The sequence below is a fragment of the Poromitra crassiceps genome (assembly GCF_964638095.1).
Source record: "Poromitra crassiceps genome assembly, chromosome: 13".
In the NCBI taxonomy this organism is placed as follows: Eukaryota; Metazoa; Chordata; class Actinopteri; order Beryciformes; family Melamphaidae; genus Poromitra; species Poromitra crassiceps.
In genome coordinates, this window is record NC_139644.1 from 43,224,211 (window position 1) to 43,296,299 (window position 72,089).

The window sequence follows — 72,089 nt, forward strand, 5'->3', positions numbered from 1 at the left end:
GTGTTGATAAGCCAGGCAGAGGGAGAGATGGAACGATAACAGCAGCGGATATCTATGGTCCTTTTCTATAGCTCATCACCTTTTCTCCACCAGACCCCCGACCCCTTTGCTCATCCCTTTGTTACTAGATCATGAATACAAGTAGCATCCTTCCTTGCTAATTGTCGACTGTGTGTGTGTGTGTGTGTGTGTGTGTGTGTGTGTGTGTGTGTGTGTGTGAGTGAGTGTGTGTGTGTGTGTGTGTGTGTGTGTGTGTGTGTGTGTGTGGGGGGGGGTAGGTGTTGAGGTGTTACCTTCATGTGATGTTAGATCACATATGAACTTGATAAGAGCTGATTGTTACAACGGCCTCCCAGTGCACTTTGCAAGGAAAGGAATTTGGGGGGGGGGGGGGCTGGGACTGAAAGAAAGAGTGCAGGAGAGAGAAGAGACAGAGAGAAATAAGAAAATTGTAAGAGACTTTGAAGGGTCACATGTCAAGAAAATACAGCTGGGACATTCCATACAATACAGCTCCATAAATACATAGAAAATACAGCTGGGACATTCCATAAATACATAGTGACATATAATCAGTTCCATAGTATGAAGTGGAAAAGATGCCCTGTCCTTTGTTCACATCAGACCATTGATAGTATAATAGATCATCAGACTGATTCAACTGTCATAGTCAATAGGAATTATTACAGTATATTTAATAGTTTTCCACTTGAAGGTAAACTACAGTAAAAGTGCTAATTCTCATAATCTCATAATCATGCTCTGAAGAAACTACCGCTGTGACTATGTCCATCATCATCATCATCATCATCATCATCATCATCATCATAGGCCTACATCAAATTGCCAAAGTGGTGTGTGTCTTCCTGTCTGACTGAAGCTTTGGTCGCAAAATGTGTGATGATTTTGGTCAGTAATGATGTCACTGATGATTTCACAATGTCAATGACGTCATCAGTGATGCGAAGCGGGGCAATTGTGCGCTGAGCGACGTCACTCGAGCACTCCATGATGTGATCGGCGATGGTCGCTCGAGCAATTGTGATGTCATCAGTGAGTGATGTCATCAGTGATGCCAGTAGGGCAGGCGAAGCCACGCAGCAGCCGAGCTGCACATGTGAGCCCGCGTAGTGGGCGAGCGTGAGATTTCTAGTATTTTAGAATTCCATCCTTTGTAATGCGGTCATTGGCGTACATCACTGAGTCAAAGTCAGCAGGTCATTGGCGTACACCACTGAGTCAAAGTCAGCAGGTCATTGGCGTACACCACTGAGTCAAAGTCAGCATTGGCACTGATAGGCAGCTGGCCTGAATGGCGTCCAGTCAGTCAAACGCACTGTAAAAAGAAACCACTCAGTCAAACGCACTGTAAAAAGAAACCACTCAGTCAAATGCACTGTAAAAAGAAACCACTCAGTCAAACGCACTGTAAAAAGAAACTCAACTCATTTTGGGGAAACGTTCATTCAGCGTTAAAAAAGGCAAAGGGGTGAGGGGAAAGAGGGGCGGGCCATAGCTAGAGGGACGGGAAGGTGGTCGAGGGTGGGGATTGGACAGGTGAATAGGGGGAGTGGCCAGGAAGCGATGCCATAAAGCTGAATGGCCACAAAACTGTGCCGTGGGCTTAAAGTGTTGCACTTCAGACTGGACATCACTTCAGACTGGACATCACTTGGCTTTCTTCAAAGTTTGATTTGTTGTCAAACCCAGCCTTCAACGTGACGTTACAGGCTATGCTTGTAACGTAGCCTGGCTAAACCCAGCCCTTAACGTCATAATGGAGACTGAGTAAACCCAACCTTCAACGTGACGTCACAGGCTATGCTTGTGACGTCATAATGTAGCCTGGGTAAACCCTGCCTGTGACATCATAATGTAGCCTGGGTGGAAGTTAGCCAAAATCAATTAAATGAGTGGGACAAAATGCTGTCAAGATATATATGGCAAGGCAGAAGACCTAGGGTTCGCCTTAAAACCTTGCAACTAAGTAAAGAAAAAGGGGGATGGGGTTTACCAATTCTTAGGGACTATTACTATGCAGCACAGATGAGAGCCATGATATGTTGGTGTAACCCCTCATACTCAGCTCAATGGAAAAGCATTGAGGAGAAGAGATCTTCCATTCCCCTACAGGCAATCCTGGCAGATAATCTACAAAGCAATATGGTAAACGCAATTGACAACCCATGGGTAAGACTCACTCTTAAAGTGTGGAAAACAGTGATAAAAGAATATAAACTAGAGAAAGCGATTATTATTCTCAAATGGTGTGCATATGATTCTGACTTTACTCAGGACAAATTTGATTCCAGATTTAAAGATTGGGCCGATAAAGGAATAACAGCAATGTGTGGGGTAATGGAAGAAAGATAATTTGAGAAATACTTGCTAGAAAATCAAGACTTCTATCGATATCTCCAATTGCGACATTATTTTGAAAAGATAAAAACTGTAACCGAAGCAAACATAGGTATATTAGAACTTTTTAGAAAAGCATACAACTCAGATATCAGTAGTAAAACTATATATTGCATATATAGGTCCTTGTTAAGTCTGAAAGGACATTCTACCTAATATATATAAGAGAAAAATGGGAAAATGGAGGAATGGCTATATCTGAGGAAGAATGGACAATATGGAGATATCAATGGAAATGTACTAGTTCACAAATATGGAGGGAATTCACATGGAAATGCATCATTAGATATTTTATTACACCATCTCAGAAAGCTCACTGTGATAACTCATCTTCTTGCTGGAGAAACTGTGGAAGTCAAATAGCACATCACTATCATGTCTTTTGGGTCTGCCCCGTTATCAGGGGTTATTGGAAGATTCACGAAGCTATACAGGATGTTTTCAAATGTGTAATACCCCTAGATAGTAAAACAATGTCTTTTGGATGTATATCGGAAGACTGGTTGAAAGAAGACAGATATTTGATTAATATATTGCTGCTGGAATGCTGGGTTCAATATATAACACCCACTAGGCCAGATTGCTTTCTTTTTTTATCCAAGATGAATGTATAATGAAAAGTCCCCACATAGGTTACGCTAAAACCACCACCGCAAAGCGTCCTACCTGTAGTTGGCCAGTCGGCAGGAAAGTATCGCGGGACTTCACGAGACTTGGTGACCGAGATCACGTTTGAGGTAATTTGATCCCTGTGAGAGTCCAGGAAATGGCCTGGGGCGAAATATCACTCTGGTGGATGTTGAGGGATCACATTATTACGATATGTGGCGAAAACGGGAATAAAAATAGCTATTTAGATGCAGGAAAGACAGGCTCACACTTGGCCCCAAATCAGCTCCATTTTACAACTGACTTGGACGCTATTGATCTCAAAACAACGCTAGGACAGCCAGAAACGCAGCGGACATCACTGGGTGAGTGGCCAAATCATAATTATTGCCAGGAGATGGGTCCAGGTTAAAAAAAACCGAAATTCTCCTTTAAGAAAACCACAAAACAATTTGGAAAATGCAAACATGTAGCAAACAAAGTAAACGGCACAAAAACACAGTATATGCAAAGACTCGCCTAACAACCCCCCCCCCCCCCCCCCCCCGCAACCTCAAAACATTTTACTTTGGCGTTACCAAACATTACTTACTGAGAATCGCTGATCGCATACACACAACTTGATCAACTATCCTTTTTAATGTCGGCCCCACAAAATGCATTCATTTCCCCCCATTAAAATATAGCCAGCATTACATAACCCATATACATAAGTGTGCATAACAATAGGTTTCAAAACACAGGTTTCATTTATAAAGAAAAATGCAGGACCCCCCCTCCTGCTGCAAACCAGCCCAATGACAGTGTGCACACATTCATTTCACACACTGATTTCACTCACACATACAGTACATCATTTGTATCAATTATATAGCTAATATATATATATATAATATATATATATATGCCCCCCCCCCCTCTCTTTTGACAATGACCCCACGACCCCCCCCCCAAATAATCTTGCGACCCCCAGGTTGAGAACCACTGGTTTAGAACAGCAAGAAAGATAGATAGAAAGAAAAGGATGGAGGGTGGGAGAGAGAGGGAGGGGGAGAGAGAGAGAAGGGTGGAGGGGGGGGGGGTCAGAGAAGTATTTGCAAATGATTCTCAGTATTTGTTTAGTTTGAACCTTCTTGGAGTACCAGGTGGGATCTATAGCATCAGGGCCATTTGGACAGTGCCACATAAGCTGTCAATCCCAGGATGATCATGTCTGATCATTTAGAAAAAATTCAGTGGAACCCCTCCGGCATACACCGCCAGACTAGTCACATGACTAGAGACTGGCCATACAACGCACTGCCAGTAGATGCCAAACACCACCTATCTGCTAAACGCTTTGATTGATGTGCAAAATCCTATTTGACCCGAGTGTGTGTGTGTGTGTGTGTGTGTGTGTGTGTGTGTGTGTGTGCATCAGGTATGCCTGGTCAGTCTCCAGGAGATGATGCTTCCTACAGCCAGGCCAGCGAGGAAGATGATGATGAGGCCAGAGGTGTGGCTCAACGATGACACCTTCTGCATCGACAGGCGGGTCAACTCCGAGAAACTGCTGATCTGCAGGTGACACAGAGAGACTTTCAGACAGCTCATGTTGTTGATCTGGAGGTGACACAGAGACACTTTCACACAGCTCATGTTTGGATTTCACAAATATCTTGAAAGAAATAATTGAGGATTCATGTGTTAATAAACAAGGTGCTGTTTTAATGTAATGTGCATTTATACTGAATCAACCTGGGCATCAATCAACAACCAAAATAGTTTGCAAAAAGCTGTGAACGTTGGTGTCAAATTGACTATCTAGTGCCCCCTATTGGTCAAGCTCCAATCACTTGTGCTGTGTGCAGTCACCAGTACAGTGCATGCGCCTCATGGCAAACGAGGAAGTAAGTTCAGTTTCTCTTAGTTAAGTTTGGTTAATCTTTGTTACATCTCGGTGTGTGGATTTACTTCGAAAATGACCGTTTCCAGTCATTTTGGATTATTATTTCATCGCGTGGCGAGTACATGAGCACTCACATGTACATGTGCTTTTGGCACTGTTGCAATGTGTATTTTGGGGCGATTGAACGGGAGTAGGCAGCTGTAACGTTCACTACCATTGTAGCGCTACGCTAAGTAGCCGTACCGCTCTTTGCACAGCGACGATAAAGGCATCCACATTCTCGTACGTACCGAACCGTGACTTTTGTGTACCGTGACACCCCTAACAATAACAACTTTAGATTTTATCACTGTAATATAATTTCATCGCATTCTTTACAGAGACGCCAAGGATTTCCTCACTGACATTAGAAAGACTGCAGCCTCTCCCTATAACTCTTATCCACACCAATTTAGCATGGGTGCAACAGTGGAAGGAGCCGACATTTTGACATCACCAAAATGACAAGCATGAGGTGAAAAATGTATAGTGCTGTCGACGTTATTCATGTGAGTGAGCACAGAACAAACATGTCAGAGCTGCTATGAAATGAAATAGCAAAAGAACTCAAAAGACATACCCATCCTCCGTGTTCGTGGATCCAGCTCAGCAACGTCTTTCTGAAATAATCCAAGGTCCACTTCAGGATCTGCAACACTGAATCAGGGAGATGTTCCTGCACCATCTGAGACACACACACACACACACACACACACACACACACACACACACACAACCCAGATCTGTTCTTTTGTTTGTAAGTAATAATCTGTAGTATCAAGGGGGGGGGGGGTATGGCGGAATGAAAATTGGATTCCCCCATTTTTGCTCCAAGTGAAATGTGTTATGGTCACTGACGATTCAGTAGGTTGCTGGTTGGCTTGGTTCAGTAGGTTGATTCAGTAGGTTGCTGGTTGGCTTGGTTCAGTAGGTTGATTCAGTAGGTTGCTGGTTGGCTTGGGTTCAGTAGGTTGATTCAGTAGGTTGCTGGTTGGCTTGGTTCAGTAGGTTGATTCAGTAGGTTGCTGGTTGGCTTGGTTCAGTAGGTTGATTCAGTAGGTTGCTGGTTGGCTTGGTTCAGTAGGTTGATTCAGTAGGTTGCTGGTTGGCTTGGGTTCAATAGGTTGATTCAGTAGGTTGCTGGTTGGCTTGGCTTGGTTCCAGGCTTAAAACTCATTCTATAAGGCTTTTTCAAAATGTCTATGGAGGAACTGAATGGGGAACTCTCTTCCGGACCAGGAAACATCACAGAATGTCACGTGACTGTTGAGCTATGGATTGGGTCCATATCTAAACACTTGACGAAGGTCTAGGGCAGTGATACTCAACTTGCGGCCCCTGTGTGGCCCGCGATGGAATTGCAAATATATATATATATATATATATATATATATATCGTCGCTGTTGTTCCAGGACCTCGAATAGGGCTGGGCAATATAATCGATACGGCAATATATCGCGATATTTTATTTCCCGATACTGTATCGATACTTGGACGCCAAGTATCGCGATAAAAAAAACAAAAAAAAAAAAACAATTGCAGGCCAGGCCATGCCAGGCCTCTGCATCTGCATTTGGTGATTCCCACCCCTAATCGATACTGTATCGATATTTCCCATATCGATGCATTCAGTAACACTCAACACTCAGTAGTTTCGACTAAATTTGTCCACTAACTTCTCAGTATAAAGTGATGTACATATTATTACACTATCTGGGTGGTACACAGTGTGTTGTATCTTTAGCTCCATTATTTAATTTTGAGTAAATTCTGTAGAATATCGCAATATATCGCAATATGTATCGCATCGCAATATATCGTGATACAATCGTATCGTGACCCAAGTATCGTGATATGTATCGTATCGTGAGATCCTTGCCAATACCCAGCCCTAACCTCGAATGTCCCTTTTTTCACTTTTTTACTTTTTGTCATAAATATCATTGGTCACCCTTCACATCTCTATGTGGTTTTTACCAAATGCAACCAATGCAAAAGCATTAAAACGAGCTTGTGAGTAAATCTCGTAACGCCATTCGCCCTCAATCTGTCAGTCAAACCTCGAAATTCGTCCCCTACCTCCGTCTGTACCCTCCCACGCAGGACAATAAACCTGGAAAAGTCACACGGCAGACGCGCTGTGTATTTCTCATATCGTTTTGACTAATCCTGGCTTCCTCTGACGTGAATAGATCAATCAAATGTTTTCCAGTTATTCCTAGGCTGCAAACTTGTTTTAACATGCAAATTGGAGTGTTTTCTGACGAGAATAAAGTAACGTTAACGTTACGTTATGTCAGACTGTTCTCATCCCCATGGCAAAGCCTTCGCCTCGGCCATGAGAGGCGAGGAGCACTGCTGCTGCTGCTGCGCACGCCCCCGCGGCCCGGAGCTTGGGGCTCGTGCATGAGCATACGACTCTCTCCCGCCTGACTGGCCGGGAGAGAGTGCTTCCAAGTCGGACTGATAATATAAACAACATCATTTGAGCTTATCCAGGTAAGATGTTAATAAAGTAATGACACATTCAGCGGGAAACTAACTATAATTAAGACATGTGCCAACTTTGACGACGTTTGGTTCAGTATTTTAAGAGCAAACAGGTTTTTTTTTACTTCCTGAAAAGTTGCTGTTTTGGAGATTCAAGGTCCTGGAACGACAGCGACGATATATATATAAAAAAAAAAAAAAATATATATATATATATATATATATATATATATATATATATATATTTTTTTTTTACAGTGCACCTGAACGCAACATGCAAGATACCCGCTGAATAAGTGTCCAAATGTTCATGTCATTCTGGCCAATACTCACACTTCTGTTATAGCATTTCAGTCTGGAATATGGAATATCTTTCAATAATCTATGATTTAGTTGCGAAATATGGAATATCTTTCAATAATCTATGATTTAGCTGCTAAATTGTCAAATACCGCCGTCTGCTCGCTACCCAGGCACTTATGTACGTATGTACTTATCCTAACTAACTTAACCTAACTATCCGGTGTGCACAACATTGTCAGACTAAACACTGGCTGACACCCCAAAAACCTACAATCCGCTACAGAAAAATGTATATAGTTTGTTTATTAACTGGCCCCTGGCCTCCTATCATTTCACGAAAGTGGCCCCCGGGCAAAGCAAGTTGAGTATCAGTGGTCTAGGGGGAAACCTTGTGTATGATCAATAAATGGTGACGCTGAGAAGAGCAGTGTGCGGGATCTTCTTTCTTCAACTCAAATGTAATAGGCTCAAATTAAATGTCCACACATCTCCTTCTTTTAAATAGCCAGCCTAAGTGATGTTTTTGGATGGATACACTGTGTAGAGGCCCACGTGGGAGCTATATAACACCCAGCCAATAACATTGCTCACAGCACAACAGCCAGCCAATAGCATCGCTAAGATGTTCTCCGAGGAATCCCTCAGCTGAGCAGAGTCAGCGCCGGAATAAAACCAGGAAATGGAGCTCCTTCCCAGATCAATGTTTGAGCTGTTTGGCGCTCATCCCTCGATGGTTTGAAGGTATGTGTGTGTGTGTGTTTATTTGTGTTTTTATAGCATAACCACTGTGAAACCATCAGAGAATAACATTTAATCCCTGCGTTTTACCGGCGCGCTCTCTCTCCACATAAACACAACCTCGCTCGACCACATAAACACAGCAAAACAATGTCCCGTCACTAAAATACACAGAGGACGCAGCGTCTCTCAACATAAACACACTGCTACACTATTATATGGGCCAGAAGTGATCGTTTTGAGGGGGAACTTTTGTATAATTATATCATGGTTTTTTTTGACTGAAATAGTTGCATAGTAAACCTTTAAGACGCACACCCACCCTGACAGCCACCCTGCCGGCCACATAGAAGAGCACGGCGATCCTCCCCCAGGTGATGTCGCCATCTGCAAACACTTTCTCCACCAGCTGCGGGAATCTGTCAGAAATGGAGCCGGGGCCAAGAGCCATCCCATCTATCATACTGGAATGAAGAGGTGGGATGAGAGAGGAGGAAGGTGGAAGAGGAGGAAACTGTTACACAAAACCATCAATGTACATTTGATTATTTTCATACCATTAATGACATGGATTGTTCATGACTGAACCAATGAAACACATAAATAAGAATCCATTGGAGGATTGACACGGTTTTTAGGAAGCTGAGGTCAGAGACAAACCTTTATCATATTGGAGATAAATAACATTGACTGGCCAATGATAGATAGACTGGCCAACTGATACATCAATCTAACCTTCATTTGGACACCAGGAGCCAAGTGCACCAGCTGGGCGTAAAAAAGTAGGTCTTAACTCTTATGCCGGTCTTAGCTACGCCCGACGTTGTGATTTGAATTTATACCGAGTGCACCAAGCCTGACTGACCATGGTCGTAGCTGCGCCCGGTCTTTAGGCTGTGGACGTGCGCGTTCACGTGAATACGTGCTTGTTGCCAAACAACACACTTCTCTCAGATGAGCTCGAGACAGCTGACAGACAGCTCCAACGCAGCTCAAACTTATAGAGCATAGAAACGTTCTCACAGTTAAATTTATCAGCGCCAACACAAACAAACAGAAACAAGATGCATGGGATTTGATCACAAGTGCAATCAGTACTGAATGCGATGGCAGACTGCGCACTGCGGGCAGTTGACGAAGTCAGGAAGAAATGGGAAGATCTTATGGGGGTAAAATGGTGTCAGATCAGCTGTAAATGGACAGATTATGATTCACAAATAGATAGTACAATCTGTAAACACATAACACGATCCACAAACAATAAACAGCGCCCCTACAAACCTGCCACGTCAGGTCGGGAAACAGCGCCCCTACAGGTCAGCGGCAGGTCGGTAAACTGCCGAGGCAGCTGCCGCTGCCACTAATTGAGCCAGGCCTCTCTCCATGTTTCTCTCCACTTCATCTCCTGCATGAGGGAGCGGCCGGCCGGCCAGACAGACAGGCACAAGCCCGGTGCTTTTATTTTGGAGGGGTTATCGAGGAGGCGGGACATCCCATTGCAAGCGATCCCCCTCATTGGCTGATTACATTTGTGGATTTTATCTGCGCAACAAGAGTGTCAAAACGATTTGTAGACAAATGCAATGCATTCCACACACAGGCTGTGATGTGCAAACACTAATTCAACACTTGAAGACCTAGCATAGCGATCCACACACACACACACTGATGTGCAAACAGATTTGAGACTTGAACACTGTGCATTGCACATGATTTGTATGTGTGTCTGGAAACAGTGGTTTGAAAATACAAGTTAGACTGTGTTTGTTTGCAAATTGTGAAGAGTGCATTTGTAGAAAATTACACCATAAAACAGCGGTACAATAATGTCAAAACTCTGAAAACAAAACCAAACAATCTACAAACAGAAATTCTGGTTTTGAAATACAAGTCACTGAATTCTATTTGTGGATCATGATGTGTGTGTTTGTGAATTTTAAATATATTTGTGAGTTGTGTTTCACATTTGTGGATCATGGTGTGTGTGTTTGTGGATTTTAAATATATTTGTGAGTTGGGTTTCACATTTGTGGATCGTGTTATGTGTTTACAGATTGTGCTATCTATTTGTGAATCATAATCTGTCCATTTACAGCTGATCTGACACCATTTTACCCCCATAAGATCTTCCGACGCATCAGCTTTTAAAAACCCGCCGACAAGCAGAGGTCCTGCGCCCAAAACGTCCATTTACAGCACATATCGATGGATATTTTTGGAGAAGATTCCCCCGCATCACAGGACGTCACTGATGGCACAGAGCTGTCAGTCCTGACAGCGCAGATCAAGATGAGACAGCTGTCAGTGAGTACGCCTTGGGTGTAACTTTTACGCCTGCTCCACACTAGGGATGGGCATTTCTAGCAAAAACACTATTCGAAATTCGCTGGCCAAAGTCGACTTTTAATCGAAATCTTTTTTTTTTTTTAATTAATCTTTTTTTTTTTTTTTACATTTTTAATTTTTTTTACATTGACATTTTCGAAAATAAAAAACAGTTTTGACAATCATGAGTGGTTCATTAAATATTTAGTAGGCTCAGGTCTGAGTGCCAAAGGGGTGCCAAAGTCACACCCTCTCCCTCTTCATGGGATTTCATCCGCCATTCATTTTTCCAGAAACCTTGCTTAAAATGCTTATAAAAATTGTTTTACTTGCTCAAACCAAGCGATTCGACTATACCGTACTTAGAATCAGGGGAGACAATGAAACATTTCACTCAATTTTTTTTTTTTTCGAATTTCGACTTTCAATAATAAAAGTCGACCTTGATAATAACAACGATTATTCGAAAATTCTAAATTCGATGCCCATCCCTACTCCATACCAGACGTAAAAGTTACACCCAGGCGCAGCACATACAGGGCTTAAGACTACATGGTGCACTAGTCATAAAATTAAGTTAGTCGTAACTTTGAGTTCTATTAACTCATTCACCGCCAATGACGTCTTTGACGTGTTATCAGAAATAGCCCTCCCCGCCAATGACGTGTTTGACGTGTTTTTGTTTTTATGAGTGCAGCGCATAGTTGAAACACTTACCCAGCCTGTGACATAGTTTCGGGTCCCTAACCTCAAACTCAAGCCGACAGCACGTTATCAAACACATACCGCAGCTGTTGTTTGAAATTAGGAAGAAGGTGGAAAGGAAACGCGCTTCCTTGTTGCAGAGGAGAAACGCCATTGAAATGCCCCCTCGCCGCGCTGCAGAGCTGATCGACTTGCTTCAGAGCAGCGGACATCGAAACCGCAGTAGTCAAACCCGTGACCAACATGATCGATCCTGGTCCCTGGACCCCGTTCCTATGTGCCAGCCCGAAAGAGACGAGACGGAGTCACAACTGTGTGGAGGAGGAGAAGCTGTTCGAGGAGGAGAAGCTGTTCTCCTCCTCCACACAGCCTCGCCACATAAATGGCTTTCACACAGAGGGCTGCGTGCCCTCCAGTGTTGCTCCTGGCCAATCCCAGCGCCACAGGGCGTGGTTATTGCTTATCCTAAGTGGGGTTAGAAATCTAAAAGGGGGATCGTGTGTGTGTGTGTGTGTGTGTGTGTGTGTGTGTGTGTGTGTGTGTCTGTCTGTCTGTCTGTCTGTCTGTGTCTGTCTGTCTGTCTGTCTGTCTGTCTGTCGGTGTGTCTGTCTGTCTGTCTGTCTGTGTGTCTGTCTGTACACTCACTCACTGAGCAAACTGTATTGTTGAATGTAAAAAAAGCACTTCATATATATATATATATATATATATATATATATATATATATATATATATATATATATATATATATATATTTTTTTTTTTTTTTGTCATTTGTGTCATAATGAATAATATTTACATGTCTGATGTCAATACAGTTCAAAATAAAAGAATTGAGAGCGAGTTCTGCCTGATATTGTGTGCTGTGTACATAAATGCCATTTTCTGCAATTTCTTTTTTCACAGAGACTTTTTGGGTGAAAACAGGGTGTATATAAATGGCTATAAGTAGAGTACAGAACATGCTAAAAGCTCACTTTTTTTTTCCTGGTGAACCCAGAGACGTACATCTTCATTTTGAGGTATTTCAAATCACTCTGGTGCTAATAGATAATTTACTGTGGGTCTTGAAAGATGACCAACAATTATGAAAATCTTTGGCCTGTGCTAAATATTGGCAGTCCTAAACTGGCGGTGAATGAGTTAAGTGCGTGCAGAAAAATGTAAAGCAAAAATAAAGAAAAACACTATATAGCTAGCGCTACAAATCCCTAAGTTAGACTCCATCCTATTTTCAAGATTTCATTTTAAGAGCCATAGTGAGTAATCAGATTACAAACGAGGAATTTGACTTGAGTGCAAGTACAGTATGCAGCACAGTGATCAGTATGTAGCACAGTGATCAGTATGCAGCACAGTGATCAGTATGCAGCACAGTGATCAGTATGCAGCACAGTGATCAGTATGCAGCACAGTGATCAGTATGCAGCACAGTGATCAGTATGTAGCACAGTGATCAGTATGTAGCACAGTGATCAGTATGCAGCACAGTGATCAGTACGCAGCACAGTGATCAGTATGCATCACAGTGATCATTATGTAGCACAGTGATCATCAGTATGCAGCACAGTGATCAGTATGTAGCACAGTGATCAGTATGCAGCACAGTGATCATCAGTATGCAGCACAGTGATCAGTATGCAGCACAGTGATCATCAGTATGCAGCACAGTGATCAGTATGCAGCACAGTGATCATTATGTAGCACAGTGATCATCAGTATGCAGCACAGTGATCAGTATGTAGCACAGTGATCAGTATGCAGCACAGTGATCATCAGTATGCAGCACAGTGATCAGTATGCAGCACAGTGATCATCAGTATGCAGCACAGTGATCATCAGTATGCAGCACAGTGATCAGTATGAAACACAGTGATCATCAGTATGCAGCACAGTGATCAGTATGCAGCACAGTGATCATCAGTATGCAGCACAGTGATCAGTATGCAGCACAGTGATCATCAGTATGCAGCACAGTGATCAGTATGCAGCACAGTGATCATCAGTATGCAGCACAGTGATCAGTATGAAGCACAGTGATCATCAGTATGCAGCACAGTGATCAGTATGCAGCACAGTGATCAGTATGAAGCACAGTGATCAGTATGCAGCACAGTGATCATCAGTATGCAGCACAGTGATCAGTATGCAGCACAGTGATCATCAGTATGCAGCACAGTGATCATCAGTATGCAGCACAGTGATCAGTATGAAGCACAGTGATCATCAGTATGCAGCACAGTGATCAGTATGCAGCACAGTGATCAGTATGCAGCACAGTGATCAGTATGCAGCACAGTGATCACATCAACAGCAAAAGATGGAGCAAAACAGACAACAATCTCAAATTACAAATGATAAAGTGCAAAGTACAAGTTATTTAACCCATTGATACCTGATGCAGCATTTGTGTGTGTGTATCCCTTTAAGACCGCGAACTGCGTTAGTTTGCGGTCTTAAAGGGATACGCACACAAATGAGGGATATACACGCAAATGCTGCATCAGGTATCAATGGGTTAAAGTGACATAATGGGTGGTGGGGGGGTAGGCTAGGATAGTGTCTGTGGGAAATGTCCATGTAAAATGTCCACCAAAAGTCCTATAAATTGACATAATGGTGTGTGTGTCTCCAGTCTGGAGATGTCTCTGAGCAGTTGTCTGAGATTGTTGGACACCCTGTACAATTTGAGTGGATATTGCTACAAATGATCTGCTATAGTGAGAGTCTAGACGGTGGCTGGTCTCATACACATTAGTTTGCAATCTAGCGAGATAAATAAGAAGCTGAAGGGACTCACTCTTGGAACTCAACGTCATCATTTAACTTGTCGCCAGCCTTTCGGATCAGGTCACTCAACTGGGTCACCATCTTCTGCTCGTGCTCAGTCTGTACTTCCTGGATCAGTGGGGTGAAGGGCGGGACTTCCTCCGAAGGCACTTCCTTCAGCTCCTGCTTTATCACACTAGAAATAGGGATGATGCACAACTTATTTCCACAAACCGATGGTCTCATTTGCAGAAGTTCAGTTCCACTTTAGGGAAAGCTCATCGTTGTTGTTGGACCAGCTACGCTTAGATATGGCGTTGCTTTATTCGCCTGTGTCTTTGGGAAGTGCCAAACATGAGCATTTCCTCTGTGTATGTATTAGGGATGTCACGATACTAGAATTTCCACTTCGATACCGATACCCAGGAAAATATCGATACTCGGTACCATTTTCGATACCACGCGGCGAGATGAACACATCAAGAGGCATAAAAAATAAACAAAGACTGATGGACAGACAGATGCACGCTTCTCCATAATCTAGGCCTGATAAAACTCATTACAAACTTTGACCTGACACAGCAGATTACACCTGCTCTCGTCATCAGCCTATCATAACACAGCAAATTACACCTGCTCTACTCATCAGCCTATCAGAATACTTTGAACTTGTTGAAGCAAAAGATACCCACCAATGACAGGACGGGAGAAATCAGTGGTATGTTTGATTTTTCATTAAGAGAAAGCACTGCTGATATTGATACAGTTGTAAATGAGTATTGTATCCGTTTCAAATTTTTAGTATTGACTTTTATCCATACTATCGATACTTTTGACAACCCTAGTATGTATCATAGATGCAGGCTGCGCTTTCGGTGAAGCGAAACTGAACCGCAAACGAGTACATCTCTTAACAGAATGCAGAAGGTTGTGTGCTGCTGGCTATGGTTTTGCACTTTATAGTGTTGCACTTTACATTCTAATGCCTTTGCTGCTGTTGCTATTGTTAGTTGTTGTTGGTAAGTATTGTTGCTGTTCTTATTTTTGAGTGTGTGTATTGGATTTCTCTTTGTGTTTATTTTTAGAGCTGTTTTGATGTCTTCCTTGTGAGAGCTGCTGTAACGAGTACATTTCCCCACAGTGGGACTAATAAAGGCAATCAATCAATCAAAGTTATGAAGGAAGCAGATCGGTGGATCGAATCCCGCTTTACCCTTGGGCACGTGCTGTCAACACAGCGCGCAGGTTACACATAGAGCAGTAGTTCTGGTCTGGTCTAGCCTCACACACAACCCACATTTTTCCTCATGTAGCCTGCGTTGTGTTGACAGCACTGGCAGCAACCCATGTTAAGGGCTAGCCCAGGGTTAGAGCGGGATTCCATTAGCTCCCGCTTCCAAAGCACACGCGCTAACCACTATGCCACGATTAGAATATTACTGGCACAACATAATTGTGTAACGTTAATTGTGTCACCAGCATTAACTAGGGCTGTGAATCTTCACTGGCCCCACGATTCCATTACGATTCATCTGTCAACGATTCATTCGATTCAATTCGATTCCACGATGCATCTGGATACAGCTCAAAAAGTATTGCAGCTCCAAGTATCACATCCTCAATTTTCTATATTATTACTGCACATGGCTACTTTTTCATCAATTAATACAAACACAGTGGGATAAACATCAACTCCCTTTTTTACATAGAAAGTGCTTTAAAATCTGAATGTCAACATAAACTTAAACATAAAGGATTCATCGATTATCTGTCAACGATCCGTTTCGATGCATCGCGACACGTCCGCATCGCGATGCGTCGATTAAACGATTAATTTGGACACCCCTACCAATAACTCAATATCAGTACTTGATTAAACTTACTCCTTTATCAGGGCTTCCCCAATCCGTTCATCTGTGGAGGAATGAAAGCTGCATTAGTTTACACTCGTCTGTTATTGATGATACCACATTAAAGCGTTTTCTTCTCGTCAATGTTTGAGTTTGAGTTGAATCATTCTGACTTGCAATACATGATTGAATTATGCAGAATGTACACTTGAAAAAAAACAATAAAAAATAGACATACATTATGCATTATTAAAACAAACCCCAACATCAAAAAATACAATCAACGCTTAACTACAGCCCATTAAAAAGCCTTACGCCACAAGAGATGACAGCCCTTTTCTGAACCCTGTCCGTACAGCCCACAAGCAGTCCACTCCCATTTTGTAGACATGGTCTGATCAGTGTGTTCTAGATATCGACAGGTCTTCTACAGGGAGCCCATGTCTTGCCATCACAGTGAGAAAATGCAGACGCTTGGAGGCTTTTTTCACAGCCTCCTCAACATGAACATCTCTACTAAGCTGATTGTCCAGGTGGAAACCCAGTGAACATCTCCACTGAGCTGATTGTCCAGGTGGAAACCCAGTGAACATCTCCACTGAGCTGATTGTCCAGGTGGAAACCCAGTGAACATCTCCACTGAGCTGATTGTCCAGGTGGAAACCCAGTGAACATCTCCACTGAGCTGATTGTCCAGGTGGAAACCCAGTGAACATCTCCACTGAGCTGATTGTCCAGGTGGAAACCCAGTGAACATCTCCACTGAGCTGATTGTCCAGGTGGAAACCCAGTGAACATCTCCACTGAGCTGATTGTCCAGGTGGAAACCCAGTGAACATCTCCACTGAGCTGATTGTCCAGGTGGAAACCCAGTGAACATCTCCACTGAGCTGATTGTCCAGGTGGAAACCCAGGTATTTTGTGCTTGTGACAACAGGGACAACCTGGCCGTTGAGGATTAGAGGGGCTGGCTGGGGAGGGTCCTCTCAGCTCCATTGACTTGTTGCCATTGAGAAGCATGTTATTTGCTGCAGCTCATTCCTCAAGCTGCTTTGCTTCACCTGCCATTGATGTATCAGTTCCTATGTCAGAGAGTCTAATGGCACGGGACAGCCCTATATCATCAGCATACCCTATATCAGTGCTGACCAATTTGGGGCCCGCTCTGTTTGTTTTGGCCCACCACAGATTTTTTTTGGGGGGGGGGGGATCTCTTCTTTCCCCCCACTGATTGCAAAGGGTGGACAAGCTTTTTCATGTGGTGACTTTGTGAAACAGTGTCTGAATGTGGCTGCGGATACGGTGTTCACTCCTGAGATTGCATCCCTGCAAATTGTCATGGCAAATTGTTTACAAAAGATGGACAATAAAGCTGATTTTCAATGTACCTTGAGGATTTTTCAAGTTGTGAATTAAGTCAAATTTCTCTCTTGATTACAAAGGTGGAAAATACAACTGTTTTTAACTGGGTCTTTACTGATTAAATGTTTAAGCTCCCCACAAATGCAGATGTTTTTTTTTAAATATATATAACCAATTGCAAATTATTACAATTACCAAACAGATAAAAAGTAGATTATTATATTGAAATGTTATTTTAGATTTAGAATGTTAATTTTCTATAAAACACAATACATTTTAATGTAATTCCACAACGTTTATTTTTGGCCCTCGGCCCTCCACCCAGATTGAGTTTTGGCCCTTCATGGGAAAGAATTTGGGCACCCCTGCCCTATATCAAGTGTCTCAAACAGGACTGACCGGATGCACATATATAACAGGAACAGGTAAGGTGAAATGACGCCCCCTTGTGGAACCCCAGATGTAATATCTTTCCATGTGCTATATACCGGTATATGCTATTAGCCACAACTCTCTGTCTTCTCCCTGTTGTATAGCTGTGGAGTCAGGTGAGGAGCTGTGGACATAGATCTAGTGCAGCCAGGTGCTGTAGGAGGTTTGCATGGTCGACACAGTCAAAAGCCTTTGACATATCAGCCAGCAGTATCCGGACCATTGGTGCATTGCAAGAGTCTGTCTGAGTAAGCCAGGTGTGGGTGGCTTCAACAAGAGCATTTGTTGTGCTATGTCCTGGTAAATATAAATATGCATGTTGATTCTTGCATTCTTTCAGGGCTGTTGGCATGAGCTTTTTAACCACAAATGTCTCCTGGACCTTTCCAAGACATGAGATTAGGGAAATTTGGGCCTCCAGTCGCCTATCTGTCTTGGGTTTGGGACTTTTGGGACAGGTCACAGGGCAGATGTTTGCAGCCTTCCATTCATTAGGTACAACTCCCAGTTGATACGAGCAATTCACTAGATGTGTGACAACTGGTGCAAGATCATCAGAACCTTGCTTTAGTAACCAAGGTGGGAGAGCATCTGGACCACTGGCTTTTCTAGGATTTAGTCTTAGGAGAGACCGTTTCATCTGTCCAATGCTGCATAACTCACCCAAACTGAGTGGTTTGGGGAGGGGAAAGCATGCATAAGTGGTATTCTCCAATCTCCAGTCCATGTTGCTTGTCCGTCGTTGGCGAAACACCCAGCCAGCTGCCACTTGAATTTTGAGGCGCGTACCGTAACAGCAGGAATAGACGCGCATCAAAATTCAAGTGGCGGCTGGCTTGACTAGCTTGGTGACGCGTTGACATGGGTTTCGCCAACGACGGCTCACTTGTTCAGCAAAAAAAAAAAAAAAACTTGATGTACACTTGGCCGCAGTAGCTTACCTGATATCCCGTTTCCTTCACACGCCATTTAAAGCAACTCAAGAGAACTCCTGGAAACTTTTTGCCGTCTTCCTCTTTCCAGAAAATCCTCCCTCTCCTCAGTGCGTTTTTCAGTCTACGATTTTTTTTTCAGATACGTTTGCAGAAAAATGCGGAAAAGACTTAGCCTCGGCGTGTCTAATTAATATCAGTAAATAAACCACGTGAAACTACGATAACCGCGATAGACTGCTGACAGACAGTACAACTTGGTAAGTTCAGCCAACTTCGGCGGAATTTCCCTCCGACTGTACAAACAGGTCCTCATGTGAAATGTGTCCGTGTAGAAACATTGACTGACTGATACAGAATAGATACTGCCTGTTCGCTTTCATGATGACGTTAATCAAATATTATTATTTCCCCCATAGCTGGCTACTATTCAGCAAAGCGGAACGACAAATAAGCATTTAAATTCAATTAAAACCCGCACAATCAACAAAAAAAAAGTAGATTTACTTTACGGCATTTGTTTACAGTTTTGATAAGAGTTGAATACAAAACAAACGCACCCAAGCCCACGCGGGTCATTTGACGACGTGTCGCTTTGTGATTACGTCACAATTTGACTTGCCTGCCTTGCGTGCGTGTGTGATTCAAACAACAGTTGCTACATTTCTTAAAAAGCTTTATTAGCTTCGTTGTCCAGTCGTGTTTTCCCAAGCCATGAACTCCCTGCTGAAGGTAGACAGCGAGCTGAAGACCAAGGTGAGGACAGCAGACAGCAGACAGCAGCTCTGTCTGATGCTGCTGGTGAAGATGCTACAGGCCTAACGCAGTGGACAGACACACATGTCTGGAGCTAACGCTCCTGAGCTTGGGTTGTGTGATGTGTGCTCAGCTCTTATTTTAATAGCGTTATGTCTCTTACCTTTCTGCTAGCTTTGCGTTGGCCGGACGGCAATATTGTGTTTTAAAATGCGGTAGTATATTCTCTCTATTACTCACTCTATTGCATCACCATTATGCGATCGGGAGGCTGTTCTAACGCTAACAGCTAGGTTATGTGAACCAGCTGCTTTAGTAATTTTGTAGCCATTTTCCCATGTCATTTAGTAGGAAACGGCTCACAAGAGTTAGGCCTATATGTTTTCTGACTGGCCAAAGTCAAAGAAAACATGAATACAAATGTCATGTGGGGGGGGGGGGGAGAGCTACAGTAGTTGTCCTTTGGTTCCCATTCTTGTCCATTCCAATGTGTTTCATTTGACTTAAGGTTTGTGTGCACTCCCAGGTTGTCAACGTCATTTTAATAATCCAGGATTAAATTGGGATACGCGATCTGCTGTCCCCATACACATATATGGCTCCATATCCCCTATGGTTTAGATCCCCATCATCTCACATATTTGTCGCTGTAGAAATTAAAATGTATTGATTTATTTTAAGATTGATATGGCGTAGTTAGTAGGGACACAACCTGACACTGGTGGGAAATTAGTGAACAACTCTTAACTTCCGGTCCATCTTTTCACAGGTGGATACGTTCAGGGAGCAAATCACCAGTGAGGTGAGTATCTTATTTATATCACCAAGCCATACAGACACAGAAAGAAAGTAAGGAAAATATCACACAAGATACTCCTTTACTATTACTACTACTCCTTTACTATTACTGTCTGTTATCACTTCCTTTACTATTACTGTCTGTTATCACTTCCTTTACTATTACTGTCTGTTATCACTTCCTTTTTTGGCCTGACAACAAAATGCAAGTACATTAGTGTCCAAAACAGTCGGCAAGAGAGTGAGGTTTCAAAGCGAGAGATCACCACACCTGGCCAAATAATTGTTCCATTTCCATATGCTTTTGACCCTGTGTCTTTAAGGAACGCGGCAATATTTTGGGAGATTTGCCTATTTGTCATATTCCCGATCCAGTCATTAGATAGCAGTCATTGTGCTAAGCTAACTACACTTTCTACTACACACACAGAGAAGATCCAGTCATTACATAGCAGTCATTGTGCTAAGCTAAGCTAACTACACGCACAGAGAAGAGAAGGGCACGTCATCTTCTCATCTCAGTATCGGCGATATGGCAAATAGGCGAATCTCCCAAAATGCTGGCGTGCTCTAATTGTCCCATATCGTGTACCACAGGATTTTCCTTGCCTCTTTGATTATAAACAGAGTTGATTGTGTGATCTAAACATGGTGAAAGTATCAAAATGCACGGTCGCCAGCTAAAGCCACACGATCCATATTAGAAAAGTGAGCCTCAGGGCGTCCCGGTAGCTCACCTAGTAGAGCGTGTATCACAAAGGCTCAGTCCTTCACCTGGTAGAGCGTGTATCACAAAGGCTCAGTCCTTCACCTGGTAGAGCGTGTATCACAAAGGCTCAGTCCTTCGCACGGCCGACCTGGGTTCGAATCCGACCCGTGGTCCTTGCCCCATGTCATCCCCTCTCTCTCTCCCACCCCTCCTGTCCCGCCCACCGTCCTATCAATATAAAGGCAAAGAAAAAGCCTCTAAACGAGCTGTTTGGACTTCCATAACACCACAAATGTTCACCCTATTTTGATTTATTTTTATTTTTACCCACTCAAAGGAGATGAGCAATTGTCATTGTTTATTATTGCTACATAGTTTTCCCTCCCTCTAGCTCCTGGGCTGCCTTGTTTCACTCTTGAAATGGTTAACCAATTAGAACAGAGGGCCCGTTACATGACAAGTTACATTACTTCTAGGCTGATTGTTGTGACATTGTCTCCAGTGATCTCATTGACTGTTTTGATTGAGTTGATCTTTCGGGTTTAGCACTCTTATTAGCAGACTGTCATATTTAAGCTAGTATTTTGTGGAAAGTGTGGTATTATATAACAACAGTCTCTCTTGTTTGCTAGGCTGAGCACCTGGTTGCCAGCTTTTTCCCGAAGAAACTTCTGGAGTTGGATGCCTTTCTGAAGGTAAGTGGCCTGACCATGGTATGAAGGTAGCTTCTAGACTACATTCACACTTCGAGGATAAGTTGAAATGGCGAGCTCTGCTCCCTCTTGCTGCTGACAATGAGTCAAAATGGAGTTTGTCAGAATATCTCCAAAGAAAGCCAGTTCGTGAAAACGATGTGGTGGTGACCGACTTTGAGTTTGAGTTTGCTTTCTCCTTCTCCTAGCAGAAGCAATTCTGCTCCCAGCTTTGAGGCCATGTCTACATGACTCCATATTTGATGGGTCGGCACTTCGTTTGCACCTGTTGTCCACACTACCTCTATTGCTCTGAGCATCAATCCGTTTGATGAAACGTAGGCTTTCGTCTCCGGCTGTCTGACTCGTCTTCGTCACCAAAATCCGCGGTAGAGTTGGAGTGTGGACACGGGGAAAACGCAGACGTTTGGAATTCCCCATTGTATAGATATTTTCATATTCTGAAATAGAAGTGTTGTCTGCATTATATGGGCTGCCCCCTGAAATGATGGAGATTCAACCTTTCAACTGAATTTGAAATAGGCTATTGGCAATCATATACTGTAGCTAAATATGGCTGATAAATATTAGCCTTATTTAGCCTATTTTATGTGTAAGAGAAATACAGTAGTCATCCTGTTAACGAGATGTCCGTTATTTCAAAATGCCATCATGTCTGCATAAAGCCTGACATTGCAGAAAAACACAATTTGATTTAAAAATGAGAATTCGTTTGTTCTGATTTTATTCCAAATATTCCGACACTTTATTTTCACTTCTGTTGACATATTAACAGTATATTCCTCTTAGAAAGGATTGTCGGCAAGTGGTCATATACTCATCTCAACAAGCCATGCGCTTGGCACGCAGTGCGCATCTCGTCGCCTTTGATCTACTGGTTATATAAGCATGGTTGACAAAGCCCAATAACGGCCGTAATCCGGAAATTAGGCTAGTTCTACTAAATAAATCGATTAAGAATTGAGGATAGCAGAGGAGTTATTGATGTATGTTCATATTACGCAGCATGGGTTTTCACTGCTGGTTTGCGCATTGCAAGTTGGAGAGACACTTGGATATGGAGTCGGCAGGCAGCTCCACGCGGGTGCGCAGCGAGATGAAAGCCTGTATCTGCCCGTCACCAGCACAATTTTGATATAGGCCTGTTGACATAGGCTATAATTAAATTTTCACACATCTCCATCTATTTAAAAAAAGAATCTGATGTGTAGGCTTATGCGCGGATTGGCTGCACATGCACAGTGCGCCCCTCGTCACCTCACTTCACAACATGGGAGTAATATTTGCTTTTATGGAAGAAAAAGTTAAGTAACCTGTATAGTCTACGAAAGCACTTGATGTTTGAGACCACATGGTGATCATGGCCTACTTACCATATAAGTAGACTCCTTAAGTGGCAAATCAACTGACGTCCTCTCCTTAATAACGGCAATAAGAATAATTTGTGTTGTATGGCCACGGGCACGGCGTTTGGGCACACCTGAATCCAAATGTGTTCATATTGCACAACGCACGGCCCGACGTTTGCGTTTGGTTGTACAAGATCATCTGTGAATGATCAATCTGGAGATTATGGCAATTTAAATGAATTAAATCCATCAGGAATTGGTGAGGAATTTGAAACATGCAGATCTTCACTGCCAATCTACTGTATATGGCATGCGCTAGTCAGCAATAAATATGGTTATTTTTTTAGGTGATTGTCTGTCATCAGTCTTAACAACCGAATAGAGTTAATATAATGTAGGCTATAACTAGTCTACTTTTCAATTAAAAAAATATATAGCCTATATGCCAATCTGTTATTTAGCCTATAGGCTATAGCCATTTTCAGGGGAGCTGTGTGGACAAAGAGAAGGTTTAGTGTAGATAGAATGCTTCAATTAACATATTCCACCTGTTTTCTGGAATACGGCCTAGTGAAGACTTGACCTGACTCTCAGGGTTCCCACAGGCATGGAAAACATGGAATTCACCTCTTTATATTGGCTTTTGGTACTTTTTCTATTTTGTATAAATATTTTTATGGGAAAATTTTCAATAGCTTCCATCTAATGATCTAATGAGACCGGGCCAATTTTGTCCTGATTTGGCCTTTAACAGACACATCTGTACCAGCGTATATAGACGGTTTTAACTTGACAACAAAAACATTCTAAATTGAACCCCCGCTCACTTCCTGTTGCAGTGTTTGCTATGGACATAAAAGAAAAAAAAACATTCAAGTGCAGGACTGACCATTCCGTGAAAACCGTCTATACAGCTGAGCGGCGAAAACAAAAGTAACGATGTCGAGTGAATATTTCTGCAGTTTGCCGAATGCTGAGAAATAGGAAGTGCTGTGGGGTTGTGCTCTGGTGAAAACCGTCTATATGCTTGCTGATATGAAAACAACAAACAAAAAACATATGTTGCTGACTGCTGAGGTGAACTAGTCTTAAGGGGACATTCACACCAAAAGCGTTTTTTTCAGTCAGAACGCTATGAAAATCATGTTGAGAGCGCTTCCATTGTGCACAAAACACAACACACAGAGCGTTTTTTTTGTGCTCCGTTTGTTTTTCCCCTGTAGTCACGTGCAGTACAGATCAGAACACAACGACCACACGGACGGTCACCAGCTAGTTTTGTCTGTTTGATGTTGTTCACTGTCAACACGAAAGCCAGATTATTGCCAATTCTGGCAGCAGCGGAGGTCGAGAATACCTCGGGAGGAGAGAAGGTAGGAGGAGTGGAAAACACGAGCAGCGCGCTTTTCCTCTAATGTTCAACTTTTCAGCTTTAAAACGCCCACAGCGCTCCTCCAAAAACAACAGACACCACCGCCTTCATTAAAAGAGGAGCACGTCTAGCGTGTCCTTACATAGAGAATGAATTGCAGAAAGACGCTGGCAGCTCCAAAAACGCTTTTGGTATGAATGGCCCCTAAGTCTAGTGTAGAACTAATGTAATCACATACTTTGTCCAGCAGAGTGTGCTCCGAGATTGTGCTTGACTGTCTCTCTACTCAGTCAGCAGCAGACTATAGGCTGCTGCAGTAGCAGCATGCAGTTGAGCTACACATCAGAGTTGAGCAGACACTTGTGGGTGCCGGCTTAGGAGTTTGACGTTAAGCTGCTAACTAGTTTGTGAAATAAGTAACAGTTAACATCACTGAAAACTTTAATAAACAATGACCCCATTATTTCCCATTAAAAAAAGTTACCCCATGCCACAATCACCTTTTTCATGCTTCAGTTATCACATAGCCTACCAGCTAGTTTGTCAGTACAATTAATTACATAATGTTAGCAGATTGAAGGGTAACGTTACCATTAAGCATCAGAGCAACAAACAGCTCAACAGACAACGACGGTGCGATGGTCGATTCAGTCCGTAGTAGGGCTGGGCGATAAATCAATAGCAATATATATTGGCGATAGACAATTCATCAATACAATAAAAAAATAGTTTAATATATATCGATATGTCCCTCGATAATGATCAAGCTATTGCTTTTATAAAACGGTTACCAAGTATGGCAATATGAAAATCATATGAAAAAAGAAGTAGGGCGCGCACATCAAACCGCTCAGCAGGTCAGGTGCAGGACAAATACGAAATCAACTTGGAGTAGAAGAAAAATAATGTCCGCACACTGAAAAAATAGGTTAGCTGCTCCCAGGTCAGTTTATTGACGTTTGGACCATCAGGTCTTCATCAGAATAAAGGAGGAAGTATGAGGAGCGCCCATATATAAATCAACACCAATTGGTGGAGAGAGAAGATGTTTTTTCCTGGTGTTGTGTGTCCAGCTGCACAATTCATCGAATATTAATCGTGATCAAGATTTTGGCTTCCCATAATCATGATGACAAGAAAACCCAGATAAAATCCTGATTTAATGTTCCGCATTCCCTTTAGTAATGTTGCTCCAGTTTTCTCCTGTTATAAATCCACCCGGCGCACCCCTTTCCCTCACAGTGGTCCACTCCACCCCTCCTCCAAGCACAAACACGCTGCGGTGTGTGTTGTGTGTGTGTGTGTGTGTGTGTGTGTGTGTGTGTGTGTGTGTGTGTGTGTGTAGTTTCAGGTCCAGTCGAGGACAGAGAGCCGGGTGTTTCTGTCCATTTATTTTTTAACCTTCCTTGGTAGAAGATGACAGTTCAAAGAAATCCAGTGTTTGTTTTTCTAAGTTCAATAAATGCACGAGGTTCCCGAAAATCAAAGAGTAATCATCTCAATATTGATCAAAAATAATCGTGATTTATCATTTTGACCATAATCGCGCAGCCCTAATCGTGTGTGCAGAGGACGGCAGATGGGAACGTGCCCCTGCAGTCTAAAGTCTACCCCATGAACAACGTGATACATTCTACGTGCTTTATGAAAAAACGTTACACTCGGTGATTTTTAGAAGGTCAAAACCATAAAAGAGAGGGTCAGAGGGAGCATTCATAATATGGCACAAATCACTTTCTTTTGTAAAGCCTCTCATTTGTTTTAGATGAGTTGAGAAAGTGTTGCACAATATTGGTGTTACAGTAATTTATGTGGGGCTCAAATAGGGATTTGTATTCAGTAAGGAAGGAGTGCTCTGAGTGGGAGAAAGTCTCTTAACTTTGCCAACTTTTCTGCAGTTAAGAAAACTCAATAGTTCTGTTGTTCTCCTCCTGAGGGTATTCCATCTGTAAAAAAAAATCTCAAAGTGACTGCATATCAGTAGGTTTGTGTGTGTGTGTGTGTGTGTGTGTGTGTGTGTGTGTGTGTGTGTGTGTGTGCTCTATTTGTCTCCTAATAAACACTGACTTTTTAAGCTTTTGTTTCTTTGCAAAATCCCCCCACCCTCCTTCAAAAAACAATCAACCGATTCCATTTCATCTTCCTCTAGGAGCCCATTCTCAACGTGAGTGACCTGAAAGAAATCCACTCCGAGATCAAGTTCAAAGTCCCAGATCCAATTCTCTTCACCAACAGCCATGACGGCCTGGATACGGTAAGTCTATATTACATCTGGCTCATTTATCATTATGAAATCCAGTTTTGCTCATGCATTTTTGAAGCCCATTTGAAAACACAGGTTTGGAGTTATTTCCTGGGACCTAAGGTCATGAAAATTGTTCTACTCCTACGGGAGCGACACTATGATCTGCGCAATAGGCAAAATAACCAAAAAAGTTGTCTTATCAACAACTTTTTAACTTCTAATATTTTCTTAGACAAATTCCAAACAGGTTTTTCGACCCCATCACAACACTGAAACGGTTCTTGTGAAGGTTCTACAGTAGATGACATTAGCATGAACACTGATTCTGGCAACATTTCGGTCCTATAGTGTTACTGGATCTCAGTCCTGCTTTTGACACTGTCAACCATTCAATACTGATAGACAGATTTAGAAGACTGGGTTGGACTCTCTGGCTCGGTCTTAGACTGGCTCAAGTCCTATCTGCAAGACAGGAACCATTTTGTTTCCGTTGGCACTGCTATGTATCTGAGCGAACTAACATGATCGTGGGTTGCCTCAAGGTTCAATTCTGGGACATTTCTTATTCAACGTCTACATGCTCCCACTAGGCCGCCTTCTTCTTCTTCTTCTGTGGTGTTTTATGGCAGTTGGCATCCTTTATGTTGCATTACCGCCTCCTTCTGGATCCATCCCACTCAATCATACGTAGCCCTCTCATCAAGTGACGATGCTCCTCCTATAGGACTCAGAGTCCCACATAAAGTCTATACCAAACACCCTCAGATAGCAAAAGTACATGGTGCAGCACTTCCAATGCAGTGGGCGTTCAGTAGCCAACAGTAGAGTGTATTGGGCAGCTCCCACATGTGTGTACCTCTATGAATGTAAACACCAAAACCCTTCCTTGGATAAGTACCTGGATTCAAAGCGTTTCCTCTGGTAGCAATGCTACAAGTAAGGGTTAATGTACGACGAGGTGTCCATTATCACTTTTTAAGGGACGACGTGGAGGCGTGAACCGTCCGAGGCGAAGCCGAGGATGGTTGCCTCCGCGAAGTCCCTTAAAAAGTGATAATGGACACCTCGAAGTGCATTAACCCGCTTATACCATGGTCACTTGCCAACAAAACAATAAGACCAGTCATTTATATTTCCATGTGTAATAAATAAAGCAATCTAAATGGCTAAATGTCTGTTATTCATACTGTAAATCAGTCTTCCACGAAATAAAATAGTCCCTCCCACCTCCACCACCCGCTCCGTTTTAAAGCCGACTCAAACGTTAACTTTATTACAGGAATGCAGGTTTAATGATGTTTTGCGTTCTACATTAAATGAAGACATTACCGTTTGGCAGCTTGCTTTATTTTGTATGATAGATACGTATTGGCCAAGTATATTAACATTTAAGAGCGAAGAGTTTCAGGAAGTGAGAGTGAGAGAGCAGCGCCCTGCGTGTGCTGCTGATGTGGTGAAATGCAGAGAGAGTTCTCTCTCTCTCCCTCTCTCTCTCTCTCTCTCTCTCTCTCTCTCTCTCTCTCTCTCTCTCTCTCTCTCTCTCTCTCTCTCGTGCACGAGCCGAGGGAAATCTTCTCTTTCTCGTCGAGAAGAGCCTGGTGACGCGAGGTTAAAAAATCTCCGAAACGAAAATCAAAATTGTAAATAAGAGTTATTTTTGATAAACTGAGCACACAGGGGTGATTTAAATACTTACTTTGACCGACTCAATTTTTTTCTCAAGTTCCAAAATTGTCATATTAACCCTTAACGGGGGTATAGAGCTCAAACTGCTCTCCTGATAACACTGATGAAACTATGGCGCATTGATATGAACGGTGAACAGACCATTTAGCTAGGTGTCCATTATCACTGTACAATATCACTTTTTAATGGACACCTTGCAGCCAATCAGAATCGAGTATTCACCCAGACCATGGTATAAATTGAAATGACCTCTTGTCTCTTGTTTGTCCAACAGCAGAATGCCAAGAAGAGGAAGATGGAAGATGGAGTAGCTGATGAAAACTGCCAAGGTCTTTACTTTAGTCGCCCATTTATGAATGGAAAATACTGGTAGAATGCATTTGATTTCAAATAGGGATGTCAACGGTTAACCGTTAATCGATTAACCGTCGCTAACGTCGTTGTTCGGTTATTGCTGTCGGTCTATCAGTTAATATTATTATTATTATTATTATTATTATTTTTTTTTTTGGTCTATTTACTCAATGAGCTCATGCCCAAACAAGGCGTGTCTATTTAGATGCTGAAATGTTAATGCTTTTTGTGTTAGAAATTCTAACACAAAAAGAATTTGTGTTGAAATGTTGATGCTTTTTGTTAATGCTTGTTAATGCTTTTTGTGTTAGAAATTCTAACACAAAAAGCATTAACATTTCAGCATCTAAATAGACACGCCTTGTTTGGGCATGAGCTCATTGAGTAAATAGACAAAAAAAAATATATATATATATATATTATATTAAAAAATTATGAATTAACCGATAGGTTAATCGATTATTAGCGTCGGTTAATCGAAAGTGAAATTAACCGAAAATTGACATCCCTAATTTCAAACATTATCCTCAATGAAAGCATCACCATGTAAATGTGCTCCTGCTGTTCCAAACGGTTTGCTGCTGTCTCTTAATGTGCTGTCTCTTAATGTGCTGTCTCTTAATGTGCTGTCTCTTAATGTGCTGTCTCTTAATGTGCTGTCTCTTAATGTGCTGTCTCTTAATGTGCTGTCTCTTAATGTGCACTGAGGATTTTGTGGCTCTGGGCCGTCTCGGCCGTTGGTTCCAGGGGGACCCAAAGTGTTGGTGATGCCAGAGGGGATGATGAAAAGCAACGCGCAGCTGGTAGACCTGATCGAGCGAGTCAAACCCGAGATCAGGACGCTCATCGAGAAGTGTAACACAGTGAGTCGCCACACACACACTGACACACACAAAAACACAGACAATCTGAATACATTCTCTGCAGATTGGTGAAGCATTCCTTCTCAGTTGTTAGGACATGCCAGCCTTCTTATGCCGGAGGTCTTTCAGGGCTTGAATCTTGAAGAAAATCTCTTGCTCAATTGATTGAACTGGTGCAGTGCCCACTTGCACTGCTGCTGCTGCACAGAGTGCGCCCAGCCCATTCAAAGTTGATTGATATTGAACCATATTTACGCTGGTGATGCGGCTAGCTCCATAGCTGCTGGTGATGCGGCTAGCTCCATAGCTGCTGGTGATGCGGCTAGCTCCATAGCTGCTGGTGATGCGGCTAGCTCCATAGCTGCTGGTGATGCGGCTAGCTCCATAGCTGCTGGTGATGCGGCTAGCTCCATAGCTTCCTTCCAGCTTTGCCTGTAAAGAGGCCTCCCCCCAAAGTGCCGGCCAACAATTTATTTCAGCGTCAGTCTGCGGACTGTTGTATTGTCACTCTGTGTCCGTACTGCTGTCTGCTGCACTCCTGTCACTCTGTGTCCATACTGCTGTCTGCTGCACTCCTGTCACTCTGTGTCCGTACTGCTGTCTGCTGCACTCCTGTCACTCTGTGTCCGTACTGCTGTCTGCTGCACTCCTGTCACTCTGTGTCCGTACTGCTGTCTGCTGCTCTCCTGTCACTCTGTGTCCATACTGCTGTCTGCTGCACTCCTGTCACTCTGTGTCCATACTGCTGTCTGCTGCACTCCTGTCACTCTGTGTCCGTACTGCTGTCTGCTGCACTCCTGTCACTCTGTGTCCGTACTGCTGTCTGCTGCACTCCTGTCACTCTGTGTCCATACTGCTGTCTGCTGCACTCCTGTCACTCTGTGTCCGTACTGCTGTCTGCTGCACTCCTGTCACTCTGTGTCCATACTGCTGTCTGCTGCACTCCTGTCACTCTGTGTCCATACTGCTGTCTGCTGCACTCCTGTCACTCTGTGTCCATACTGCTGTCTGCTGCACTCCTGTCACTCTGTGTCCGTACTGCTGTCTGCTGCACTCCTGTCACTCTGTGTCCGTACTGCTGTCTGCTGCACTCCTGTCACTCTGTGTCCGTACTGCTGTCTGCTGCACTCCTGTCACTCTGTGTCCATACTGCTGTCTGCTGCACTCCTGTCCTGTCAAAATTTTGATTTGTCTGACATTGTATGGGGTAGGAGTCTGTGATACAACTCTGCTCATTTAATAACAACCAGCTGATCCAATTCAAAGTCGCTCATCGTCTTCACTATTCTAAGCATAAGTTGCAACTCTGTCTCATGCCTTCTGGTTCTGCCCTTCACTGACGAGATTCTGGGCCAAAATATTTGACTGGTACTCTTAAGGCCTACAAAGTAACCCTTCAGCCGGAGGCAGAACTCGCCATCTTCGGCTGCTTGGAGACCTCTTTGGACTTCCCTACAGCTGTGCAGCAGTCTCTTGACGCTGGGGACAACTGTTGCCAAAAAACGGAAGTCCCCCTCTTCACTCTCTTTCCAATTGTGGTTGACGGACATTATCTCTGGAGGATGGAGAGACTCGGGTCCCTGAGAACCAACTCGCTTTTAAAAAATTGAACTATTTGGGACCCGTTTCTAGCGTATCTCGATGAGGTTAGAGGCGGCGGGTGACGTGCCCGGCTGGCTTCCTTGCGTGGGACCGCATCATGCACATCATCTCTTACAAGCACATAAGCACCCTATGCGGCTGGTAGCACCACATTGTAATATTGAGTGTCGATATTATACGTATGCTTTTCTTTCTTTTACCTTTCCTGTGTCTGAGCCTGTTTGTTTTGTTCGTGCATTGACAAGAAAAACTGAAAATAAAATATTGAAAAGATATATACAATTTTCCAAACAATACCAAATGCGTTTTTTCCTCAATAAAACCTTTATTTATACTGCAGCAACATATTGCATATTTCTCACAGCATTGCATAGCCTATGAAACATATAAAAACGTAGAGGCATAACTTTTAGACATGTCAACATTTGCCTAGAATCCACGCCGCAAGCGCCGCATATAGGTGGCTAACCTAAACGCTGAGCTGATGATGCTTGGTTGCTCCAGGTGAGACGAGACGAGGAGTTAGGTGTACACCGGACCATAGTATTTGCATGTGGGACTATCTTCTCTTCTTTCTTTTCAAAATGCTCCCACACAATGCTTCTCCTCGCACACTTCATCTTTGCAACGTGCGTTTTCCTCTCTTCTTCCAGACGGCGACATGGCTGCCATCCGAGTAAAGTCTTTCCAGGAGTTCAGTCAGAGTTCACTGTGTGACGTGTCTGAAAAGGGCTATAGTGATCATTGCGCCCTCTGGGGGATCATTGAAACATGATTTGAAAAAACCGTTCTACTGACAGAAGCATATATAAATAGGAGCACATTGTTTGTTTTGATCGAGTACATTTCACGTGCTGGAGTAAATCCATAACGAGCAATTAATCGATCTCCGATTAATCGTTTTGCATCCCTAGATTTGATGTCGCCTTCCTAAATAAATGACGTAATGTAATGTTCTGGTCAGACAGTCACAGAGCCCTGACTGAAGCGGGGGCGGTGCTGCTTAGTCAAAACTGCACCAAATTTGACACTCCACCTCGTCAGGTTCCCAGGCACACACTCGCCAAGTGTGAAGTCGATCGAATGAATCTCGATTTGTGGAGATATGTGAAGGACACAGAGATAGACAGACAAACAGACAGAGTACTGCCTTTAGTAGAGAGATTGACTCCTACCCAGACGTACACACACACACACATGCAAACCAGATGACATACTCTACCAATACTCTGTAGACCAACGACTAATCAATTAATTGAGAAAATAATTAATCGCTAATGAAAATAATAGTTAGTTGCAGCCTTAGTGTGAAGCAGGATGTGTAAGAAAAGCATGCATAACATGCATGCTCAGTTACCTTTCTCTGAATTAATAAAGGTTTAAGCAGTTTCATATATCCTATACAGTAGACAAAAGATGTGTATAATAATAATACCGTTTCTTTTTCTCAATCAATAAAGCCCCTTGAATGATGCCTGCAACATATACAGTATATCAGTCATTTGTTTTTTTCACCGTGAGGAGGTCCTAACATTAACATCTCCCCTCTGTGTTCTCTGCCTGGCAGGTTAAGATGTGGGTCCAGCTCCTCATCCCCAGGATAGAAGATGGAAACAACTTTGGAGTGTCCATACAGGTCAGTCCTCATTGACCACTTCAAGGCACCAGACCTGGAAAAATCATGTTTTACATACTTGGAAAAGCGATGGGAGGCTGGAGTGCTTCTCACAAATGCAGCCATCTTCACTTGAATTGCCAGCTGATCCTTGACAGATGAAAAGACGCTAGGTGGACACAGGCCCATAAAGCCTCCTTCCAGTGTATCTTCTCTTGATTAGCCACACTCTTCGCCTTTTTTGTTTTTTACAAATAACCTCATTTTGTGCTCAGAGTTCAACAAGGGCAACTTCGGCCCAGGACCACGTGTCATGTAGCAACCAGCCTCATGCAACTCCAGCCCAGGTTTAAAGATGTTTTCGATATCTTCGGTCTCTGGCAGATGTTCAGCTGTGTAACACTGGAACAGAACCATCGCCAAGGCAATGACAGAACATACGCAGAACTTCTCAACAGAATCTGTTTCAGAGAAAAGCTCAATGACGACTTGGCCCTCTTGCAGTCGAGAGTCAAAATGAAACCACCAAAATATTTGGTATGACATCGTCACTTATGACATCACTGATGACATCATCACCGTTATCCATTCCTAACTGAATGAATGAATGACTCACCCCAAAAAACCTTCTTGACCATGTGCTGCTACGCACGTGGTCATCTTTTTGACAACCATTCAATACAATTTCTCGTAGGAATAATACTTTGCGTTCTTTAAGACTGTAAACATATTCCAGAACAGCAAGGCTCTAACTGAAGTAAAACAAAAAAAAACATGCAGTTACACCCAAACTCTGTTTAGTTTAATTGAATTGAATTGAATTTGTTTAATTGTCTGTGAGCTTCAGTAAAGCCTGCTTAGCTACTTCTCATTATAAAATTCTCCATGTTGTAACAGTAATAATTAACCTTGCTCTGTGTCTCAAACTATGCTGTGTTCGTCCTTGAATTTGTGGGAATTGGGCCTGGAAAGGCCTTGAGTGTGAAGTTTAAGAAGGTGTGGGAACCCTGCAAGTTGATGAGATGTTGCTGATTAAACCACTGGAGCATCTTTCAAGTGTTGGTGTCTTTGATTAAACCACTGCAGCATCATTCAAGTGTTGGTGTCTTTGATTAAACCACTGCAGCAGCATCTTTCAAGTGTTGAGGTGTCTTGAGTTTTCATGGCTTTTCCTCTGGTCCATTCATTTGTAGGAGGAGACGGTGGCAGAGCTGAGGACGGTGGAGGGAGAGGCAGCATCTTACCTGGACCAAATCTCCAGATATTACATTACCAGAGCCAAGCTGGTCTCCAAAATCACCAAGTACCCTCATGTGGTGAGCAGTGTGTCGAGAAGGAGAGTCAAGCATTTCTATAGCCACTTTCACATAGGAACTCTCTACTTTGTCTGTTGAATCGGTTGCTTTAAAAGCGTCAGTGGTCTCACTTTACTGTAGCCTGCTCTATGCAAAGCATGTGTCATTGGCTCAGCTTAACACGCATTTCAGAAAAATCTCCCTTCACCATGTCAATAGAGTAGTGGCCTGCCTTTGTGCCCTGGCATGTGGCCTTTTGCCCTAAAAAAATGGTGACGCCGAAGACCAAATGGCCTTGTCCCTAAATACTCCCAGATAAGCCAAGTCACATTGAAATACTCCCAGATAAGCCAAGTCACATTGAAATACTCCCAAATAGGCAGTCAGATTTGTCTTTGGCACCAACTCCCTCTTGCACTTTGTTGTGACAGAGCGTAAATGAGCTGACCACCTGACCTTATTCTCAAATGTTAATTTGACAAGCTGGGAGTGATAATGTGTTTGCTATTCACATTTGCCTATGGCTGCCGACCCGCTCCTAAACCATTGCTAAACAGTATGTTGACTGCCGAGTCTCTCCCGAGTTACGTGAATAAATATTTACTATAATAGCAAGGTTTTCTCTCATTTTGAGCAAGGGCTCCCTTTTAAAAGTCTGTCCCGTGTGTCTGTGCTTGGTGCGACATTATCACCGCATCATGTTCAGTTTAGCATTATTAGTATCTTATCTTGAATCCTATCTATAATGTTACTCTTCTGGAGCTGAGCACAGAGTAAAGGTTTGATGAGCAGGCCAGGCCACATGTGGAAATGAGAGAGAGAAAAGAGACAAAAAGACCAGATGAGACGCAGATCAAAGGACAAGCGATGGCAAACAGGCTTGTAATTAAAAATTGTATTAACGAGGCTCATTGCGGACATCAGAAACATATTTAAATGTACAGTAGTAGCATTTATTCACTGACAAATAGCCTAAACACTCACAGTACACTACAGTATGTGGATTGAGACTGCATATGCATTTACACTTGTCGTCAATGTGTTTTTTTTAGCCTTTATTTAAACGGGTAAAATCACATTGAGACCCAGGGGACTCATTTACAAGTGCGACCTGTTCGGACAGCAGCAATCAGTTACAGGCCAACAAGACAACAACAATACAGACTGATACTCTGATACAAATAAATAAAATTGAATCACTAAATATAGCAGCAGGTACAACCATTACAGTTTCAATAAACAATGAGACATTCACTAAAATAATCAGTGCGCCTTGGGTGCATTTACACCTGTACTTTCATGTGGTCAGAAGCACTATCGCATTGCAATCTGAACAGCCAAAACACATTTTAATGCCAGGTGTAAAGGAGGCCTGAGAAAGCTTGCATTCATCCTATACTCAATCCACTCTTTCCTGTTTCTTACTACATTTCATTTAATCACTCCCTCATTCATCCTATGTCTCTTTCTTTCTCTTTCTTTCTCTTCCTCTCCTCCTCCTCCTCTTCAGGAGGACTACAGGAGGACAGTATCAGAGATCGATGAGAAGGAGTACATCAGTCTGAAGATCATCATCTCCGAGCTCAGGAATCAATATGTGAGTGTTGCAATGTGTCAGTATGATTTTTAAAAGCTACACCACGAAAAAGGAACTCATCTGGTCTTTCGCAAGGACTTTCCTAGTCATCTAGCCGTGATTATTGGCTTTGCTAGCTGGTATTGCACTGACCAAATTGCACTCATTGGCAGTGCGGGGGGTGCAGCTGCCACAGTGTTTGTTTAGCTATCTGTATGTCAACATGAGGAAAGTGCATCATTCGTAGGGGATCAGGGATGCAAATGAGTCACCTTTAGGTGACCGTCACCTTTTTCCTCCCAAAATAGGATGCTTAAATGAAGGATTTTTAGTGGTTTTGTGTCTGCCCTGGTAGATCGGTCACCTTTAGATCAACACGTTTACTTGTTGGATCTACAAATTGAAGCTCATTCTTCTGTTACACTCATTGCAAGTCACTTTGGATGAGCTAGGCAGGTGGTACTTAAAGTGGGGTCCGGGGACCCCCAGGGGTCCTTGAGGGGGTTCCAGGGGGTCGCTATATAGCAAAAAGGGGAATAATTTATTTTCACTATAATTCTATCCATAAGTAACAAAATGAAATGAGTTTCATTCACTTTCTGTGATAAAACATCTAAAAGAAAGAAAGAAAAACACGGATGGAGAAAATCTTATCCAATGGGGGGGCCGTGGTCTGATTTGTGTCAGTTTAGGGGTCCTTGACATTAAAAAGTGAGAACCACTGACCATCAAAACACATCCACATCACATGTACTCTTTTATTATACATCCACCGGTGATAGCAGGCAGGCATTATGGTTTCAGGTCATCCGTCCGATGTTCGGACGGAATTTCTTCAAATTTCGCTCAAACCTCCACTTGGGCTCACCGATGAACTGATTAGATGTTGGTGGTCAACGTTCAATCTCACTGTGGCTGCACGAACCCCATTTTCATGCTCGTTAACGCGATATCTCAGGGACGCTTTGACAGAATTGCTTTGAATTTGGCTCAAACGTCCACTTGGACTCGAGGACGAACTGATTTGATTTTGGTGGTCAAAGTTCAAGGTCACAAACGGGGCTAAGGAAAAGGGGCTGTGTGACAATGTTGATGTCCCAACTTAACAATTAAACTCGTGTCTAGGGGTATATTATCACCATCGGCCATTGTAACATGGATGAACAAAGATTACATGAAGACTAGACTCTTTGACTGTTGAAATATAGCTGAAACCTGGCCATTGGTGCAGGATGACGGGCACCATCGTAGTCAGCTTCTTCACCGGGCCGGCTGGTAGCTCAGACCCTCTCAACATGCCCGGGTCTGTCGTCTGTAAAATGTGAGAGCCACCCAGGCCTCACACGTTCAGTTGTGCCCCACCAAAAGGTAGGACTGAAAACCTACGTAATCTGTAGCATCCACGTAGCTCCTAGCGAATCTGTCTTCCCTGTGAATCACTGTCCTTCTCACACTGGAACCACTTTCTTCTCTAAACCGGGACTACTCCTTCTGGAGGCAAGAGGCCTCTTAAAGTTACAGGAACATATGTCCATTGAAGAATTCAGCATTATTCAACTATCAAAACAGCCAGAAATACAGAGGTAAATATTATATTTTCATTATCATGAGTTGAGGGGAAGACTGCCTTCTGATCGTAACACTCGGGATATGAAGGTCCTAGAGAGTCTGGATTCGAGGGGTGTTTTGGGGGAAAGTCTAGGGGGATGTGGATGGTGGTAGGGGTGTGTGATCAGTAAGGGGGTGGGGCTAGGAAATGCCGTAGCTAGGGATGGGAAGGTGTGAGGGTTTGAGGGTTGGGTAGACGGATTGGATTGGGGGCTCTGGGCGGTGGGAAGGACAATGGTGAGGGGTGGGGCTAGGGGAAAAGGGTCATATGTAGGGGTAGGAAGGTCGTAGAGAGTGGGGGGTTGGAGGGGTGGGTAGGGAGAGTGGTTGGAGGGGTGGGTAGGGAGAGTGGTTGGGGGGGGGGGATGTGGTTGGTTTTGGGGTAGGACCATTTTCCATGTCTAAAATCATTAGCCGTGTTGTTGAGGTGCTCCCAAACTGTGCCTGAAGTGCCATAAGGCTGACTGGCCACACCACTGTGCTGTGGGCTTCAAGGTATTTGTGCTTGTATGAGTCTGGACAGACATGGATGCAGACTGCTCACTTGTTGGCGGAGGGTGGCATACAACTGCGCGATGTGGTATTACTCATTTATTTCTTGTATTTGCCCATTTCTTACCAGGTTAGTCCCATTGACATCAAAGATCTCTTCCGAGGGAGACCTGGCCAAGACAGACGCACAAAAAGTTAGACAAAACAACAGGAAACAGAGCCGGAGATACATTAGAATGCTGAAATAATTCAAAATGGCCTACCTACGGACGTAGACAAGTACCAAAGACGAGTACCAAAATAATAATAAAAACAAGTACCTGGAGTACCCGAAATAATTAAAATAGCTGCTGACATAGACAAGTACTGTACCAAACGATTCATTCACCATTGTAGGCCTACAGTAGTTAGAGGCTGAGATTTCACGATGTGCTGTTTTGTTGTCCGTTCCAAGTGCACGGACCAAATTGGGAAAGCAAGCTTTTATGCTCCCCTCACTTGGAATAGGCTGTGTGGCCAAGTGGTCTTTCTGGCTGTTTTTAACCCATTGATACTGTAATGGTAAATTATTGATCAAGTGTGTATTGATTGATTAATTATTAATTATGGCCCTTCTAAGATGTATTTTGTGAACTGTGTTTTTCAGCAATGCAGAAGATGTAAGTTTCTGTGAGAACATATGTCTTGTTTTGGGAAGTGTCTATGGGAATAGAGGTTCCTGTGGGAACCTGTGTCTTGTTGTGACTATAGACTGGATTTGTTATGTATTCCAGTGAACATCAGATTAGCTACATGGATGAATGGAAAGAACTGCCCCTCCACGAGAAGAGGGCGGGCATCGATAGTTTCAGTATATGATGTGAAGTAAACAATAATGCGGGGCTTTTGCATTGTCAAATGTAGACAAGAGGAGACCTCCGTGCACGGAGACATGATTGTGGAAATAAAAAGACCTCCTATGAACATTTAAAACGGATATGTCATTATTGATGAATCAGCAGGACATTGCAGTTGGATTTTTCCTCCACAATACCTGATGCAGCATTTGTGTGTGTATCCCTTTAAGGTCGCGAACCGCGTTAACGCGGTTCGCGGCCTTAAAGGGATACGCACACAAATGAGGGATATACACGCAAATGCTGCATCAGGTATCAATGGGTTAAAGCTCTTATATGTACAGTACAGTCAGATCTCTGTGAAATAAGAGTGCAAATATAAGATGGGACTTTACCCAGAGTGGCTTTATACTTTGGCCATGACCTTGGTGTCCTCGTTCTTTCATCTTTATTGATTAACGTTTACCCAGAGCTATCAATATGTAACCCTCGTAATCTCTCTGAGGACAATAAACTATCTAAAATCATGTTATGTTAAACTAGGGATGGTGACCCTAAATAAATCACAGGCGGACTGCTGTTGGATTTCTGTATGAAAGTGTTGTGAAATATTTCAGGAAGATTTGGTCCAAGTGATTGTAAATGCTAAATTCAAACATTCGACCCTCATTTTGAGCGGATAAATGTTAACATTTCTGTCCGTTCTTTCCAGGTGACCCTTCATGATATGATTCTGAAGAACATCGAGAAGATCAAGAAACCCAGAAGCTGCAACCAGGATGCTCTTTATTGATGACCCCCACAACTCACACACACACACACTTCACTAAATCAGCTGTGGGTCAAGTAGTATTTTCCAAATAATTCTGTCTTTCTTTGTTTTGGAGTACCTGATGGGTGGGGTTTACAACCTTAGGACAATTCATATAGTGTCAGATAAGCTGTCATGCTTAGAACATTGTACTCTATATCAAATACTAGTGTAATGTCATTGTGTAGTTTGTGAGTAGCTTGTGTTTGAAAAATAATATTTGACCCAAGATCTCACATATCACCCCATTTTTTCTCTTGATGGCCACTTGCAGTCCCCCAAATGTTTAGTGTTGGACAATGGCACCCCAGATCTTTGTCCCCAGGGGCCGGTTGCACAAAACACCTTAGGTTAAGATTTTCCTTAAAGTCCGAGTTAAGGTGTCCATAAACCAAAATTGGTTGCACAAAACACCCTTAAGTGTTCTCCTTGAGGTTAAACATTTTAAGGAAAACTTAAGGACAAAGACTTAAGGCTGTTTTCTGCAACCAGTTAACTCAAGGTGTTTTGTGCCACCGGATGCTGATCCTTAGGATCTTTTCTCATAAAGTGGGTATGAGTCTCTCCCCGCTGCCATCTTCTGCCTCCCGTCTTGGACCAGAAGCTTCTGAATTTTCGCCCATGATTTTTCTCCCTGGTTTAGAAGGACTTTTTGCTCTTTTTAGATGCTTTTTCCTCATGTTCTCCAACATGTCCCCGATTTGGATTCCGAACGCGAAATTAGAAGCCGCGATTGTGGTTTGATGCGGAGATTGAACGTAGGATATTCCTGTTACAGGCCGCTGTCTTTAATCACTAAGCCACGCTGCTATCTGTTATCTTGCACCTACCTGTGAGAGAGGGTTTGGACTTGCTGGATGTGCGTCCTTATACACGAGAATAGGATGCACACTGGACGTGCCTCTGCGTATACCGCCGCTCCACTGATCAAGCAGGCTTGAACTGAACTGGAACTCGAAACGAAATGGCTCGCACGAGGTCCACGGGACTAGGAAACCTATCAAGTCTGACTTGTCTTTGTTTTATACAGAAACATTTTGTGGCTTTCACATTTAGTGTTTTTTTAAGGCTTTTGAAGTGCCACATGCAGGTTTGTGTGTTTGTGCATGCACGGGCATTCACATGTATGAAAGTGATTGCTATCCAGTTGTACTATGCAGTGTTTCCCACACGTTTGGCGGCATTGGGGAAAAGTTTTTTTTTTTATGACTTTTTTCATTTAGCGAGCCCGGTAATTCATATTTTTTCAGGCAATGTTTTAGTCTATGCTAATGATATTGCAACATTTTTGATGATTTCAAACTGTCACTCCATTCAGTTTGTGTTTGCACAGGCACGGGAGCGCGGATGTGCTGGTTAGGTGCAATGAATTATGGTCACTGTAGTTCAATAACATTTTTGGCGGAAGCGTTAAATCTTCATTGTTTCAAAGCAAAATCGACAAGAACCACCAGCCACTGCACCCAAAATGAATCCAAAAATGTACTTGGCACAATGTAAATTTATCTGCGTGGGCCCCCCAAAATGACATTGTGTGTGAAACACTTTCTGTGTGTGTGTGTGGGGGGGGCGGGGGTGTATTACATTCTAATGCATGTGCATTAAAGTGCACCTTAAATCAGCCTTCTGTAGTCCAGTACCATGGAGGACCAAGTGTCTGCCTGTTTTCAATCCAGCCAAACCCTACAACACTTCCTTTCACTCATCATTCTCTCTGGTTGAATTGTGCTAATTGGTGAAATGTATCATGGGAATGAAAATCTGCATACTCTGGAGTAGAATACAGTAATACTCTGGAGTAGAATACAGTAATACTCTGGAGTAGAATACAGTAATACTCTGGAGTAGAATACAGTAATACTCTGGAGTAGAATTACTTGATTGCAAACAATTGGCCTTTGTCACCTCGTACAAATATGGCCTCTGATGAGCTTGTGCAGTGGTGAAAATGGATTCCGATGTTTGTCGTGTCAGTAGCAGGCTAGTCTGGAAGTTCACGTTTGATTGTGTGGTGCTAGCCATGCAGGCATCACTGCTCAATTGCTCATGCTGAATGTCATTGGGTCAATGGTGACATATTTCACCTCATCTTGTCATCTTGTGGTTGTCATCGTATACCAAATCAAATCACAAACTGGATTTGTGGAGATGACACTTTTTTTTTTTTACACTTACCGTATATATGTTTGTGAGTTTCAGTTGACCATCTGAATATCATTTTAAAAATACATGATTTAGTCTTTAATGGGTAAGAAATTCTCAGTATAGCCTCTTAATTTTTGTTGTCAACACCTTTGTTTTAAGAGTGATTATTTTACTTGATAAAATTATTATTTTGGAACATTGTGAGAGTTGTCTTTTTTTCTTTTGTATCCTTACCTGTTGAAATAGCATACAGTTTGTTTTTGATGGGGGAGATGTAATTTCGACAAATTGAACATCAGCAGAGCTGGTTTTTCCTACATAAGTCCCAATTAAAGGTGAAATGAGTATCTGTTGTCATCTGGTCGTTTTGGTCTCGCATCTGTGAGTGAACAAGAGTAGGGCTGCACCGATATGAAAATGTTGGCCAATACGATAGCCGATATTAACACTGCCCTTACAGTCGATAACCAATATTTACCGATGTCGATATGATCTCTCTAAAAAACAATTGTTATAATAATAAAATTTGGTACATACTGAAAAACACAGAATTTGAAAAAGTAATGCATTTCTTTATTTCCAAAACGTTTGGAAAAGCCCATAAATCATAGATTTACTGCATTATTTCCTCTCAATGTGAACATTTTGGCTGATACCGATATTAACATGGCAACGGACCGATGCCGATATGTTAAAAAATGACTAACATCTGCCGATACCGATATGATTGCCCATAGCCTGTATATCGTGCATCCCTATAACAGAGTCATATCAAATCAAATGGGTATCTGGTCATTTTGGTCTCACACCTGTGAACAGAGTCAAGATTTTTATTGTCACTCCGTAGTACAAGTATCACGTGTGAAATTCTTGTGCTGTAGACTCTGTTACAACATAGTGCAGAATAAGGTGCAGGAAATACAAGAGAAACAAGTAATAAAGCAGTAAAGCAATAAAAAAGAAAACGCCAAAGCAGTGAGTGGCATATCAGTCAAATCAAATCAAATGGGGATGGAATAACGTGACGTGTGCTCACTCTTCAAAATGACCTGATCAGGCAAAACGTAGACACATTTCAGCACTGCCTGTATGTGACTTGGTAGAGCCCGTTGATACAGTGTAGCATGTTGTCGGTAGCTTATTATAGGCCAGTACTTTGAACATAAATCAAACAATACAATGTACAAATACTGTGTGCAAATGTAAAGCAATCACATCCATACCAGGCAGCCAACAATACACTGATACCGTCAGGGGCGTATTGTCCACTGGGGACAGGGGGGACAAAACCTAGTCGTGCATTCCTTTATAACTGGGAACTGGTAATCTTACGACTTCAAAGGTCATGAGCTGGGACGGTGACGTCACCAGAGCTGGTATTTCCCATTCCAAACTCGTAGGAGCCTCAACAGCCCTGACCTCAAAAATCCAAGATGGCTGCAACAGTAGTTATAATCGTAGTAATGTTGTTTAGCACTTCTGTTTTGTTTGTGTCTCATTAAATCAGCTGTACACACAGCACTGCCTAACTTCTATGTGTGTGGACAGGAGCCTGCAGTGTTTGTATGCGCAAAATGCAGCGAAATGCCTTGTTATCAACTGCTATTGCTAACAACGCCACAACAAATATAATATATTAAGTGTTTTAGTAGAGTGTATCACTCAATACAAAAAATAAAGGCTTTCATAGAACCAAAAGCCTATAGACCAGAACTGCACATCCAAAGCGTCAAGGCCGCGCCCCTTTTTGGGGGATAGAAAGAATGAATAGCGTTGTTGTGATGGTATTTTTGCCGTGTTTTTAGCTAGCATAGACAAAATACCAATTCATTCATTTCGGGTTCAAGTGTTTTTTTGGTTTGATAAACATGTCTACTAATTATTTTGCGACCTTGCCCGAACCTGAACGGTCGAGATATATGAATAAATTAAGGTTGACTGGACTGTCGCCATGTCCGTTCAGCCTGAGTCAAAGAGGATTTCCGCATTCCCCCAAAAAGGGGCGCGGTGCAGTGCGATGACGCGTTGCAGTTCTGGTCTATAGCTTAATCTGCAGAAAAAACATGACAAAAGCCATAGTAATTTAGACTCAGGTGTGCATAAACTACTTTTTTTTACCTTTTTTAAATACAAAAATGTGAAATTACAGTATTATCGCTTATTGGACAGGAGAAGCAGGTATTTGTCGGTTATATCGCCTGAAAGAAATCCCCCTTAAAGTCTATAGATCCCCCCGAAAATCTATAAATTCCCCCTATTTGAAGAATATAAGGGGGGAATTCCCCCCTAGTTTGCAAAGTGAATTTTAAGCCCTGATATAGTACACCAAGTTTGTAGTATGTAATAGTCAAATAATAGTAGCGGTGGTGGTGGTGGTAGTAGGAGTACTAGTAGAAGTACAAGTAGCAGTAGAAGTACGAGTAGCAGTAGTAGTAGTAGTAGCAGCAGTAGTAAGAATAGTAGTGGTGTGGCCAGTAAGGGCGTGATGGTCAGTAAGGGTGTTGTGGTCAGTCAGGGCGTTGTGGTCAGTAAGGGTGTTGTGGTCAGTCTGGGTGTTGCGGTCAGTCAGGGCGTTGTGCTCAGTCAGGGTGTTGTGGTCTGTAAAGTTGTTTTAGTCAGTCAGGGCATTGTGGTCAGTAAGGGCATTGTTGTCAGTCAGGGCGTTGTGGTCAGTAAGGGTGTTGTGGTCAGTCAGGGTGTTGTGGTCAGTAAGAGTGTTGTGGTCAGTCAGGGTGTGATGGTCAGTATGGGTGTTATGGTGAGTCTGGGTGTTGCGGTCAGTAAGGGTGTTGCGGTCAGTCAGGGTGATGTGCTCAGTCTGGGCATTGTGGTCAGTAAGGGCGTTGTGGTCAGTCAGGGCATTGTGGTCAGTCAGGGCGTTGTGGTCAGTCAGGGCATTGTGGTCAGTCAGGGCATTGTGGTCAGTCAGGGCATTGTGGTCAGTCAGGGCATTGTGGTCAGTCAGGGCATTGTGGTCAGTCAGGGCATTGTGGTCAGTCAGGGCATTGTGGTCAGTCAGGGCATTGTGGTCAGTCAGGGCATTGTGGTCAGTCAGGGCATTGTGGTCAGTCAGGGCGTTGTGGTCAGTCAGGGCATTGTGGTCAGTCAGGATGTTGTGGTCAGTATGGGTGTTGTGGTCAGTCTGCGTGTTTCGTCAGTAAGAGCGTTGTGGTCAGTCAGGGCATTGTGCTCAGTCAGGGCGCTGTTGTCAGTAAAGGTGTTGTGGTCAGTCAGGGCGTGATGGTCAGTATGGGTGTTATGGTGAGTCTGGGTGTTGCGGTCAGTAAGGGTGTTGCGGTCAGTAAGGGCGTTGCGGTCTGTCAGGGTGATGTGCTCAGTCAGGGCATTGTGGTCAGTCAGGGCATTGTGGTCAGTCAGGGCGTTGTGGTCAGTAAGGGTGTTGTCGTCAGTAAGGGTGTTGTGGTCAGTCAGGGCGTTGTGCTTAGTCAGGGCATTGTCGTCAGTCAGGGTGTTGTGGTCAGTATGGGTGTTCTGGTTAGTAAGGTTGTTGTGGTAAGTCAGGGCGTTGTCAGTCAGGGCGTTGTGGTCAGTCAGGGCATTGTGGTCAGTAAGGGCATTGTGACCCCTAATAATCAGAACAGTTACAATAGGGATCCACGCACTTCGTGCGTGGACCCGTAATAATGATACAACCAACGTGATTTCAATATGGCTCTGGATTTCACATCAGTATTGTTCTATGCCTTGTTCATGTCAACTGCTTTCATATCAGAGCTCTGATGAGTTGGACACCACCTCTGGTGTCTAAAAGGCATGTATTGAGTGATGATGTGTGTAGTTCATCATAGATCTAGCCTCTTAATTTTACCCTCATGCACCAAATTGATGCATTTTACTTTAAAATGTAAAAAATAAAATGTTCCAGGGGGGCATGCCCCCGGGCCCCCCTAGAGGGGCGGTGCTCCACATTTTATTGTGTCCCCCCCACTTGTGAAACCAGGTATTCGCCCCTGGGTACCTTCAGTCAACTTCCACTTTTTTCCAGGTTAATTCTTATACGATCATGAGTATGAGTACTGCCCAACCCTAATAATAATGCTGACTTGGTCTTATAGACGGTTTTAACTGGTCAACAAAAACATTCTAAATTCAACCCCAGCTCACTTCCTGTTGCAGTGATTGCTGGTGCAGGACATCTCAGCAGACAGGACTGGCAATTCTGTGAAAACCGTCATTGGCATTAATCAACAACCATCACCACAACTGTGGAATGGTTGTATTGTGTTATAGGGCAGTAAAAATCTTATTTAAGTTATGGTTGTATTGTGTTGTAGGGCAGTAAAAATACCTTATTATAGTTGTATTGTGCTATAGGGCAGTAGAAATCTTATATACGTTATTATAGTTGTATTGTGTTATAGTCCCAGAGTCCATCTCCTCCCCTCCCACTTCCATAGCCTCAGGTGGCTCAGAGTGGAGGAGAGGGTTTCCCAAATTAAATTGTGCATGGTTTTTAGGATTTTTAAACGGGAGGCTCCTCGTTACCTCACTGACTACTTTTGTAAAGTCAGTGAGACTCCATGACTACATGACTACTCCACAAGAGGAAGCACCTCCAACATTGTTCCCCCCAAATTTAAAACCCTAAAGGGTAAATGCACCTTTTCCTACTCAGCAGCTATTTTATGGAACAAACTCCCTGAGAGTATTAAGACACTTAACTCCAGGTTCTCTTTTAAGCTTGCCTTGAAAAAATGGCTGGTTGGCTCCCAAATGTGGTCATAAACCTTTTACTTTCCTTTTTATTTTCCCTTTCTTAAACCTTTTATTTTTCTTTTCTAATGTCCCCTGAATAGGCGGGGTTTTTAAATCCCTAGGTAGGTTCCTGTTTTTAGTATATGAGCTGGTCTCTATCTTATTATTTATTGATTGATGCATTTTTACTAGGTATCTAATTAACCATTCACTTAAGGTTTTAGAATTTTGATTTGAGTGGTAAATGTTATCATCTGTTTGTGTATGTTTTTGTCCTGCGCACACACGCGCTCATACCTGCATACAGATTCACTAGTCTTGTCCCACACACAAGGACCACAATGGAAACAAGCCCTCGGACTTTATTGTGTTTTATTCCTTTTGTGCAATAAGTTGATGTTGTGTTTGTCCTGTACTTACCTGCTATTATTGTTTCAATAAAGTTATCAATCAATCAATCAATCAATAGGGCAGTACAAATCTTATATACGTTATTATAGTTGTATTGTGCTATAGGGCAGTAGAAATCTTATATACGTTATTATAGTTGTATTGTGTTATAGGGCAGTAGAAATCTTATATACGTTATTATAGTTGTATTGTGTTATAGGGCAGTAGAAATCTTATATACGTTATTATAGTTGTATTGTGCTATAGGGCAGTAGAAATCTTATATACGTTATTATAGTTGTATTGTGTTATAGGGCAGTAGAAATCTTATATACGTTATTATAGTTGTATTGTGCTATAGGGCAGTAGAAATCTTATATACGTTATTATAGTTGTATTGTGTTATAGGGCAGTAGAAATCTTATATACGTTATTTATAGTTGTATTGTGTTATGGCAATACAAATCTTATATACGTTATAATAGTTGTATTGTGTTATGGCAGTACAAATCTTATACGTTATTATAGTTGTATTGTGTTATGGCAGTACAAATCTTATTTACGTTATTATAGTTGTATTGTGTTATGGCAGTACAAATCTTATACGTTATTATAGTTGTATTGTGTTATGGCAGTACAAATCTTATTTACGTTATGGTTGTATTGTGCTATAGGGCAGTAAAATACATTGTGGTTTTGTTGTGCTATAGGGCAGTAAAAATCGTATTGCCTCTCTCCCTCAATCAAAAGAGGTGGCAGAGCATTGTTAAAGTTATTGTTAAATGTCATTCCAGTCACACATCAAATCTGTTACCAAGGCTGCCTTCTTCCACCTCAAAAACATTTCCCGTCTTCGACCGTCACTCTCAGACTCTGTGGCTGAGACCCTCATCCATTCATTCATCACCTCCCGGTTAGACTATTGCAATGGAGTCCTGTTCGGGGCACCCAGCAAAGCCCTGGACAGGCTTCAGTATGTGCAGAACTCGGCTGCTAGGGTTCTCACCCACACCAAGCCCTGGCAGCACATCACCCCCACCCTCATCCGCCTCCACTGGCTCCCAGTCAAGTTCCGCATCTCCTTCAAACTCCTCCTCCTCACATACAAGTCCCTCCATGCCCTCGCCCCCCAATATTTGTCTGACCTCCTCCACCAGTACACTCCATCCCGGGCCCTAAGATCTGCTGATGTGGGTCTCCTCTCCATCCCCCGCACCAGGTTGCGGACCTTCGGCGACAGAGCCTTTAGTGTGGCGTCTCCAACCCTCTGGAACTCTCTCCCCCCCCGAGATCCGCAATGCTCCAACACTGGCCATTTTCAAAACAGCTCTCAAGACGCATCTTTTCAGCCAGGCTTCTCCCCATTAGTTAGATAGGTTTATTTATTTATTTTTCCCCTCTACCTACGGGTCCTCCCCCCCCTCCCTACTGCCCCTTTTCCCTACCCCCCATTCCTGACTTGTAAAGCGACCTTGGGTTTCTAGAAAGGCGCTATATAAATTTGATTTATTATTATTATTATTATTATGACCATACAGCTTATCTTAGAGATAAAATGGTCAAGTAGCACAACAGTCAGTCAAGTCTCTTATCGCCGAATCATTTGAAGTCATGCACCATGCCCTATAGAGTGTGGTTTCCGCATGTGCCTCAAAGGATTTCATCCACCATTAATTTGCCCATCGACGTTTTGTAAGATGCTTACAAAAAACAAAAATAGCTTTACTTTGTCAAAACAAGGGATTCAGCTATATTTAGAATCAGGAGACACCATATAACATTTCACTTGGACCACCAACATAAAAAAGTTGCTATATACAGTACAGTACATGCACGACTAGGCTGAATACCTTGTTTGGTCCAAGCTTCAACTCTTATCGCAAGAAACACTTCTCGGACAGTAAAAACAGCCCTTGAACTAAATGGCCTCGCCCCTTTACACAGGGTTCTTAAACAGCCTCCAGTATCTCTGTTCAACCAGAACTCTCATGCCTCTGCAGTAAAATGGTCTCCAAAATCATTGGCAAGGTCCTTGCCTGTCTTCTGGTTCTCATAGCGATAGCCTCGTTGATAGGTAACGGTGTCCAGCTATGGCTCAGTACCCAGCATACACCAAAGTGCCCCACACAATCTGTCAACCCCATCGCACCTGCAGTGCACAACGAGCGCAGCCACGTCTTTGCTGACCTCTCGGTGGACGAGCTCTTTCAGGTGCGTGACTATATGACCAAGATCCAAGGAATGGACATATCAATTGACCCGCTTTCACTTCCTTCGTTGGATTACCTTTTTCTGATTGACCTCTCCTTGCCAAAGAAAGGAGATGTTTTGCTCTATCTCGACAACAATGGGCCCAAACCAGTGAGAGAGGCGACTGCAGTGGTTTTTCATGGTACTAAGGGCAACATAAAGGAATATGTCGTGGGGCCTCTCCCCAACCCGACCTATCACCGAGATGTCACCTTCGAGAGGTATAAGAAGGAGATCCCTATGACCGCACGTCCTGCAAATGTTGGGGAGCATGTATTGAAGATGATATTCATCCATCAGGTGCTTAAACCAGTCAGCAAACTATTGAATGAGAGTTTTGGTCCTGATGTAACTTCAAACCCAGCTTTCTATGACGGCATGCCCAGAGGGGTCAAGTCAGGTGACAGACAGACATGGCTCTCAATCTGTCGGAATGTGGAGGGTTTCTTTATCCACCCAGTGGGGTTTGAGATCTTAACTGATGACCGGAGCACCAATGCATCATCCTGGCGTGTGCTTAAAGTGCTTTATAATGGTCAATACTTCAACAGCCTACAAGAACTGAAAGAACAATATGAGGCCGGAACTGTGAGGAAAATCATCTACAAACCTGTGCCAAATTACGCCACACTCAAACCCAAGCAGAAACCCACGGGCATCGGACCCCAGCAGTTTTATGTACAAGGCCAGCGATTCAGCGTGAAGAACAACCACATCGCTTACCTTGACTGGGGTTTTGCCTTCGGTCTGAGCGCATTTACAGGCATGAGAGTTTTTGATGTCCGTTTTAAAGGGGAGAGGATCCTCTATGAGCTCAGCATTCAAGAGGCCATGTCGGTTTATGGTTCCGTCACTCCACATATGATGCTTACCAAGTTCCTTGATACTGCAATGGGTATTGGGCGGTTTGCCTATGAGCTGGTCCGAGGGGTCGACTGCCCTTATTCAGCCGTCTACATTGACTCTTTTCACTTTATGGACACTGGCATTCCACGTCGTCTCAAAAACTCCATTTGTGTCTTTGAGCATGACACTGGCCGTCCTCTAAGGAGACACTATTCAGAGTTGTACTACCATAGCTATGGAGGATTAGTAAACAGCGCCTTAGTGTTCAGGACCATCACAGCCATAGGAAACTATGACTACATGTGGGACTTCATCTTCTACCAGAGTGGCTCAGTGGAAGCAAAGGTCCACGCCACCGGCTACATCACGTCTTCCTTCAATGTGAATGGCAGTTTACCATATGGCCACCAAGTGGCAGAAAACGTCATTGGAAATATCCACACCCATTTTATTCACTTCAAAGTAGACCTTGATGTTTTGGGTGAGTGTAGCGGCTGCTAACTTTTTTAGAAATCCAGAGAAAATCATATGACACAGACTATGACTTCATAAATGCAGTTACAGTAAGTTAAATCAGTGTTGGGCATTATAGCGTTACTTCGTAAAGCGTTACTGTAATTAGTTACCTTTTTAGTAACTAAGTAATATAAGGTGTTACAATTTCCAAAACAGTAATTATATTACAGTTACTAATCCAAGTAACGCATGCGTTACTGCGTTACATCATTGCCTGCCAGAATGCAGTGTTTTCTATGTAAAAGAAGAAAAGAAAACATTTTATCCTTACGGACTCAGGTAGACTTGTCGCGCACACATATCCATCATCTATGACGTGTATGTGCGTGCGACAGCGTCAGAGCATGCACGCCGGCTAATTCAAAACAAGAAATATGCGTTCAAAAGCTGGACCATTATTGTCCTTTGTAAACTACTGTATGTGCGAGCAGCTTGGCAGATGCTACCTATTTGCACTGTTGACTCGCCCTCATATCGATGCATCATAGAGAAAATAGCCATGAAGAAAAATATGAAGCTGCCACACAGAGAAAGACGTTTGCTGGCTACCTCGAGAGAGAATATGCGCGGATGGAGGCTAAATTGAAGGCGACGTTGGGTGAGGTAGACTTGTGTGTAACAGTTCACTGGATTAACAGATACACTTTGGGTAAGTGTTGTACACTTTGTTACTTCCTAACGTTCTCGTCAAAGCCTTCTGACCGTAGTCAGACGGCCCAGGGAATGTTGACAGATCATCATCACTTTTCTTTCAGCAACGAAGTTGAAACGTTTGCATTGAGGCTGTGTTGTTTTATTACCACTCCGACAGTAACGGCATTTTCTTTACACTCACGTTATCTGTCTGTCTGACTCTCTCATTTCACGTCTTTTCCAGTGTGAAGCTAGCAGTCTTAACACACCACTTGTTCTTTCTAACCGAATTTCAAAGTAAAATGTCTTTGGAGTTTCTTTTAACAAAGCCAAAGCGAAAATAATTAAAACAGTGACATGCTAGACATGTAACAACTTAAGTGTAAGGTATTTGGGGTAAAAAAATCACCAAAAGTAACTAGTAACATAACTAGTAACGTAACTAGTTACTTTTTGAAAAAGTAATCAGTAAAGTAACTTTTATTACTTTTTTAAGGAGTAATCAGTAATCAGTAACTAATTACTTTTCCAGAGTAACTTGCAAAACACTGGTGAAAATAGATTCACACCTTGCAGTCTACAATGAACACCAATATAGCATTGATGTATGATCTGTAGCCTATGTATTGTAAAACATTGAGTCAGAATAGTGTGTGTGTGTGTGTGTGTGTGTGTGTGTGTGTGTGTGTGTGTGTGTGTGTGTGTGTGTGTGTGTAAGCATGCATATTTGAGACAGATATAGAAGTAGGGTGTAATAAAAGGTCAATCTGCAGGATTGGTGAACAATAAACTGCATGAAAGTCAACTTTGTCTCTTCTGCCTCTAGGAGTGAAGAATGTATTCTTGACCAAAGATATGGAATTTGTCAATGTATCACTGCCTTGGATGCCTGAACGCTCCGCCATGATCCCTCAGCTGGTGGAGAAACAACTCAAAACAGAACAGGTGCCCTGTTACCTTCTGTACTAACATCATACAGTAACACTGAGGGTTTTTTATGGTATTTGTGCTGTACTGCAGATCATGTGTAGAGGACACTGATAGGAACGTGTTAATTACAGCCTACACTGGGCAAACAAGTGTGCAGCCTATATTCAGATAAGATATATTTTTGCCCAAGATGTGTTTTCCCACCACAAAAGGATTATGTTCTACACAGCTGGAAACATGCAGTTGGTAGCTTGACAACCATTGTTCTCTCTCCTGTCAAGACTATATGGGCCCTATCGTATGCCTTCGTCTCATGGAGCTAAATTAACAATTAACCACTATCTTACATTTCTCTAAATGACAGCTTCATCAGGTTATTAGCTCATCCCGACTGGTTTTTAACATCAACATAATATTAAGCAGCAATCATGGAGGTTAGCAACAAGCAGAGTGCTAATACTGTTTTTAGCCTATTAGCTTAGCAGCTAACTCACCGGAATGTCCGATACAAATGGCCGTTCTGGACGGCCGCCAGCTCCGTGACTGTTGTGTAACTTCTATTTCAGGTTCAACGGATCTCTCCTATTTATCTTTTCTCTAGTTTTCTAGTTTAATCAAGCGATAGAGTTCAAACTCTCTGCACAAGAGCTAATCGCTGGAGCTACTGTTCGGAAAGGGGAAATGCTGGGAAAACCAGGCCACACATGCATAGTACCTTCTATAGCCGGTCTTCTGCTGTGGTTTGCTGTGGTTTACAGTTATCTTACACCTGCTAAGAGGGGTTTACATGGCCTCTTGGGGCTTGTTGCTTAACTTTAAACCTAGCTTATTTCCTGTCGGCTAACAGGAAGTAAGCTAGGGTCCATTTAGAATGTTTATGTTGTCAAGTTAAAACCGCCTATAGCCTCGGGCTAATCAGTGCATGGCCACCAAAGGTGTCAGAGAGTAAACAAAACCACACCAGCTCCAATGGGGTGACAGTCCCATAACTACATATGTAGGGTGGAGAGATAGTCTCTCTCCACTCATGGGAACCTCGGTTACAACGTAACCAACTGTTTCACCTGCCTAAGTTTTAGGTACCTAAACTTAACTATTGGCTCTCTTTTTTTCCCACGTGACAAACAGCTTGTATACAGTATTTCAGATTGTGGTGTCCGAAAATAATGTTCACATAATTTGTGTCCACAATATGTATTTTGCATTTAAAAGTAAAAAAGAAAACACCCTAGTAAGAAAGTTCCCTTTAAAGCACATACTCTAATTTACATATAACCATCTCCATCACAGATAGCAAGTGTCAATTATATGTTGTTACGTCCATCCTTGTTGTCAAGTAGAGGAAATGCCCCTAACATGCCTCTTCTATTGTGTTTGGTACAGGAGGCAGCTCTGCGTTATGACACCAAAACTCCACGCTACCTCCACATCGCCAGCAACCAGACCAACCGCTGGGGCCACCAGCGCTCCTACCGGCTCCAGGTCTTCAGCTTCACCGGGGACCACCTCCCCGAGAGCCAGCCTGAGGAGAGGGCCATGTCCTGGGCCAGGTGAGCAGTTAAGGCACCCTGTGAGGGTGTGGACTGTGGAGGTCCAAGGGGCCAGATTGTATGGTGGCACATATCATGCTGGACATTTATGTCCAATTGGAAATGTTTTCAGCCACATCAAACTTTGTCCTTATCAGGTCTTTCACCCCCCCCACCCCCCTCTCTCTCTCTCTCTCTCTCTCTCTCTCTCTTTCTCTCTCTCTCTAGATATAAGGTGGCCATCACTAAGCATAAAGACTCAGAGCAGGTCAGTGGAAGTCTGTACAATCAACACGACATGTGGACTCCAGCTGTCGACTTTAGCAAATACATTGAAGACAATGAGAGCATCGAGAACGAGGTGAGTGTGTGTGTGTGTGTGTGTGTGTGTGTGTGTGTGTGTGTGCGCGTGCGCGTGCGCGTGTGTGTGTGTGTGTGTGTGTGTGTGTGTGTGTGTGTGTTGCCTACAATCTTAAAAGCAAATGTAGTCCACGCTCCTGAGCTTATCCCTCCTTTTCCTTTTGCCATCCTCAGGACCTGGTTGCCTGGGTGACCACCGGCTTCCTCCACATCCCGCACGCCGAGGACATCCCCAACACGGTAACCGTGGGCAACGGGGGCGGAGTCCTCCTGAGGCCCCACAACTACTTTGACGAGGACCCGTCCGTCCACTCTCCTGACAGCGTGTACATTGCCCCGGGCAGCGAGCAGAGCTGCCACAACAACAGGATGGCCTGCCTTGCTCAAGAGACCTGCAGCCCCGTGCTCCAACCCTTCACCTACAACGGCTTTGATGGAGTCACAAGCAGGGAGCCATGAGAATGGATTCTATACTTTTCTTTTCTACTTTTGCAGTAATTGTAATCATGATTTTTTAAATGACAACTATATTTATATATCACACAAATTGTCTTATAAATGTATCAATGTAGGGGCACGGTGGCGCAGTGGTAAGCGCTGTCGCTAGAAGGTCCTGGGTTCGATTCTCACCTGGGACGCTGTGAGCGCTGAAGGAGTGCGTGCCCGTGCGCATGTCCTCGAGTGTCAAAAGGGCCTTTCTGTGTGGAGTTTGCATGTTCTCCCCGTGCCCCCTGGGGGTTTCCTTCATATAGGAACCCCACACCAAAACATGCAATATCCTGGTCGCTGATGTGGTGCCTCCTCTGGTCGTTAGGGGCACCTGTTCGGAGGGAGGGGAACTCGTTGGAATAGCGTGATCCTCCCATGTGCCATGTTCTACCGGTGAAGCTTCCCCTGTCAGGTGAAAAGAAGCGGCTGGCTACTGCCCATGTCTCGGAGGAAGCATGGAGCCAGTTTCGGCTCTCCCCAGATCGGCAGAGGGTGGAGCAGCAACCAGGATAAAAAAAATAAAAAATTAGCACTAATGGGGGATAAAAATGGGATACAAAATCTATAGAAAATATATATAAAAAAAAAAAAAATGTATCAATGTGATGTCAAATGAGGAACAAAACAAGCTTAAAGGAGAACTTACCTCCAAAACACTTTTTTTCAGCTTTTAACCAATATATATGACTTTGGGGGTGATGTGTGAAGAATTCTGGTCAGAATTTCCACATTTGACACCAAACTGTTACCATTTTACCATTTGTATCATTTTTCAGCAGCATACCTGGCATAAGCGCCCTCTAAGGGTCCAACACTGCTTTTTTTTGTGCCCTCAAATGAATGGGATATTTGGTACAACCTGACGTCACGGTGGGTTTAGCGCGTGCATCTGGTGCATCTCCAAAGCCTATACAACTAGGCAAGATGGAAAAACCTTACTTAGTATCAGGCTCCAGAGGGCTCTAACTGAAGTAAAAAAAAATCTGTTTGCTCTTAAAATACTGAACCAAACGTCGTCAAAGTTGGCACATGTCTTAATTATAGTTAGTTTCCCGCTGAATGTGTCATTACTTTATTGATATCTTACCTGGATAAGCTCGAATGATGATGTTTATATTATCAGTCCGAGTTGCAAGCACTGTCTCCAGCCCAGGCAGGCGAGAGTCGTACTGTTACATGGACGAGCCCCAAGCTCCGCGGGCGCGCGCAGCAGGCCAGCAGCAGCTGGGCTCTCTGTGCTCTGAGAGCAGCAGAGAGAGCAGTCTGATATTTCCGCAAACAAATATGGTCGCAGTTTAGCGCACATGTAAAATATAACGCTATACTACCCCCAGCAGCAGCTGGGCTCTCTCGGACTCGGCCAGAGCAGAGAGAGCACAGTCTGACATTTCCGCGGCTATCAGTCCGACTTGGAAGCACTTTCTCCCTCGGCCAGTCAAACGGGAAAGTCTGCTCTCTCATGCACCCGCGGGGGCGCGCGGCAGCAGCACACAGCAGCAGTGAGAGGCGGGGGCTTTGAAGTCAGCAGAGCAGAGCGACTGGCTCTGTCTGTGTGTGTGTGAGCTCTGCGTGTGCGTGCGTGTGTGTGTCTCTGCCCTGCTCTGCCTGCGCCCTGAGAGGAAAAATCAGAGGTGTTGTAACTTTCAACAAGAATCACGAAAAGCCCCAAAACGCAAATTAAAAACGGATTTCATTGCGCGGTTTATCTCTAGTTAGACGAGGGAATTACGTGGAGAAATCTCGCATTGTGTTACCCCAGAGCGAGAGGTTTGTCCTATTGTGGGTGTGCTGCTGTTAACGAGCCCATGTCACTTTGCTCTCGTAACGTAGTTTGAGTAGTTTCCATAGAGATACATGCAGAAAAATAATTAAATTTCTAGTTCGCCACTGAATGGCCAAATTGATATAACTATCAACCATTTCAGGATTTTCTGTTTCCATACAGGCCACCAGCGTTGGCTAATTGTTGATATTTATAAAGATATTGCCCCTCTCAAATAAATTATTTTTGAGGCAGTAGGCAAACTGTAATGGCGTCGATTTCCGAAAAAAAATCTTGACTTAACACAGCCAAAGAGTCTAGTATAGACAAGAGTATATGTCATTTCTTGTTTTTTTCCATAGGTATTTTCAAATCACTGTTCTAATACATATCTAGGGGGTAAGTCCTCCTTTAAAGTCCCTGGAAACCAAGCACATGTGTTTTGAGTTTGTCACACCACAGAAAAATGTGTTAACCACCGACCCAAATTAGTATATAAAATGAGATTTCAAAATCAAATGAAAAACTAAAGCAGCATTCTCTGCTCTCTGCTCTGAGACTGTGTGGGTGTGTCATGCAGAGAGCTGCATGACACGCCCCCACCCTATAATACCAGGTTCTGGAATCGACAATTACGTTTCTCCACCAAGAGCTGCTCTGAAACATGCTTCCAATCAGATTAACCAAGCGGCCGCGGCTGCGCGGTGGCTTTATGGCCTCAGGCCAATCAGCACAGTCACACAGGTGGTGTCATTATGTATCTTACAGAGTTATCCACGACAGCTGCACTGAATCAGGTCATCTCAACACGAATGAAGTTTGTGAGTGGAGAAAAGTCTCCACTCAGGAAACCTGGGTTACCTTGTAACCAACCAATAGCTGTATATGGCGATGATTTGCATCAAATTAAATAGGTATCTGTTGTCATCTGGTCGATTTGGTCTCACATCTGTGAAGATTTTTATTGTCACTCCGTAGTACAAGCATCACGTGTGAAATTCTTGTGCTGTAGACTCCGCTAGTGCAGAATAAGGTGCAGGAAATACAAGAGAAACAAGTAATAAAGCAGTAAAGCAATAAAAAAGAAAACGCCAAAGCAGTGAGTGGCATATCAGTCAAATCAAATCAAATGGGGATGGAATAACGTGACGTGTGCTCACTCTTCAAAATGACATGATCAGGCAAAACGTAGACACATTTCAGCACTGCCTGTATGTGACTTGGTAGAGCCCGTTGATACAGTGTAGCATGTTGTCGGTAGCTTATTATAGGCCAGTACTTTGAACATAAATCAAACAATACAATGTACAAATACTGTGTGCAAATGTAAAGCAATCACATCCATACCAGGCAACAATCAGGGCCGATTTTACACTTCATGGGCCCTGGGGCTATTCATCTCTGCAGGGCCCCCCCCCCTCAAGCGGAAGGGAGTGTCGGCGCCGGAAAAATTTTGAGTGTTTTTTTTTAACCTTTTTTAGCCGTATTTAAAGGAGAATTTCGGTTTTTTTGAACCTGGAGCCATTTCCTGGCATTAATTAAGATTTGGCCACTCACCTAGCGATGTCTGCGGCGTTTCTGGGCGTCCTAGCGTTGTTTTGAGATCAATATCGTCCAAGTCGGTCGTAAAATGGAGTTGATTTGGGGCCAAGTGGAAGCCTGTATTTCCTGCATCTAAATAGCTATTTTTCTTCCCGTTTTCACCAAATATCGCCGTAATCTGATCAGTCTACATCCAGCAGAGTAATATTTCACCCCAGGCTGTTTCCTGGAGTGCACAGGGATCCACTACAGGGATCAAATTACCTCAAACGTGATCTAGGTCACCAAGTCTCGTGAAGTCCCGCGATACTTTCCTGTCGACTGGCCAAATACAGGCAGGACGCTTTGCGGTCGTGGTTTTAGCGTAACCTATGTGGGGTTTGGCATAACCTTCGTTCTTTCGAATCCCACATAGGTTACGCCAAACCCCACATAGGTTACGCTAAAACCACGACCGCAAAGCGTCCTGCCTGCATTTGGCCAGTCGACAGGAAAGTATCGCGGGACTTCACGAGACTTGGTGACCTAGATCACGTTTGAGGTAATTTGATCCCTGTAGTGGATCCCTGTGCACTCCAGGAAACAGCCTGGGGTGAAATATTACTCTGCTGGATGTAGACTGATCAGATTACGGCGATATTTGGTGAAAACGGGAAGAAAAATAGCTATTTAGATGCAGGAAATACAGGCTTCCACTTGGCCCCAAATCAACTCCATTTTACGACCGACTTGGACGATATTGATCTCAAAACAACGCTAGGACGCCCAGAAACGCCGCAGACATCGCTAGGTGAGTGGCCAAATCTTAATTAATGCCAGGAAATGGCTCCAGGTTAAAAAAAAACGAAATTCTCCTTTAAAGGAATATCTAATTTTAAATCAACATTAGGATTATACTGTTGTGATGTCATTATTCAGTATCTTCTCCTTTTCTCACTAACTTTCATGTCACCACCTGCTCTCCTGTCAGTATTCTAACTTACAAACACAAACTGTAGGTTTAGCCATCATGTTCTTTCATAAACAGCCTGATTGGAAAGAAAACTGTGCACTGTGGAATAATAATAATTATTATAATAATAAATGGTGCTGCTGTATAACGTGTTAGGTGATCTTGCTTTCTTGATAATGAGAGGAAGGAGTGAACATGGTTAAATTTAAAATAAAGTACACTAATAATAATAATCATAATACCAACGTGATTTCAATATGGCATGGATTTCGAATCAGTACTGTTCTATGCCTTGTTCATGTCAACTGCTTTCATATCAGAGCTCTGATGAGTTGGAGTAGGTGGTGTCTAAAAGGCATGTCTTGAGTGATGATGTGTGTAGTTCTTCATAAATCTAGCCTCTTAATTTTACCCTCAGAGTGCACCAAATTGATGCATTTTACTTTAAAATGTAAAAAAAAAAATCTTCTGGGGGGCCATGCCCCCGGACTTCCCTAGAGGGGCGGCGCTCCACATTTTATTGTGTCCCCCACTTGTGAAACCAGGTATTCGCCCCTGGGTACCTTCAGTCAACTTCCATTTTTTCCAGGTTCATTCATACGATCATGACTATGAGTACTGCCCAACCCTAATAATAATGCTGACTTGGTCTTATAGACGGTTTTAACTGGTCAACAAAAACATTCTAAATTCAACCCCAGCTCACTTCCTGTTGCAGTGATTGCTGGTGGAGGACATCTCAGCAGACAGGACTGGCAATTCTGTGAAAACCGTCATTGGCATTAATCAACAACCATCACCACAACTGTGGTACTAATGGTTGTATTGTGTTATAGGGCAGTAAAAATCTGATTTACGTTATGGTTGTATTGTGTTGTAGGGCAGTAAAAATACCTTATTATAGTTGTATTGTGTTATAGGGCAGTACAAATTGTATTTATGTTATGGTTGTATTGTGCTATAGGGCAGAACAATTTTTATATACGTTATTATAGTTGTATTATGCTATAGGGCAGTACAAATCTTATTCGTTATTATAGTTGTATTGTGTTATGGCAGTACAAATCTTATTTACATTATGGTTGTATTTGGCTATAGGGCAGTAAAAATCGTATTGCCTCTCTGCCTCAATAAAAAGAGGTCGCAGAGCATTGTTAAAGAGTTGTTAAATGTTATGACCATACAGCTTATCTTAGATAAAATGGTCAAGTAGCACAACAGTCAAGTCTCTTATCGCTGAATCATTAGAAGTCAATGACCCATGCACCTATAGAGCGTGGTTTCCGCATGTGCCTCAAAGGATTTTATCCACCATTCATTTGCCCATCGACGTTAGGGCTGTCAAAGGATTACTTTTCTTAATTGCGATTAATCTTGCGATTAACTATAGTTAATTGCGATTAATCACATCTTTGTATTGCATGTTTAAAATGCCATTATTTTGCATGTCAAAGCATTTTAAATTCGATATTAGTAATTCTTACCAGTGTGTCGTGATTGGGAATCAAATGAATGCAAATAAATGTACTTTGTGATCTTGAATTTTAGATTTATTTTCAATTCAAAAGAAGTGCAATGTAGACCAGGCCCGTATCTAGCCTGCTACATTAGGGTGAGCTGGTTGGGGGCAACTTTGGCAGTAGGTTGCCAGAGGTTGTGGGTCTTTAATAAAGACAAATAAAAAATAGACTATGACTTGACACCCTAAGTGATTCACACATGGTATGAGAGTGGTATATATACCCATCACACCAATATCCTTTTCAGTGTAGAATGGTTAGTTCCTTGCTCTGCTCTCCCCTAAGAGTGCAACGGACCCTGTAGCGGCATGCGAAAAATAGCTAATGCAAATAACAAAAGCGATGCTGACAGCCCTAATATATATATATATATATATATATATATATATATATATATACACCAGTGGAGGTTATTAACGTAGTGCAAGGGAGGATGAGCCTCCCTTATTTTTTAGAAGAGATGGGGGATTTTATATAATAATATATAATTAATATATTATTGATTAATAATAATCAAATGTGTTTTTTCTTAATAAAATTCATGGTATTCATGATATTCTTAACACGTTCACTGCCGTCGACGAGATATCTCGTCAAAAAAAATCCAACTGTTGACTGCCGTCGACGAGTTATCTCAACAAAAACAAAAAAAATCTTTGACGATGGGACCTGGATCAAACCCTTTTACATCTCCTATAAAAATATGGGAGCCACGGAACGTGTACAACCCATTCCACCGACCCAGTGGCGACAGTGCTCTCCAGACTAGCGAAAGCCGAGCCAAAACTGCAGGGAAAAGCGTGAGGAAACCATTCTCATACTGTAGAATGGTTTGGCGAAAACGCTTTCGCGCTGGCGCACAACGGTGGCGCACAACGGTGGGGGGTTCCAAAAATAGACTGGGTGCAACACACTTTGAAACACGCAGCATAAAGCCCAGAATCGCACAAAGCTTCATCAAAGCTCTCAACCGAAACCCCAAGAAATGAGCGAGCCCCATGCAGACTCGCCCGACGAGGGGCTGACAGGCAGCAGAAACTCGCTTGTGACACACCCGCTGCAGAGCCACGGAGGGAGGAGAACACCCACGGAGGGAGGAGTTTGAAGGAGAGGGGGGTGGGGGTGCTGTTATGGAGGAAATTACTGTTCAGAACTATTGTTTAGATGTCTGATGTCTTACTGATGCCAAAAATAAATGGTTAAAGTGACTGTTCTATCGAATTTCACAAAAAGGCATTTATCTCAGCTTCCCTTCTCAGACGCTGAAACCATGCTGTATTCAACTGCTAATGCCTACATAACTACAAACTAACTCTTTTAGACAGAGAAAGCACACATTCTATTAGTTCTTTTCAGATATTTTGTGTTCACAAAGTCCTAGCAGAAAATAATCCTCGGCTCTTGAAAGATGAGCCAGAATCCTCAAAAAAAACCTTGGCAGAAGCTACCTACAGTAAAAAAAAAAAACTGTTGGCAGTGAATGTGTTAAAATGCTTCGACAGTGACACCTGTAGGGCACTGATGGAGAGGCATGCAGACAGAGTCTATGCCAGTCTGTCGTGCCCTCAGGGGTACACTACAATAACATTACCCCCTTGGGCATTTCATTTCCTTGGTAATTTATCTCATGCTAATCTATGATTGGTTGAAAAACACATGCAATTCACAGGGAACAGTGAAGCCTCAACCGCCCTCACCAATCACTACCAATCAATTGATTTATTCAACCAAATTGGTTGTTGATTGGATAGATCGGTAAGATTGACATTGTATTGTCCAATGATGAATGAGTCTGTGGCACAGACTCTCAACGCTGAATCCAGCTCCACTATAGGAAGTGATGACATCAAAATTCCACTTTGCTGTGATGACCTGACAGTAATAGATAGATTTACACGACAGTAGCAGCATATTATATTTTCCCCTTCTTTTTTTTTTTTTTTTTTATCAAGCAGTAAGTTAGCTCGCAAGAGTCGTTGGCAAACTTAAACTCCCACATTTTTAAACTGAATTTGACCCGTACATCCACGGATGACAGCAAGCTCATTTTTAAAGCTAGAGTGATGCTCTTTATACCATATGAAAGTAAAAGAAATAAAGGGAGGGGGGTAAATAAGGCGTCAATGTTGATGAATTTGGCATAACTGGCATAAATAATCCCCTCCATGCAATGGAATGTCCTGTAACTAAACGAGTATGTTGGTAAGCTGAGTTGATGACAGTAGCTGCAGTAGCTGATAGTCACTCCCCCTGTCTTTACGACAGCTAATGTCAGCAGTACAGTAGTGGAGTGGTTTTGATTGATTTATTCATCAAACCTTTTACTGACAAACTAACTGTAAATATCTTACTTTATTTTGAGATGCATTGCATTGCTCAGCCAGAAATTATTCCCACTTCAACTCTGTTTCTCCTGGGCCTAACAGCACAAATAATTGACAAAAATCTCAAAATAAATATACAGTAGGCTATTTACTCTAATGAGAAAAGGCACAATTATTGATGGTTAAAACTGAATAATGACATCACAACAGTCTAATCCTAATGCTAAATTAAAATTTTATATTCCTCTAAATCGGTCTTCAAACTGCAAAAGGAAAAAAAACGCTCAAATTTTCTTTGTGTTCGAGCTGATATATACAGTATATATATCCCAGCAAGCAAAATTACGTCATGATAACGTTGTGATGACGTGTTCCAGTGACGTTCAGGACTAGGCCAGATGACATGGTGATTTGGGGATGATTTAGACGTCTACGCGGGAACGTCAAGCTGACGTCGAAATATGACCGTTACCATGAATGGGCATGTTCAGTTATTCTGCTATGTACACAGTGTATATTCAGCAACTTTATACATAAAGCTATAATTATGTCCAGATTAACAATTTTATGCTACATTTTCAAAAAATATAATACCACCCCGTGTGGGAATCTACAACTTACAGGCCGACTATTCTACCGCTACGCTAAGTGTTCGCTGAAATATTCTGCTGTAGGTTGGAGTAATATAGCCTACTGTTTCAAAATATGGAACCCTTGTTATTTTTATACCGGTATAACATCCATGGAGTCGGGACAGTTTTATTAAAAACGATAGCTAATTTAATTCAAAACTGAATCTGGAAGAATCATTGAGGGTCCCCTCAGTCAAAATTTACAAGTGTCACCAGCCTATAACGTTTGTTTGCCAGTGCTCCTGCAAACACAAACAGGCTATGAGACACGGATAATACATAGCCTACCGTATACAATAGGATTATGGCAGAAACTTGTTTTTTATTTAAAACATTGGCGTCAAGTCTGACGGTCCCAAGCACTCGCCTCACCGCCCGCAGCACATAGAGACCAATGTTATTTGTCCAGCTCGGAGGATCGCTCATTTAGGTGAAAATGAGGTTGTAGCTCGTTGTCTACCTTACTAAGATGGGGAGGCGTCGTGTGTGCAGTACACGCTTCGTTTATGAGCTATTGATCCGGGAAGTGCAAATCTGTCAATATATTTCCAACTTTACCAAACTTTTGTGGATCGCACATCAGTGTAACAGTTTACAATCTGTAGCAAGCAGAACCCCGAAACACATGCTAGCATGCAACTCCCAACTCAAATATTTACGCCTCGCAGTGTATTTTCTCTCTTTCAAAACAATCTGGCAACACGATATGCAAGTGAGACAATTGCAGGATTCCCCCGCAATTCATCTCCTCGTAGTCCCACCTCCACGAATAAACAGTTTGTTAATCAGCAGATGTCCACACGTGCTGATCACTCGGATTTTGGATAAAAAATAGCCCAGGCTGAGAAATACGTGATTGATTGCAACCATTTAGTTATCCTCATGGATATTTCAGTGGTGAGTGAAATTAGTTGGATAGTGATACTTGGGCCAGATCTGACCCGTCATGATATGACTTGAGCTGGCCCCGATTGGGCTCTCTCGATTCGTCCGGGTCCGTCCGTGCTTGCTGGGATGTCTATGTGTGTGTGTGTGTGTGTGTGTGTGTGTGTGTGTGTGTGATCTATATTTCTTTCTTTTTCCAGAGTGAAATGTTATATGGTCTCATGAAACTAACTTGAGTTTCATGGATAAACGACTAGGCTGAATACCTTGTTTGGTCCAAGCTTCAACTCTTATCGCAAGAAACACTTCTCTGGCAGTAAAAACAGCCCTTGAACTCAATGGCCTCGCCCCTTTACACAGGGTTCTTAAACAGCCTCCAGTATCTCTGTTCAACCAGAACTCTCATGCCTCTGCAGTAAAATGGTCTCCAAAATCATTGGCAAGGTCCTTACCGGTCTTCTGGTTCTCATAGCGATAGCCTCGTTGATAGGTAACGGTGTCCAGCTATGGCTCAGTACCCAGCATACACCAAAGTGCCCCACACAATCTGTCAACCCCATCGCACCTGCAGTGCACAACGAGCGCAGCCACGTCTTTGCTGACCTCTCGGTGGACGAGCTCTTTCAGGTGCGTGACTATATGACCAAGATCCAAGGAATGGACATATCAGTGCACCCGTTTACACCTCCTTCAATGGATTACCTTTTTCTGATTGACCTCTCCTTGCCAAAGAAAGGAGATGTTTTGCTCTATCTGGACAACAATGGGCCCAAACCAGTGAGAGAGGCGACTGCAGTGGTTTTTCATGGTACTAAGGGCAACATAAAGGAATATGTCGTGGGGCCTCTCCCCAACCCGACCTATCACCGAGATGTCACCTTCGAGAGGTATAAGATGGAGATCCCTATGACCGCACGTCCTACAAATATTGCGGAGCATGTATTGAAGATGATATTCCTCCATCATGTGTGTAAACCAATCAGCAAACTATTGAATGAGAGTTTTGGTCCTGATGTAATTTCAAACCCAGTTGTCTATGACGGCATGCCCAGAGGGGTCAAGTCAGGTGACAGACAGCCGTGGCTCACACTCTGTCGAAATGTGGAGGGTTTCTTTATCCACCCAGTGGGGTTTGAGATCTTAACTGATGACCGGAGCACCAATGCATCATCCTGGCGTGTGCTTAAAGTGCTTTATAATGGTCAATACTTCAACAGCCTACAAGAACTGAAAGAACAATATGAGGCTGGAACTGTGAGGAAAATCATCTACAAACCTGTGCCAAATTACGCCACACTCAAACCCAAGCAGAAACCCACGGGCATCGGACCCCAGCAGTTTTATGTACAAGGCCAGCGATTCAGCGTGAAGAACAACCACATTGCTTACCTTGACTGGGGTTTTGCCTTCGGTCTGAGCGCATTTACAGGCATGAGAGTTTTTGATGTGCGTTTTAGAGGGGAGAGGATCATCTATGAGCTCAGCATTCAAGAGGCCATGTCGGTTTATGGTTCCGTCACTCCACATCTAATGCTTACCAAGTTCCTTGATACCGCAATGGGTATTGGGAGGTTTGCCTATGAGCTGGTCCGAGGGGTCGACTGCCCTTATTCAGCCGTCTACATTGACTCTTTTCACTTTATGGACACTGGCATTCCACGTCGTCTCAAAAACTCCATTTGTGTCTTTGAGCATGACACTGGCCGTCCTCTAAGGAGACACTATTCAGAGCAGAGCTATGGAGGATTAGTAAACAGCGCCTTAGTGTTCAGGACCATCACAGCCATAGGAAACTATGACTACATGTGGGACTTCATCTTCTACCAGAGTGGCTCAGTGGAAGCAAAGGTCCACGCCACCGGCTACATCACGTCTTCCTTCAATGTGAACGGCAGTTTACCATATGGCCACCAAGTGGCAGAAAACGTCATTGGAAATATCCACACCCACTTTATTCACTTCAAAGTAGACCTTGATGTTTTGGGTGAGTGTAGCTGCTGCTAACGTTTTTAGAAATCCAGAGAAAATCATATGACACAGACTATGACTTCATAAATGCAGTTACAGTAAGTGAAAATAGATTCACACCTTGCAGTCTACAATGAACACAAATATAGCATTGATCTGTAACCTATGTATTGTAAAACATTGAGTCAGAATAGTGTGTGTGTGTGTGTGTGTGTGTGTGTGTGTGTGTGTGTGTGTGTGTGTGTGTGTGTGTGTGTGTGTGTGTGTGTGTGTAAGCATGCATATTTGAGACAGGATATAGAAGTAGGGTGTAATAAAAGATCAATCTGCAGGATAGTTAGTGAACAATAAACTGCATGAAAGTCAACTTTGTCTCTTCTGCCTCTAGGAGTGAAGAATGTATTCTTGACCAAAGATATGGAATTTGTCAATGTATCACTGCCTTGGATGCCTGAACGCTCCGCCATGATCCCTCAGCTGGTGGAGAAACAACTCAAAACAGAACAGGTGCCCTGTTACCTTCTGTACTAACATCATACAGTAACACTGAGGGTTTTTTATGGTATTTGTGCTGTACTGCAGATCATGTAGAGCAGTGGTTCTCAACTGGTGTAGCCTCAGGACCCACTATTTTCCTTGTCATGAAGTCGCGACCCAAATTTCAGATTTTTTTTTAAACCACTCAAATTTATTGCACAAAAAATAGCGCATTAATTTAATACACAATGCCTTCATGCACTGTTATAAACCTCAAATGAACAAAAAAGTGCAACAGAAGTGCAACTAGGGCTAAAAACCAATTGAAATAAGGCAGACTTGAATTACAGGCAAGTCAAACTGGTCATGCTCAGAAAGTCTTATTTGAACTGTATGAAATATGAAATAAAAGGCAGACTTATCTTGAATTACATGCCTATATGTTTTTAAACAAGTTAATAATAATAATAAAACAAGTTAACCTGTAGCCTGTACTACGAATGTTGGATAAGAAGATCCAGGATCTGTCCCTTGATCTGGTTTGTCTAAACCAGATCAGCTCGATTGTAGTTAACTTGTACTACGAACCTCGTTTGCCAGTCGTTAACTCGAACCAGGTTTTTCTAATCAAGTTGACTGCGCGTGCACATGAAAATGCCCGTGCACACGAGCTCGTGCCCGCAAAAGAGGCGTGGTTTTTAACAACTAGCCAATCACAATGCAATATGGACCGCTCAGCTCAGAACCGTAGCTTTTACAGCGCCAGACACGCCTATTTCCTCATTCATCAAAGCCATCGACTACTATGTCAGAATCAAAATCCGCATTGGATATTTTTAGTCTGTTCCCGAATGACTGTCTAAAGTTACCACTTTTATTCACATCAGTCATTTATTTGAAGAACGGTTTCTGCCTCCACGTATCCTACAGCAGCTGAATTCACCCTCTCAATAAACTGCGAGTGGAAGCAATGTGTAGCCTAATGTCTCAGTCCAAAATCCGTAGACCATTTAGGCTCAACGAATAATAATGATGTCATGTTTAGTCGCACTGATTGAATAATTCCTATAGGCTATCAATAAAAAAAAGAATGATAATAAAATTAAAAGAGGCTTCTGAACGACACGGTATGTGCGGGCATAGATTTCATTTATAAAAAATAGCCTATTTTGTGGTCACATATATATTGTCAGCAGAGTCGCATATCTCCATATTTCATATAATGATGCTGGAAATATGAAGTTCAATCACATCATACAGGCCAAAAGCAACACTTGCAGCTGCAAAATGCAGGAGTAGGCTAGATATGAATCATCTTAATATGGGATCGCCTGTGTGCAGGTGATCCCATATTAAATTGCTTAGATGTAGTAGGCCAGCATGTAAGCTATGACTATTTCAATTCCAACCCAACGTCAGTCTCAGCTCCATTGCGCACACGGCACCGTGCGCTTTGGAGACGTTTATGTAACCTTTTTATGCCGGTTTAGTGATATTTCTCCACTCACTATTCAGCTGCAATCGATCAGCGGGATCAAACAACGTATCTAGGCTACTTGAGAGCACAAAAATGAATATATAAAAACATATTCCAAAGTGGTATAGGCAGGGATCGCGGAACCGCCCGGGCCACCCGGGCCGCGGCCCGGGTACTTTTCAGTTCCCAAAAAAAAAAAAAAAAAAAAAAAAAAAAAAATTAGATTTTTTTTTTTTTTTTTTTTTTACAATTAAACCTCATTTACTTATTACACTCGACTGGTTGTTTTTCAGATGTGATGTGAATCTAAAGTGAACTAAACAAGTCAGATCCACTATAAATGTTTTTCAGTAGATGCTGTGATGTAGCCACAAGAAAGGTGCAATATTAATGTTTTTCAGGAGATGGCGATGTTGCTAGCTATAGGTTCTAAACAAGAAATGTGGTTCAAATGTTTACAGTAGTTTTCCTTTCTGGCTGCACTACAATGTTACAATGCTGTGAGACAGGCCCGGCGTTGGAGGGGGGCCTGACCGGGCCGGGCCCCCCATTCCCTAAACTGGCCCCCCCATTCAATTTTTTTTTTTTTTTTGTGTGTGCTAAAAACGTTTTTCCGTTTTTCTGTTTTAAAGTTTAAAACGGAATCTGGCTGTCATTAGGCATTGATTAACTGAATGCTATTGCTAACTGTTACTTTGAACCTCCATTTGCAATGATTCTGGCTGGATATTAATTAACTATTGTAAATTTGTCACAATGAATGCAATTTGTGCACAATGTGTAAATACATTTAATATTAATTGTTTAGGCCTATTTGTAAAGTCACAACACATTAGAGATGTGTGTAGTTCCTCATAGATTTAGCCTCTTCCTTTTGCTCTCAAATGCACCAGTTTGACGAATTTTACTTTAAAATGTACAAAATCTTCTTCCGGGGGAGAATCCCCCCGGACCCCCCTTGGCCCCCCCAAGCTAGGGGCAGGCCCCCTCTGTAATTTGGTTCTGGAGCCGGGCCTGCTGTGAGACGGAGCTAAACACAAAAGATGCAATATTAATAGTTTTTCATGAGATACTCAGTATTTAATATTAATACTAATACTAATAATAGAAAAGGAGAAGATACTGAATAATGACATCACAACAGTATAATCCTAATGTTAATTTAAAATTAAATATTCTTCTAAATATGGATAAAAGTCCAAAAAACATAAAATTTTCTTCGGCGCTGCCGAGATTCGGGGGGACACGCCCCCCCGACGGGGGGACACGCCCCCCCCGACACGCCCCCCGGCCCCCCCAAGTTCAGATGCGTTCCGCTATCCCTGGGTATAGGGCTTAATTAAAATAGCCAACAAGTGCAAGGCTTTAGTCCTTGATTAACATTAACATTGATTACCATTACTCATTCAACATTACAATTCGTGCTCCTTCGGGAAACTCATCCAGAAAGGGGTTGGCCATTTTTCCAAACTGCTGATTCGATTGGTTCGTGGGCGGTGGATTTAAGGTCTAATCTTATCCTTGCAACTTAACCTGCTACGGACCAGGTTAAGTGTGAAGCATAAGTTGCTATGGAAATATATGTCGGTAAGAAGTTAACTTGCTTTGTAGTACGGCCAAACCAGGTTTAAACCTGAAGTTACCTCGCTAAACCACTAAACTGGCTTTGTAGTACAGGCCTCAGGTCATGCTAATCCAGTTTCAATAGTCTGAATTTAACTAATATGAAATAAAAAGGCAGACTTTTCTTGAATCACAGGCAGGCTATATGCTTTTTAGTTAAACTGGTCATAACTTTTAATTAAACTGGGGCCATGCTAATCCAGTTTCAATCATCTGAATTGAACAAAAATTAAATATGAAATGAAAAGGCAGACTTCTCTTCAATTACAGGCAGAGCATATGCTTCAGCTTGTTAAACAAGTAAAACTGGTCAGGCTAATCCAGTTTCAAGAATCTGAATTTAACTCAAATGAAATATGAAAAGAAAAAAAAAAAAAAAAAAAATCAATCAAAAAGGCCCCGCGACCCACCTTTGGGTCGCGACCCACCAGTTGAGAAACGCTGATGTAGAGGACACTGGTAGGAACGTGTTAATTACAGCCTACACTGGGCAAACAACTGTGCAGCCTATATTCAGATAAGATATATTTCTGCCCAAGATATGTTTTCCCACCACGAAAGGATTATGTTCTACACAGCTAGAAACATGCAGTTGGTAGCTTGACAACCATTGTTCTCTCTCCTGTCAAGACTATATGGGCCCTATCGTATGCCTTCCTCTACCTGCGCAAACAGCCCGAGCTGTGATGTGCTATTTTGCAACCCGTACTGCTATCTTATGCGCATGCATGATACCTTTATAGCCAGACAGGCCACGCATGCATGGTACCTTTATAGCTGGAGAGGCCACACATGCATGGTACCTTTATAGCTGGAGAGGCCACACATGCATGGTACCTTTATAGCTGGAGAGGCCACACATGCATGGTACCTTTGTAGCTGGAGAGGCCACGCATGCATGGTACCTTTATAGCCAGAGAGGCCACACATGCATGGTACCTTTATAGCCAGAGAGGCCACACATGCATGGTACCTTTATAGCCAGAGAGGCCACACATGCATGGTACCTTTATAGCCAGAGAGGCCACACATGCATGGTACCTTTATAGCCAGAGAGGCCACACATGCATGGTACCTTTATAGCTGGAGAGGCCAAGCATGCATGGTACCTTTATAGCCAGAGAGGCCACACATGCATGGTACCTTTATAGCCAGAGAGGCCACACATGCATGGTACCTTTATAGCCAGAGAGGCCAAGCATGCATGGTACCTTTATAGCTGGAGAGGCCAAGCATGCATGGTACCTTTATAGCCAGAGAGGCCAAGCATGCATGGTACCTTTATAGCTGGAGAGGCCACACATGCATGGTACCTTTATAGCCAGAGAGGCTACGCATGCATGGTACCTTTATAGATAGAGAGGCCACACATGCTTGGTATCTTTATAGATAGAGAGGCCACACATGCATGGTACCTTTATAGCCCAGAGAGGCCACGCATGCATGGTACCTTTAAAAGCTGGAGAGGCCACACATGCATGGTACCTTTATAGCCAGAGAGGCTACGCATGCATGGTACCTTTATAGCCAGAGAGGCCACACATGCATGGTACCTTTATAGCCAGAGAGGCCAAGCATGCATGGTACCTTTATAGCTGGAGAGGCCACACATGCATGGTACCTTTATAGCCAGAGAGGCCAAGCATGCATGGTACCTTTATAGCTGGAGAGGCCACACATGCATGGTACCTTTATAGCCAGAGAGGCCAAGCATGCATGGTACCTTTATAGCTGGAGAGGCCACACATGCATGGTACCTTTATAGCCAGAGAGGCCAAGCATGCATGGTACCTTTATAGCTGGAGAGGCCACACATGCATGGTACCTTTATAGCCAGAGAGGCCAAGCATGCATGGTACCTTTATAGCTGGAGAGGCCACACATGCATGGTACCTTTATAGCCCAGAGAGGCCACGCATGCATGGTACCTTTAAAAGCTGGAGAGGCCACACATGCATGGTACCTTTACAGCCAGAGAGGCTACACATGCATGGTACCTTTATAGCTGGAGAGGCCACGCATGCATGGTACCTTTATAGTTAGAGAGGCCACACATGCTTGGTACCTTTATAGCTGGAGAGGCCACACATGCATGGTACCTTTATAGCCCAGAGAGGCCACGCATGCATGGTACCTTTAAAAGCTGGAGAGGCCACACATGCATGGTACCTTTATAGCCAGAGAGGCTATGCATGCATGGTACCTTTATAGCCAGAGAGGCCACACATGCTTGGTACCTTTATAGCTGGAGAGGCCACACATGCATGGTACCTTTATAGCTGGAGAGGCCACGCATGCATGGTACCTTTAAAAGCTGGAGAGGCCACACATGCATGGTACCTTTATAGTTAGAGAGGCCACACATGCTTGGTACCTTTATAGCCAGAGAGGCTATGCATGCATGGTACCTTTATAGTTAGAGAGGCCACACATGCTTGGTACCTTTATAGCCAGAGAGGCCACACATGCATGGTACCTTTATAGCTGGAGAGGCCACGCATGCATGGTACCTTTATAGCCGATTTTCTGCAGTGGTTTGCTGTGGTTCACAGGTATTTTACACCTGCTAAGAGGGGTTTACA

The 72,089-nt window shown here is 43.0% G+C and overlaps 4 protein-coding genes across 5 annotated transcripts in view; 3 read left to right on the top strand and 1 right to left on the bottom strand.

Moving 5' to 3' along the window:
* Positions 1 to 3,944: 3,944 nt before the first annotated feature.
* On the bottom strand, positions 3,945 to 19,145 carry LOC310787494 (apoptosis regulator BAX-like). The gene is made up of 6 exons (XM_083648929.1): positions 18,871 to 19,145; positions 16,169 to 16,199; positions 14,317 to 14,481; positions 8,809 to 8,950; positions 5,535 to 5,639; positions 3,945 to 4,584 (listed from the first exon to the last, which is right to left on the bottom strand). Exons 1-6 carry the CDS (start codon positions 18,896 to 18,898, stop codon positions 4,444 to 4,446), a joined length of 612 nt encoding a protein of 203 aa, XP_083505055.1. The 5' UTR covers positions 18,899 to 19,145; the 3' UTR covers positions 3,945 to 4,443.
* Positions 19,146 to 19,480: 335 nt separating this feature from the next.
* On the top strand, positions 19,481 to 42,003 carry LOC310787663 (proteasome activator complex subunit 3-like). Of its 2 annotated transcripts, none has more exons than XM_083649140.1 (10): positions 19,481 to 19,617; positions 20,387 to 20,419; positions 21,757 to 21,819; positions 26,708 to 26,812; positions 28,764 to 28,818; positions 29,591 to 29,706; positions 32,876 to 32,944; positions 34,117 to 34,239; positions 35,729 to 35,815; positions 39,443 to 42,003. In XM_083649140.1, exons 1-10 carry the CDS (start codon positions 19,576 to 19,578, stop codon positions 39,521 to 39,523), a joined length of 774 nt encoding a protein of 257 aa, XP_083505266.1. In that variant the 5' UTR covers positions 19,481 to 19,575; the 3' UTR covers positions 39,524 to 42,003. The 2 variants fall into 2 exon arrangements, with proteins under 2 accessions (XP_083505266.1, XP_083505267.1); XM_083649141.1 differs by having other exon boundaries at positions 28,767 to 28,818.
* A 5,571-nt stretch (positions 42,004 to 47,574) lies between these two features.
* LOC310788573 (primary amine oxidase, liver isozyme-like) lies at positions 47,575 to 54,315 on the top strand (the record flags this gene model as incomplete). The annotated part of the gene is made up of 6 exons (XM_083650105.1): positions 47,575 to 47,765; positions 48,793 to 50,369; positions 51,864 to 51,982; positions 53,351 to 53,517; positions 53,725 to 53,857; positions 54,031 to 54,315. The coding sequence occupies 6 exons, from the start codon at positions 47,575 to 47,577 to the stop codon at positions 54,313 to 54,315; spliced, it is 2,472 nt and encodes an 823-aa protein (XP_083506231.1).
* Positions 54,316 to 64,382: 10,067 nt separating this feature from the next.
* The window catches only part of LOC310788574 (primary amine oxidase, liver isozyme-like), a gene marked incomplete at both ends in the record, with an annotated part of 10,319 nt that continues 2,612 nt past the window's right edge, over positions 64,383 to 72,089 (top strand). Inside the window, 2 exons of the mRNA XM_083650106.1 lie at positions 64,383 to 65,946; positions 66,319 to 66,437. Coding sequence (XP_083506232.1) covers positions 64,383 to 65,946; positions 66,319 to 66,437 — 1,683 coding nt within the window. The remainder of the gene's footprint in view (positions 65,947 to 66,318; positions 66,438 to 72,089) is intronic.

Excerpts from the sequence above, each read along its gene's own strand:
- LOC310787494 (XM_083648929.1), bottom strand. The coding sequence starts at position 18,898 with ATGGCGTGTGAAGGAAACGGGATATCAG. Across the intron at positions 16,200-18,870 it reads TGAAGGAAACGGGATATCAG|ATGAACGGATTGGGGAAGCC; the intron begins GTAAGCTACTGC and ends ATTCCTCCACAG. Across the intron at positions 4,585-5,534 it reads TCCACGAACACGGAGGATGG|ATCAGCAGTTTCTCGGAGTT; the intron begins GTATGTCTTTTG and ends TGTCACCTGCAG.
- LOC310787663 (XM_083649140.1), top strand. The coding sequence starts at position 19,576 with ATGAACTCCCTGCTGAAGGTAGACAGCGAGCTGAAGACCAAG. Across the intron at positions 29,707-32,875 it reads TCATCGAGAAGTGTAACACA|GTTAAGATGTGGGTCCAGCT; the intron begins GTGAGTCGCCAC and ends TCTGCCTGGCAG. Across the intron at positions 32,945-34,116 it reads ACTTTGGAGTGTCCATACAG|GAGGAGACGGTGGCAGAGCT; the intron begins GTCAGTCCTCAT and ends ATTCATTTGTAG.